The sequence below is a fragment of the Equus asinus genome, chromosome 9 (genome assembly GCF_041296235.1).
Source record: "Equus asinus isolate D_3611 breed Donkey chromosome 9, EquAss-T2T_v2, whole genome shotgun sequence".
NCBI lineage: Eukaryota > Metazoa > Chordata > Mammalia > Perissodactyla > Equidae > Equus > Equus asinus.
The window spans coordinates 2,786,723-2,847,670 of NC_091798.1; the positions used below are offsets into that span (position 1 = coordinate 2,786,723).

The 60,948-nt window shown below is 43.2% G+C and overlaps 1 protein-coding gene across 2 annotated transcripts; it reads left to right on the forward strand.

The window, feature by feature from the left end:
* Positions 1-26,093: 26,093 nt before the first annotated feature.
* Positions 26,094-58,349, forward strand: LOC106827568 (adhesion G protein-coupled receptor E2-like). 2 transcript variants are annotated; one of them, XM_070516888.1, is made up of 21 exons: positions 26,094-26,249; positions 28,984-29,037; positions 29,352-29,471; positions 32,233-32,382; positions 34,411-34,464; positions 34,749-34,883; positions 38,707-38,862; positions 39,424-39,705; positions 40,670-40,713; positions 40,830-40,907; positions 41,319-41,496; positions 44,564-44,671; positions 44,862-45,082; positions 45,266-45,445; positions 46,521-46,724; positions 47,008-47,243; positions 50,222-50,288; positions 50,697-50,788; positions 51,785-51,953; positions 52,039-52,149; positions 56,202-58,349. In XM_070516888.1, exons 1-21 carry the CDS (start codon positions 26,219-26,221, stop codon positions 56,208-56,210), a joined length of 2,679 nt encoding a protein of 892 aa, XP_070372989.1. In that variant the 5' UTR covers positions 26,094-26,218; the 3' UTR covers positions 56,211-58,349. The 2 variants fall into 2 exon arrangements, with proteins under 2 accessions (XP_070372989.1, XP_070372990.1); XM_070516889.1 differs by lacking the exons at positions 50,222-50,288; positions 50,697-50,788; positions 51,785-51,953; positions 52,039-52,149.
* Positions 58,350-60,948: the final 2,599 nt, after the last annotated feature.

Here is a 60,948-nt window from a genome sequence, read left to right on the forward strand (position 1 = left end):
GTTAGCAACGCACAGTCCCTGGGCCCACTGGAGACCTGATGAATTTGCATTTAGACTACAGACTTTGTCGATTTGCATGCACATGAAGTTGGAGAAGTGCTGGTCCAGGACAGGTTTCCTCACCTTCTCACTGTTGACATTAGGAGCTGGATAAATACTTGTAGTGGATACTGTCGCGTGGATTATACAAGTTTGCTGTGTCCCTTCAGACATTGCCAAATATCCCCAGGGCCAAAATCATCTCTGATTGAGCACCTCTGTGCCAGAGTTTGAGAACTGGAAGCATCCTGACAGAACTCCAATCAAGGCTCCATCACGATTCTGTTTATACCAGTGATATTGTGATTTGTAACCAAGAATATATATATTTGGCCTTCATCACATTTCTGGCACAGAGTTCCTAAAACTCTGGGAATTTCTTAAGTGTTGAGAGCCATGAAAGTGTGTTTTGTTGTATTAAAAAGGTGATTTGGGACTTCAGCTAAGGATAGGAACTGGTTGCCAGGAGAACCAGCCATGTGGTTAGAGGGTTGGAATTTAAGTCCCACCCGTAACCTCCTGGCATGGGAAAGGGGCTGGAAATTGGACTCAATCCCCAGTGGCCAATGATTTCATACCTATGTAGTGAAGCATGTATAAAAACCCATAGGGATGGTGTTCGGAGATCTCCCAGATTGGTAGACATAAAGAGGTTTGGTAGAGTGATGCGCTCAGAGAATCTCCACGCCCTTTCCTCATCCCTTGCCTTATGCACCTCTTCCATCTGGTTGTTCCTGAGTTACATTTTTTTATAATAAACTGGTAACCTAGTAAGTAAAATGTTTCTCTGACACCTGTGAGCCACTCTAGCAAATTAATTGAGCCCAGGGAGAGATCAGGGGAACCTCTGAATGACAGCCAGTTGGTCAGAAGCATAGGTAACAACCTGACTTGCAACTGGCCTCTGAAGTGGAGAGCAGTCTGTGGGACTGAGCTCCTAACCTGTGGTGTCTAAGGCTGTCTCCAGGTAGAGAGTGTCAGCATTGAGTTGAACTTTAGGACACCCAGCTGGTGTTGGAGAATTGCTTGGCTGTGTAGGGAAAATACACACACACACTGGAATTGGGTTGAATCTGTTCAGGTATTTTGGAGCTTCATGTACTTGAATGTCCATATCTCTTCCCAGATTTGTAATTTTCAGCTAATATTCCTTCAAGTAAGCTTCCTGCCTATTTCTCTTTCTCTTCTCCTTCTCAGATTTCCCTAATGCAAAAAAAAAAAATTCTCACTTAATGGTAACATAATTCATATTGGCTTTCTTCACTGTTTCTCATTCTTTTTTTTTTCTCTTCTAACAGGATGATTTCAAGAGATCTGCCTTCACCTTCACACATTCTTTCTTCTAATCGATCAAGCGTGTTGTTGAAGGCCTCCAATGTATTTTTTATTTCAATCATTGTATTCTTCAGCTCCAGAATTTCTTTTTCATTCTTTATTACAATTTTTAACTCTTTGTTCAATTCCCTGACTCGGGTATGGGGCACACAGCAGCAGCAGCACAGGCCAGTGATGGTGGGTCAAACCCATGACTTTCAGCTGAGGGGCAGAGGGCAGTGCAGCAGCAGCTCTGGTCTTCACATGGCACAGCACTGTGACTCCTGATGCTGGAGAGTGGGAGACAGCAGGAAGAGTGGAAGAGTGAGTGCAGGAGTGACTCGGGCCTTGGGAACAGGTCTCACCAAAGTGACAGTTTCAGCCCTGGGCAGGTGGTACAGCACTGGAATCTATGGGCAGCTCCATGAGCTGGGCTCAGTGTTGGGGAAGACTGTGGGATTCTTGGTCTCAAAGGCTGCAGATGACCATGGCAGTGACGAGGATTGCTGAGGTCTTCCTCTGCTCCTTTCCCCATGGGGTAAAATCCCTGTGAGGGGATCCCTTTTGGAACCAAATTTCTCTGGACTGAACCCAAAGGTTCTAAACTAAATTAAGACCTTAATTACATTTGCAAAATCCCCTCATTTTTCATAAATTGTGTCCTAGTCTTGAGAGCTGAATCCTTCAATGCACACTCAAAGGAAGATGTATCCAGGGTTCATGTACCAGGAACAAGAATCTTGGGGCCTTCTGAGAATTATGCCTATCACACCATGGTAATGAATTGGAAGATTCAGTATTGTACCATGTCAATTCTCCCTAAAATAATCTATAGATGCTGTGAAATCAAAATCTCTGCAATTGCTTTTGTAGAAATTGACAACCATTTCTAAGGTTCTTATAGAAAGGCGAAGAACCTACAATAGACAAAAAAGTTTTGAAAAAGAACAAAGTTGGAGGTCTTACTATATATATTAATTAATATATATTAATTAATTAATATATATTAATTAATTAATATATTAATATAATTAATATATATAATATATAGTGTATATATACACACACTATATATACACACATTCTGAAAATGCCTTAGGATCACTAATAGGGCCGAGGGAAGGTATTCCTCTCCCTGGCCAGTCAGCAAACACTAGAGGAGGGGACCGTGTCTTCGTACATGCAGATAGCAATGCAAATCTTAAAGAAACATGAAAAATCAAGGAAGCATGACAGCAGAAATGGAACAAAACCTCCCAACAAAGAAAAGCCCAGGAATAGATGGTTTCACTAGTGGATTCTACTAAATATTTAAGCAATGAATGCCAAACTTTTCTAAAAACTTGAAGAGGAGTAAACAATTTAAACTCATTTTTTGAGGCCTGCATTAACATGGAGGTTTTTATGGGAGACATGGGATCTAATAGGCTTTGAAGGCTAAGTAGGAGTTTTCCCACCAACTCTCCACCACTCACCTGGTAGAGATGAGCATAGTGAGAAGCAAATAAGAAATCAGAAAAGCGTGTAAGGACATACTGTAATTGAGAACAACAAAACAATTATCCTAATGAATGCAATTATTATTAGATTGCTGTGTGTTAGTTATGGCAGAAGATGAGATGTGAGTGAATTTAAATATAAAATACCACAGGTTTGAAGGTAAAAGGCCATATATAAACTGCTTTCAAATATGTTTGCACATATATGCATACTCCACCTTCAAGATAAGATGAAACAGCATACTGAAGTTCTTGCAGATGCTAAGCAGTGAAGCCTTAGCTAGTGCCTTGGTGAGTTTCTAATCAAGTAGTCGCTTAATTATTTCAAAGTCGAATTTATCTATTTGTGGGATCACTAACTAGGCTTTTGAAAGCTTTTAAAATCATCAAAGAGGTTGTCTCTTCCCATAGAATGTGGTGGGAGCATACAGACATACAAAGAATTGTTTTTGATTTTCATGTCCATGCTTTATGAAGAACATCTGCTTTCTCCTGATATATTCTCTCATCTCTTTCCTGAAATAACAAAATATATCAATTAAGCTATATATTTCTCTTATGTTAATTTATTCTTTGCTGAGACTATATTTGAAGAACTAAAATTTTAAGACACACTCTTTAATTTAAATGACATATTGCACGTGAAACTTTAACCACAGCTGTCTTTATCCAATAGTTAAGGATTTTCTGTGTTTTTCTTGTTCAGTAACCTCCATGTTCAAGTCCTGGAGCTATCTTACCCTGACTCATAAGCACTGTCTACCTGCTGCCAGTGAATTTTAAAAGTGATCACACTTACAATATCTTTCTACAATATCCTGCTTGGCTTAAATATCAAAATGCCATCTTTCAATAGTTATGTCCTTAGAAAAGCAATTGTTCCTTACAGAAATATGAAATGTGCTACAAACTCCGATGCATTATCTTCCTCATAGATAAAATGGAAGGAGCAAATCCACATAGAAATTTTGCATTTACTCTTTAAGAAGGAGATTTCCTGTGTTTTTTATTTCAGCACGCAAGCCAAGAAAGTTTGAATAATTTGACTAAGGGCATGAATCAAACTCTGCTCTCGTATAAAGATCATTATCATTATGATGAAATGAAGGTTTTAATGCGGCATTAGGAGAAAAGAATCAGAACGCATGGGACAACTATTGTGTAAGACTGTAACTGATGATGGAAAAAAAACTTGTTGGTATGAAGAAGTAGGACAGAAAACTCAGTCCAATTCAGCAAGTATTTTCTGAGGACTTACTGAATCCTGACTACAGAAGAACTACATAACTTTAACATAGACAATGAAGACATTGAAATTGTTAAAGATTTTGTTTACCTTGGTTAAGCCATCAATTTACATGGAGACTGTAGCCAAGAAATCAAGAGAAGACTGAGATTTGGAAGGGCATCAATAAGAGAATTTGGAAAGATCATCAAATGTAGGGAAGCGTCCTTAGAGACTAAGGCCAAGATTATCCACACCCTTGTATTCCCAATTGCTATGTACGAGTGTGAAAGCTGGACAGTGAAGAAGGCAGATGGGACAAAATGGATTCATTTGAAATATGGTGTTGGAGGACAGCTCTACAGATAACCTGGACTTCCAGGAAGATGAACAAGTGGGTCCTAGAGTAAATTAAGCTTCGACTATCCCTGGAGGTAAAAATGATAAAACTGAGGTTTACTGACTTTGGGCACATCCCGAGAAGGGAGGAGTCTTTGCAAAAGACAATAATGCTGGGAAAAGTAGAAGGCAGCAGGAAAAGAGGAAGACCAAATATAAGACGGATTGACTCCATAGAGGAAGCCATATGCACGAGTCTACAGGAACTGAGTATGGTTGTTGAGGACAAGGCATTGTGGACAGCACTTGTTCATAGGGTGGCCAGGAGTAAGAGCTGACTTGATGGCACATAAGAACAACAAACTGAATGCTTAGTGCTGTGCTGAAGGTTCTGGAGAGAGAGAAGGAAATGACATGACTTTCTCCAAAGACGGTTAAGTTTCCTATGGTTTTGATTCTATGTTAGCTGATGCTTCATAGTCAAACATATATCTCTGTGTGTGTCTGTATATATATGAATATGTAGATACACAAATATGTACATTTGCATACACACAGGTAAACATGTTCATCCGCATGTGTGTACTTGTACACATGTATATATGCACGCTTATACATACATATATCCTCGTAACAGGGATGTAGAATAAAAATGTTTGGTGCAGGTGCGAAGTGTGAGGATAAAAAGTTGACACTTTATATCAGAAAAGAAATGAAATAAACATCTGAGGAGCAAGAGATATTGCTGTTAGGAAGTGGTTGCAGGTAAGCAGAGTACATGTGCATTTCTGAGAGGGGCAGTGAGAGGCGGCCTCGGGCTGGAGGAGGGGAGGGAGTTCAACTGCCCCAAGGAGACACTACTAGATGGTGAACACACTCTACCACACCATGGCCTATATTTCCTAATGAAAGTATTCTTCTAAACAGACAATGTTAGTGCAATCTGGTAATCCTTCCTAATCTGTGCCTTCACATGTCCAGATATGAGCTCATCATTTTAGATATACATATGTGTTTATGATGTCTATTATACATATCTCTTGCAGTGGATCATGGCCAAAAATGTCCTAAAGCCACTAGTCAAGAAAAGGATGTTAGCCTGAGTAGCCCTATAAACGACTACGTAATTGTCTCTTCCTTTTTTTAATTGATTTTTTCTCATCATGGACTTTCATTTCTCCCTATGTAAATTAAAATAGAGGAGAGTGAAGTTTTCCCAGGTCTGTATTTCCCTCCACACCAGCATTGCTATCCTTAGACGTTAAAAATCTGTGTATCAGGGTTCCAAGATGGAATATAAAACTTTTAGAATAAACTTACCACGGAGTTATTGCTCAATAAACATCTTAAATTAAAGCAAACAAAGAAAAAAATCAATAATATGAAGAGTTTTGGGGATGACCTGAGCAAGAGTTGTAGTCTATAAGTGCCATTAATCCTTGAAGAGACAGGAAATAGGAGTTACTTTATCTGTGCAATATTTATACCAAGTCTAATTTCTGGGGTGTACAAAGCAATTTATGGTTTTTTGAAATTGTTTTGAATTTTTTTGTATGGAAAGAGAGAGAAATATGGCATCATGGGGTTTACTAACAAGAATCTTTATTTCTATATATGTTATCCTGTCCTAAACTAAACCTCATATTGATATATTCCAATTATGAACAACAGGGCAAAAGGATGGGTAAAAACATATGAAGATGTTCCATTTAAAATAATACAGTAGAGAAATAAAAATTAACAAAAAAGTAATCCAAATCTATGTGTTTTTAAATAAACAGTAAAGTGTTAGGAGCTATGCAAATTGGTATAAATCTATTAGAAATCAGATATCACTTTTATTTTAATTAAGTAAAATGTTTTTAAAATGTGGAGGTGTTCCCCTGCGTTCAGTCAGGTAAGATGATGCTTTATACATAAAGACGTCTCTGAAACACCGTGTCAAGAACCAGCTGGAGAAATTTAGACATGCAACAACAGAATAAATTGGGCATACTGAGAACATAACAGTGGGTGGGCTCTTGCATCAGAAAAACACAAGTTGGAGTTCTACCTGTATTACAGACTAGCTGCCTGGGCTTAATTCAGGTGCTTAACGTCTCAGACTTCTCTTCCTTATCTGTAAGATGGGCGTATATGATATGAAGTAAGTAAACACCAATGAAGGATGTAATTGTGCCTTTCATAAAGTTCCCCGCTCTCAGTGTGTGTTATTAACACTGCGCAGCCGCCTATGGTGCCCTCTCTGCGGTCGGCAGTGAGTATAGATCAAGGAGAGCATTTGACATCTGTCGGCATTGCAGCAACATGGAGCTTGTGTCACACAGGCACGGTGATAGGTCTGTCAGAATGACGTCACTGCAGAAGATTCGTCTTCCTTTATGTGACTAATGTTAAGATTTTTTTCAACAAAATCAATAGTTTTGAAAAAATTAATGTTAAATTTTAAATAATATAATGCACAAGATCTTTGAACAGCCAGCCAGTGTGGGCTGGGTCCTTTCGTACAGCTCTTAACTTCCAAAATACCATCAATTTGGGCGAGAAAGGTAAGCTTTTCCCACTAAATGTCTCCTTTTGCTCTTCCTTCTATCCTCAGATTCTAAATATGCTAATAATTGTAATATTAGAACAGTCATATTAGCAGTAAAATTGCCTTTCAGGATATTAAGACAAGTTTAATTTAATTAGCTGGATTTAATTCTTCTTTCTTTATCCAGACATACTGAAGTCACACGGCCCAGCTAAATTGCACCCAGGTGTTGGCATTTATTGTTGTGGGCCTCACAGCTCATCAGGAGTTAAAGATGCCCCTGTCTGTGGTATTCTTATCCATCTGCCTCTTCCCAGTGGGAGGCAACCTGGGTTTGATCCTTGTCATTAGAGCAGAAGCAAGACTCAAGACACCAATGTACTACTTTCTTAGCAAGCTGGCTTCTATTGATTTCTGCTATTACACCCAAAATGCTTGAGAATTTCTTGTACAAACAAAATGTGATCTCCTTCAACGCGTGAACTGCTCACTTAGGCTGTTTCCTGGACTGCATGACAGCCAAGTGCTTGCTCCTGCTTCCATGGCCTACAACCAACATGTGGCCACTTGTAATCCTCTGCTGTATATGATTGTAATGTCCCCAGGAATCTGCATTTGGCCTGTGGCCGTCCCCTTTAGCTGTAACTTTCTGGTTGTACTATTTCATGCCATCCTCTCCTATTGTCACTCCAATATTGTTAGTCATTTCTATCATGATGACACGCCTCTCCTGAGGCTAACTTGCTCAGACACTCCAAACAGCTGCGGATCGTGGCCTGTGCTGGTATCATGTTCATTTCTTCCCTTCTGGTTGTCTTTGTTTCCTACAGGTGCATCATTTCGGGCCATCCTGAGGAGGTGTTCAGCTGAGGGCAGGTGCCAGGCTTTCTCCACATGTGGCTCCCACATGCTGGCAGTCACCATAGTCCTCGGGACCCTGATCTGTATGTACCTACAGCCAAGCTCATACCCTTCCCTTGACAAAGATAAGATGGGCTCAGTCTTCTACACAGTGATCATTCCCATGCCGAACCCCTTAATTTACAACCTTAGGAACAAGGAGGTGAAAGACACCCCGAAAAAAGCCATCAATAGAAACTAGGCTTTCGTGTTCATGAAGTTGAGAAAGTGACTTGAATAAATAAAAATGAAATTTTCATGGTCTGATTTTTTCCTTTTAAAAAACTACTTCTTTTTAAAAAACTATCAGAGTGCCTATTCTTAACATGTGAGTTTGATACATCTGTTCTCTGTATAGTGAAATTTTTTAAAGATTTTCACTTAGAATGAGATTTCAGATGAAAAAGTAACCATAGGTAGGATCCTAGGGGGCATCACACATTAGAAACAAACATACTCAAAATAATTGAAACTTGAAAGACTGTTTGGCCAGTGGCAAGGACGATATGCAGTTACACTGGAGCCAGCTGGTCATCACTGATGAAGGTGCTGCTCATCACACATTGTGCCCAGCAGGCAGCGTAGCCCGGTGAAAAGAAGACAGGCCTGGAGTCAAACAACGTGCTCAGGTCCCAAACATGGCATTTCCTGTGTGGGCTCTCACCAGCTTATTTATCAGTTAAATGAGGACAATGTTACTCAACTTGGAATCTTTTTTAGGAGTAAATAACATGAAAAATGGCAATAATCAATTGTAGGCACTTGCATATCATCTCCCTTCCTTCTATGAACCTAAAGACCTCAGTTCTATTCTCAACTCTATTAATGAACTTGAGGGGCCAAATGAGGATTACCATACATAACTTATAACCATAATAGAGATAGAGATATGTATGGATATGTTTAAAATAAATGGAGTAACTTTACAATTTTCAATTACGCAGAAAATGGTTTTGTGTTTGCAACTCATACATATCGTTTAATATTTTTTTCCATCCAGTGACCATTTCAATACTTATTAACAAAAGATTAGAGAGATGTTATTAATGTCCAGAGAGAGAAGATGATATTCAAGTAAAATTATTTCTTAACAAGCTTGCCTTAGGCCAGGGTCTACTTTTGACGTTACTGTGCACATTTGGATGACTCACAGAGACACGGGGCTAGTCTGTCCACAGCTCTCAAAACTTTCTGTCTTCGTCTTTTCTTTAAACACATATACCTGCTATTTGAACATTTCAGTGGCGCCCTGTTTTCTGACAAAGCTCCTGTAGCAGGTTTTGAGTCTGTATTCCATATATTGAAAGCTTGTCATCAACATCCTTGAGTTCACAACCTCCTGTCTTGGCAGGCTGTGCCACAGCTGTGCTGTTTAAGAGCACAGATTCCCTGGAGTCTAAAAGCTCGAATGTGAACACTGGGTCTAACACCCGCTGAAGCAAAGATCTGGGTATTGTCATAGGATCAAAACAGACAATGAACAAAAAAAATTTGTTTAACAGTAAAAGACTTCTTAAGATGATAAATTTTACATTTATTCTCCCAATTTTAAAATGATAAACACTTAGAAAGATATCCAATCCAAGTAAAATTTTAAAATTTTGGTTAGAAGTAAAGATTTGCCACAACAATTCGTATAGGAGAAAAAATTCATCATGAATTTCACTTAAAACTTGACGATAATTATATAAATTGTTTTTGTCCTTTTTGAGGACAACTGCTTTCAATTAGAAAAGTATTTTAAACTTAAATTAGTCCACCTGTGGAACATATCACAATGAAATATTACCCTCAAAAATGTGGAATTATGAAGTTATTTTATTGGTAAATAATTAGGAATGCTTCAAATATCCAGATGGGCACCAGACAAGCACAATTTATAGGTATACCAAGATGAAAAATCATCAATATTCGTAGGCATGGAATGCATTCCAAAATGGAAATATACATACGAAATTGAAATCAAGTTTGTTGAAATAGAGACTAGCACAAAATGTAAAGAATGATTTAAATGAATATTACAGAAAGAAGGATCACCCACAGTGTCACCTCATAAACAGAACTACCGTTAGCATTTTGCCATGCACAATTTGAGCATGTTTTCTGCGTGCATATATGATCTACAGGTCATAACATGCGATGAGAACATTACAGAAATCCTTTCTTACTAGAGAACCAGATTAGCCTGCTGCTCTTTTTAACTTGCTATATTGTGGACACTTTTCAATACCAATAAACATAGACCGATTTCAGCCTTTTAATTTTACTAAAGAGCTGTGCAATAACTGAACACGTATTAGAATACATGTAGATAAACTCTATTTTTTGGTAAGTAAAAATGAAACAATTCATATACTTGCATACTTTTATTATTTCCCTAAGTACCTAGCATTAAAATCATTGTATCAAGTGACAGGAATATTTTAAACAATTTTGACACTTACACTGCTTTCCAGAAAGATGAAGAGAAATTATACCTCTGTTGGCTATATCCATTTTTCCACAACTTTCTCAACAGTGTGCAGCATCATTCTTCTCATTTGATCCATCTGATGGACATCTGATTGCCAGCCAGTCCTTTCACATTTAAGAGCTGAAGGTTTTCTCTTTGTAATTTAGGAGATCGGGGAGAGTGAGTCATAAATATAGATCTAAACACACTGTGGGGAGAGACTCACCATGGATTTTAAGTGCTGCTCTAGCATATCGGTTACTCATATAAATACGTGTGTCTTTCATTCTTTTTTTTTTTTTCTTTTGAGGAAGACTGGCCCTGAGCTAATATCCGTGCCCATCTTCCTCTACTTTGTATGTGGGATGCCGGCCACAGCATGGCTTGACAAGTGGTGCATAGGTCCACACCCGGGATTCCAACTGGGAACCTCCAGCTGCCGACGTGGAACGTGGGCACTTAACCACTGCACCGCCAGGCCGGCCGAGCGTGCGTCTTTCGCTAGACATTATTTTCCATCATTTTGCTTATAATACCAACCTACCTTTGTATAACCACCGCCAGCGCAGCTCCTTCCAGCTCACAAAAGCTATATCTGCACATCCCTTCCCAACTCCACGTTCAGGACTTCGGCAGCTTCAACCCAGCTGTGGTAAGTACACTTAGCCCATGGAAATCAGGAAGTCAACTGATGCTACAAATCAGCACTGTTCTGGTTCACTGCTTTTGAAAGCCAGTTGACAAACATTCTCTGGCATGCCACTGACGCCACTCTGTTTCACAGTCTGCAGTTTATAATATAGTTCACTATTTGTACGGATAAATCACCCTTCATTACACTTGATTTTGAGGAATGTCCTAGTCTAGGACGCTTCCTCCGTGGCTGCGGAGGAGCCGCTGGCTCCCTCCTCTCCCGCGGCCTGGTGGGGGGCGGGCCAAGCGGGGCGTCTGCCCCCGACCCCCGAGTTCACACTGCAGGTCATCGCCATCCTCGGCTCCATGGCAGGGAAGACGAGCCTGATGAAGCTTCATCGCTGCCACCTTTTGCGGGGCCTGCGCGTCCACCGAAGGGTGCTCGGGGACCCGGGACCGCTGGGCCTCCGCCCGGCGCCGCCCTCCCCGGCCCAGGGCTGTGTCCTGCGCCCTGTGGCCTCGCTTCTCCGCACGGAGGCAAGTCTCCCGCTCCAGCTGTATGGCCGGGGTGGCCCTGCATCTGGGCCTCGGCGAAAGCCAGGGGAGCGGGGCAGCCCCTGTGGAAGCCCCTTGATCCTATTCCCAAGGCAGGACCGAGATGTTCTCGTAGTCTCCACGCAGACGTGTCTTTGGGGCCTCTGGCACCTCCCACTGCTGGGTCAGAGCCAGGTGATTGAACACAGGCGTCTCAGCCTTCCCTCCCAGGCCCTCGAGCGCCAGTCAGGAGGCCAGGGTGATGCATTGGCCCCAGGGTGGTGCGTTGGTCCCAGGGTGGTGCGTTGGTCCCAGAGTGATGCGTTGGTCCCAGGGTGATGCGTTGGTCCTAGAGTGGTGCCTTGGTCCCGTTCAGGTCCCGGAGACAGTGTGAGCACGTCTCCTCAGGAACTCCCCGCCCCTGCGCTTACTCATCCAGGAAAAAAGGGAGAGACGTGGGAAGCAAGCAGGAGGCGTAGTGAAGCCGAAGGTGTGCCCCTGGCTGGACGCTCACCGTGGGTCACCGACAGCGAATTTTGATGCCTTGGCTTTGCCTTATGAGGAGGAGGAGTTGCACTGTAAATCCAGGCTTATTTTGTAGTTTTGAACTCAGTTTTAGGATGCACTGAAATAAGGAAGTTTAAAATTCCCTGTGGAAGATCTCTGGAGAATATTGACTAAAACTGCACTAAATTTCTTGTTTTAAGTATAAATGGGGAGCAGAGGGACTTCACCTGTATTTATCCATGACCTCAAATGACCCAGGGACTCCCCGAGGTGGGGAGGAGTCCTCCAGAACCGCCCCGGTGCGCGAAGTCTAGACAGTCCGCTCCAGGTCAGGAAGCAGCGCCCTCAGCGTCTGAAACGGAAACTGCAGGTGGCAGTTTTTAATGAAGGCAGATGAGCAGGACTTGGCGTTGAAGTTTTCCAGGTCGTTGTGGGTTGCAACAGTTATTTCCACGGAAAACTCCTTAAAAGCTGTCAAAGCCAGGGGACCCCGCAGAGGAGGCAGCTCTTCACAATACAGCACAGTCACCTTCAGTGATGGATTTCCCCAGGGCGGGCCCAAGAAACATCGAAAAGGATTTCAATTTGAAATTCAGAGTTAAAAGCATCGTTCCATATACTTGTATGTATATTTAGTGTTGTAACCGGTGGTAGTTCCAAGGTGGTACAATTTGGTGATGAACTGGTTTTAAATTGTCACGTGACAAGACAGCATTACATTTAAAATGTCTTAAACTCCCAATTTTTGTATTGTCAAAAAGAAGAAAAGAAAGAAATGTCCTGACTGTTCTTGCAAGTTTGCTTAATAGATTTGTTGAGGATTACCTGTCCTGCATTACGTGTTTGAATTAACTTGTGAAGAATTTTCTTCTTTCCTAAATGTCATTTCCCTGAGAAGTAATGTGAAACTAGAAATGTATTCAACTTAAACATAAACAACCTGAATGTATAAGACCAGCATTTTGCTAAGTTTAATATTAAACTCTAGGTTTTAATTTTTTTGTTTATTATTTTAAAAGTGATCCTGAAAATTTTATTTTCATATTTCTTTGAAGTTACCTTTTTATTACGGTAACATTTTCTCTTAAAAAATCATTGTATGTTTTTGTAGAAGAAGATTCTGCCACAATAACAAATCTAACAATGTGTTTCCACTGAACTTATTGCTTCAGACACAATCATATACTTTATAAATAATGATGTTTTCAGCCCTTCCTCCATAGCATTGACTAGCACACTAAGAATAACGTTCAGTCAGAGTCGTGGTTTTCTTAATTCTGGGTTGCGTTGGAATGTCTAGTATTTCACCTCAATATATTACTCTGAAATATGCTGCCGTCATTTATCTCTGAACTACTTATTCTGTTATACCTTTAATATTGGGTTTTCATTGTATATATGAGGTTCCACATTTTTTTCCTGAGGAAGATATACCCTGGGCTAATATCTGTGCCAGTCTTCCTCTATTTTGTATGTGGCTTGCTGCCACAAAATGGCCACTGGTGAGTGGTGTAGGTCCATGCCCAGGAGCCGAACCTGGGCCGCTGAAGCAGAGAGCACCAAACTTAACAACTAGGCCACTGGGCCAGCCCCAAGATTCCACATTTTAATTCAAGGCATTCTGTCTTAATCCACCAGACTGCTGAACATGTTGGAATTTCTGTCTGGAGAAAATCCCTTCAGATCAAAAGCAGGCAGAATGGAGAGCTGAGAATGGCTCATAGGACTAGTGGGAATTATCTTTCCAATTTGGTCACAATAAAATGAGTGCGAGTCAAGTCCTTAATCCAAGAAGTGGGAGATTATCCAGATGGATGTTCTGGAGACAACAGTCTGATATGCTTCTACACATAGTGCATGGCCAAAGCCAATTAACTCAGAAGTGACTGAATTCATCCGTTTGGGCTTCAAGTCCTTCTTTTTTGGGATCTTTCTAGTAATCTACTTAATTAGTGTCATAGGTAATCTTGGGTTAATTTGGCTAATTCATATAAGTCATCACTTCAGACACCTCTGTATGTTTTCCTCTGCCACCTAGCTTTTGTTGATTTTTGCTATACCTCCTCTAACATCCCTAACATTCTAAACCTCCACAAGAAAAAGATTATAAATTTGGAGTGGGAAGATAATTTTAATAATTTTTGGTTGAATCAAACCATGAATGAGGTGAAGGCTCATGGAGATCACTGGATAACTCTCATTTTAAAAATAAGAAAACTGACCCTCTAATGAGGCCCAGAGCTTGAGATCACATAAGTAGGACTTGGGGTCCAACATGAACTTTTTGCATGTTGAAAGGAGAATTTCTGAAAAAAAGATTTATGCTATCAAAAATGTTTACAATGTGAGAGTTAAATTAAAGGAGAGTGTCAGTTTCTTTTTTACACTAATGAAAATTGTGTCTTCAAGCAAAAGGCTACACTGCAAAATGTTTTTGAAATTTATTTCAGCATTGAATCTCTTTTTGATGGATCATCACCATGGGTTTATAATACCATGAAACACATTTGAGAAAATCTTTTCTAAGGAGTATGGTACACTGGTGATACTGGCACAGTAGAATTTGGCTGCTTCTGCAATGCAGGGGACCAGAAATCTGACAGGTGGTTGTGATTTAAGCATCTTCCGAGAGTGCCAGGGCTTGCTTCAGGCACAGTAAAAATTACCAGAACAGATGGAGAGGCTCATTTTTGTCTGTCATTCAATAGCTTGGCTGTAATTTTATGGCCAATCATAAAGTTATTAACAAAAATCCAGTCATTTTAAGAACTGTTATACAAAATTGTGATTTAAAGTTTGCTAAAAAGTTATGGTATATTGTTTTAGTTTATAACAGGTGAAAAGTACAATCTTAAGAAAAAGCCCTTATAAAGCAATAGCCAATTTTGTTAAACTAAGCTTTACTGAAGACTGATGGATGATTTTATTTTCTTAAAGAAAGATATATTACTTATAAGTATCATTTGTAAAAAGTTATAGTTTTTTAAAGTTACAAAGAATTTAGAATTGGGACACCAAAACAAGAAATATGTTAAAAGATATTGATCAATTAAAACATTAAATTAAAATTAAATGAGTTGCTGAAGGACTTAAATTTTTTAACTTTTTATTTTGACATAATTTCAGAATTACAGAAAAGATGCTAACATTTTAGAAAGAATTCCTGTACACCCTTCACCCATATTTCCCAAATAATAACTTATTACCCCATTTTTCTCCTGAGCTGTTTGATAATGAGTTAAAGACAAGCTGCCTCTTTACTCCGAGACTGGATGGACTCAAGCTTCCCCAAACAGCCTAACAGAAGAATTATTTCCAGTAATAAATAATATATGCCTCAGTGTCTACTGTCCTACACACATTGTCTAGCATTCAATCAAAAATTACGAAACACAAACAAAAGCAAGAAAAAACAACCCATGAAGAAATCAACAGAACCAGAATTAAAGATAAACGAACAGGGAATTTTAAATAGGACTAATATGCTGAAGCTTCTGTTGCAGCAGATCTCACCTGAGGGGCAATTTTGCCCCAGGGAGCATTTGGCAATTTCTGGAAACATCATTGGTTTCACAACTGAATGGGGGTGAGCTGGAATTTAGTGAGTGAAGGCAAAGGCTTCTGCTCAACATTCTGCAATGCACAGGACAGCCTCTGCCACGATAATGCTGAAGTTGAGAAACTACCCTAAACTCCCTTACATTACACAGATGCTAAAAACAGCTGTCTTCCTTTTCTCCATTAGAAACAGGAAATTTGCTATAGCAACATATAAGGTGTAAAGAGAAAGTAACTTTTAACAAAAAATTTCATGTTCTCTTCTGTTATCCCCAGGGTTGAGAAACCCTGTTCTACTGGAAAAAGTAGACAATCTATATGAACATATGGGAAATCTGAAAAGAAAGGAGAGTCCACAACTTAAAATTTCATTGATGACATCCTTTTAGTCAAAATCCAAAGGCATAGGAAAAAAGTTGACAAGCTTTACTACTTAAAGTTTCTGGATAATAAAAGTCACCATTAACAAAGCCTGAAGACAATAAACTAAATTATTTGCAATGTTAATAAGAGATTAATATCTATAATGTACACAGAACTTCTAAATTTCAATAATAAGGCGCTAACAAAATATTAGAAAGACGGGCCAGCCCAGTGGCACAGCGGTTAAGTTCGCACGTTACGCTTCTCAGCAGCCCGGGGTTCGCTGGTTCGGATCCCGGGTGCGGACATGGCACCACTTAGCATGCCATGCTTTGGTAGGCGTCCCACACAGAAAGTAGAGGAAGATGGGCACGGATGTTAGCTCAGGGCCAGGCTTCCTCAGCAAAAAAGAGGAAGACTGGCAGTAGTTAGCTCAGGGCCAATCTTCCTCAAAAAAAAATACATATACAAAATATAGGTTATCGACAGAAAAAGAAAAGAAAATTGTTAATAAAAACATAATAATCAAGGAAATTGGAATTAATACAAGGAGCTAATATAGTCAAACATTAGATTGTAAAAATCTGCAAGGTTGGATAACATTCGATATTGGTTAGATAGGGTGAAATGGACAATCCCCTGTGGTACCAGGGTAAGTTGATACAGACTATTCAGCAATTTGGTACTAGCTATGAAAACTTAAGATGCACGTACTGCAAGGCCCATCAGTTTCACTATTTTAATCTATCTTAGAGAAACACTCTAAGTTCATAGGAAGATATTTACAAGAAGCTTTTTCTGCAGTAAATTTACAAGAGCAAAAGATTGAAAAATATGCAGACAACAGAATGGATGACACCAGAGTGAACCCTGACGGAAACTGTGGCCTTTGGGTGATTCTGACACGTCAGTGTAGGTGCATCAGTTATAACCATTGTACCACTCTGGTGACAGGCTATACACATGTATGGGCAAGGGGTATATGGAAAAATCTCTGTGCTTTCCTCTTAATTTTTCTGTGAACCTAAAACTGCTCGTAAAAAAATTGCCTTTTTTAAAATAGAGCAATTTGGCCAAGGCCAAATGCTTCTCTGTGGCTTCCCACCTGCTTTCCGCTCCCACAAGGTGCCCTTGAAACTTCCACACTAACGTAGTCACTCGCATTTTGGTTCTGAGCCCTCCAGTGGGGTGGAACAATCCTTCCAAAGGACTGTAACCCATTCCAAAAACATAGCCCTCCTATGGGTCCTTCAGAGCGCACATTAATAGGCTTTCATTTTACAAAAAAATTAGTAAATAACAAAATCTGTTACGTGAGTAGAAGTATGTATTTCCAAATTGAGAGTAATGCTTTCTGAGTTATGTGAGGATTCCAAATTCAGTATTCTAGCAAGAAACTTGTCCTCAGTGCTGGCAAAGCGGGGAGGTTCTCACAGCACAGTGTGTTTGCAGGCCATTGGACTTCCTGCGTTTGTGGGAAAGGATGCTCTCTCAGATGTAAAGTATCAGGACCGTTTTGAGTCAGTTATGCTTTACAATTGCTGCTATTCTTACTTTATAATTACAAGTTTCTGTTAATCTTTTTAAAATATGCACTCATCCATCAATAAAAAATTACAAGATAATTGGGGGTATATCTATATGAGTAAAAAAGAGTAAAATACTTCCATCTATAGTGTGGCTTCTGTACTGGCATGAAGTATTCTCCAATATACATGTTGAGTGAAAAAAGCAGCTTGAAATACAATATGCATGGTATTATTGTGTTAATTCTGATAAATGGTAAAATACTGTATATTTTACAATTACAAAGTGAAGAGCCTAAGTTTGGGGGCAGCGATTAAGGGTATGATAACATCTTTTGTAATATCTAAGATGTTTCAATAAGAATATATTATTACTAATGTGATTTAAAAGTTATAGGTTTTGCCTTGAGTTTGCAAGGAAGAATAGACATCCTATTCACAATGAGATTTCCACTGAATTGGGAAAGGGTTCAAAAACAAATTTGACAGAATCTCTAATTTGTGGGAGATTATTTAAAATTGCAACATAAGCATATAGTACTGTGTACTTCACAATAAATAGGTTACAAAGAATCAGAGGTGACTTCTGGATGTTTGGGAGAATAGTTCAACTTTTCTAGTAATTTTTCTTTTGACATGAAGATCAAAGAGAAACACAGAAAAAGACAATGCTAAAGATTTTTCCAGTTTTATTGAGAAATAGTTGAATACATCATTGTGTAAGTTTCGGGCACACAGCATGATGGTTTGATTTACATATATTGTGAAATGATCACCACAATACATTCAGAATTTTTAAGGAAGAGCAGTAGTGTGGGAACACAGGAAGCTCTGTGGTCCCAGCCTCCCCAGGCCTTACACGTGCAACTGTAGGGAGCCACAGATGTCAGCTCAGTGTGGGGGCCGTGCTGCTCTGGTGGAGGGGGAGCAGTAAGTTATGGATGTACACAGACTCACCCTCTCCCTGCCCCTTACGGAGAATTCAGCCTTAGGCCGTTCACTTCTCCTGCTGCCAGACACTGCAGCCCTGAGATCTGTGTTACACCATGGGCCTCAATTCTTCTTATCAGGGTAACAGGTCAAGGAAGTCACAGACAGGTCTGGGGTCTTTGCCGTCCTCCACCCTCAATATCACGTCCGTATGTCTGTCAAATAATCAACTATGTACCCACTTCAAATTTCCAATTCCTCTTTCAAAACTAAAATATTTACTTACTAATAGGAAGCAGTTTAACAAATTAGAGTTCAACCACAGGAAAATCTATGGAGCTGTGAAAAAAGGTGGAAGGAATATGTACATAAAAAGGATTCTTTTCATGCAGAAAATGCTACTCATAAAATCTTACACATAGTTTGATACAGGTTTTTAAAATATATAGAGATACATAAAAATAACTAGATTAATATTTAGAAAAATGCTTGGGTACATTACAAAGTGTGAGTCATGAGTACCTTTGTAAAGAAGAGAGAACATGCATGTTCACATGTGCCTGTGTGTTGCAGGGGTCAGCTATGTGCTGTAGGGGGTACTTTTCATATTTTGTTGAGCACATACATTGCTTGAGACATTTATGAAGAGAATATTCATATTTTTTTGTGATGTGAAAAAGAAAAAGAATTCTAACTTGCTTAAAAGCAAAAATAAATTTATACAGGTGGCTATCTATCCACTTCTCATTTGAAAGTGTTCACATCTAGAGGGGGCTTCTTATCTCTGGATTATGGGGACAACTTAAAATTTTTTCTTGGTGTGTTTGTATTTTCCAGACCAGTTACTCTGCCTGCAATCTCTCTCCCTGGAAATCATTAATTCCCCACAAGGCGTCCACTATCGGTGGGACTGGGGTGAGAGTGAGGCTCTGAAGCAGACCCCGTTCACCCCAGGAGGATATTTTCACTTCTGCTTGAAAATGAGCTGCTTCCTGAAGCAGACAATACACAGTACTTTACCTAACATGCAAACCCCCTGAAAACAAGGCCCCTAAAACAACCCCTACAAAACAAGGCCCAAGCAGTAATCCAAGATTCACCTTCTACCATGATCTTATGGTTTTGCAGAGCTGGAAAATTCAGTCTATACTGACTGGGGTTTAAATGCTGGCTCAGCTATTGGCCATTTCTTTCACCTGAGACTCATTGTCTCCTGTCTCGATGTCTCAGCTTCCTCAGCTCACAGCCCTCTCGTCATCTCCCCAGCTCCCTGGGCGCGCTCCAGATTTTCCCATCCTGTTCTGCGGAGCCCCACCCACCTCCGCCATCATCTCTCACGCACTCCATCAGGACCGCTCACCCACAGCCTGCCCCTCCTGCTGGTCCCTCCCGGCGTCGCGCTCTTCCTCTCGCTTCAATTCCTTTCCAGGCTCTACATTCGTCCCATTTCTCACGCTGACCACACATGGAATTCCAATTTCCTGGGTTCTCAGAATCCTCAACACCCAAGCGTTGGATTCCTGGATGAACGGTACTGCGATTTCAATTTCCTTTACTGCATATCCGCTTCTTCCATTTCCAGGTTCGGAAAGAATTTCTGGTTCCCAGGCTCCTCTGGTCACAAACTTCCGATTTCCAGGTTTGGAGGATACCCCCCACCAGGAATCAGCCGCAAGAGGCTGAACTCTACTTAAGGTCCCTCTTCTCCGTCAGACCACACGAAGTGGTCAATGAGACCTGGGTGTGCTTGAAAGAAAACACAAAGCAGTCGTTATACGGAGATCGCATAATTGTCTACCAAGAAAACTTCAGAGAGTTCACGGAAAAATTCTGACAATTCAATAAGATACTATGGCAGTATCAACAAACAAAATGCAATGGTTTTTCTATCAAGGTAAAAATTCATTTTAAAATACAATAGGAAAACCTGTTTAAAATAAAAAAAAAATAATCTTTGAAAATATCTAGGAACAATTCTACAAGAAATACATGAAGCCCTCAAGGAAGAAAGCGTAAAGTAGAAAACAATGAAATCATAACCTCCCTAAAGAGAGTTATACTGGTGGGATGGGGAAATCTTGACATTACAGGGACACCATTACCTCCAAATTAATCTACGCAATCAAACTTCCAAGATGTTTTCATGGAACTTTGTAAACTAGCTATAATGTTTATACAGGACAAGAAAATATATAAAAGAAGCAGTACAGCTGTAGAGAATAATTAGTGATCAATTGTTCACATTTGCCCACTTCCTACCCTCCGCTTTGCCATCACTAAACTTTAATCAGCTTCTCTCTTTACCACAGGCCCCTAAACTCTGCTTGCTCTCAAGCCTGATTAAAAACAAAGAAAGTGGAACTGCTCCCCCCGCTTAATTTTCTCTCCAAAATTGGCTGACCACAGGGAGACTCCCCATCAGAACCCCCTGGTAATTTCCCTTCGTCAAGCTTCCCCTTCAGAGATTCGGCTTATCTCTGCATGCCTCCTTCTTAACCTTATAAGAGGGGAACATTTTTCTGTATGATTTTGAAAGGCTCACAGATTTCTGAGATCAGCACATTCTCCCTAATGTACTAGTCTTTCTAATTAAAGTCTCTCTTCATCAAAGTTGAGATTTGGTTTTATTGAACATAGAAAACAAATATTTGCCTTATAGGACCAATAAAATCGTCAAAACTATAGCATTTTTAAAAGTGTGGTGTGGTTCCTGGAATAGAAAAATGCATTAATGAAACAAAATAAAGAATACATCATGTATAACAATTTAATAGTCAATAGAAATCGAATTTCAAAGCAATGTGTGAAAGGAGGCATGGAAAACAGTGTAGGAACAATATTCTCTCCAATAAATGGTATCAGGACAACAGGATATTCATTTAGAAAAATATTATTTACTAACCAACTTCTAGGAACATTAAAATCTACCAAAATTATTAAATTATTAGAAAATGAAGAACAATGTCCTAGACAAGCACTAAAGCAAAATTCCATACAGTAAATCATTGAAAACCTGGACCAAAATAAAATGAAAAGTTTATGGTGACACCACCTTCAATTTCATCATTATTCCAATTGTCATGGGGCTGAGATTTACCCCATTTATATCAGTGTGAGAACGGACAAGTGGAATCATTGAGTGCGACTGGTGCTCCAAGACACTCCTGTCCTCGCTGGTCAGACACTGTGCAGTGAACAGGGTGTGCATGTCATCCTGGACCCAGTGCCCAGCGTTCGACTCTCTGACTGGTGGCATCCTTAGCATCTGCCCTCCCTGACAGCACGGCTACTGCTTCCAGGCCCTTAGGGCAGCTGAGCTAGGACAGTCCATGAGCAGTTGGACTCCAGTGTGGAGGGACAGCTGGATTCACATCTGGTTGGTGATGCTCATGCTCTGCAGGTTCCTGGGGCTCCTGTCAGGGGTGGGAGAAGGGTGGAATCAAGAGAAAACCACTAGGGTTTATAAACATATTGTATTTAAAAATCTGCATTTGAAAGAAGTAACTTGGCCCTATTTTCTTTGTTAACTCCCCAATTGGTGTTTTGGGGTTGTCTTTATTTTTTTTAACCCAGCTAAAATGGATGATCTTGCTCCAGGGAAAAATTTAAGTCTTTAATCTCCAAACAAGGAAGTTCCAGCATTCCCTGATGGATCAGAGGAAGCTTAGAGACCTAAAATTGCTGACTCCATTGCTTCCAATTTAGCTGCTGCTCAGGTTCAAGTGAATATTCTCTCTTCTCCCCTTATCCTTCCCCAGAAATAAAGCAGGTGACAGGGTTTTCAGAAAAAAAAATCTTATGATGGCAGAAGCAGAGTTTGAAGATGTGATACAGTAGAAGTTTTACATTATTTTTTAAATGATATATAGGTATAAATACATACACACACATCATACACATAAATATATTCTTAACTCCTTAAAATCAATAAGAAAAACACAATGAATAAAATAGAACATGTTCAAAAATATGAGCAGATAATGCAGAGAGAACCATGAAATTACAAAAATACATGAAAATTTCAACTACACTAGTAATGAGAGAAGTACAATTGATATGATATTAAGATAAATTGTTTGCCAATCGAATTGGGGAAAATGAAAGCCTTTGATAATGTATAATTTCAAGATTCCAAGACGTCTGTGATCCCTAAGCATCTGAATGGTTAACTGCTAAGCTTAAAGAATCTTAGAATTGTAAAGTTGAAAGGTACTGTGCAGTTCACCTGGTCTGACCTTGTCGTCCTATGGATGGAGGCACCTGTGTGCTCAAAGAGGTTGGCTTATATTCTTGAAGTCTTTGACTTTTCTCCATCCACAAATATATAAGGAACACACTTTCCTGCCATTTTTAAGCTACTGTATCTTTCTTCTTCTATTAATTTCCTTCTAAATAAGATAAATGATTGACTAGAACATGGAAATCACTTAAGCCACAAGTCAACAAAATTTTTCATGTTAAAAATGAAACATAAAAAAATGACACTATTGTTGATTGGATATGGAGGATTGATCCTCTCATATAGAACCTGGGTAATTTCACAGGTGCCATTAGATAGAAGTGTGGCATAATTTATGACAATGTAAAATACATATGCTCTATGACTCAGTATTTGAACCACTTGATGCCTAGTCTAAGGAAATTTACAAATGTTCTCCCTATGGCACTTTTGAAACATTCATTGCAGAATTATTGTAGCAATGAGAAACAAGAGCCCATCTAAATGTGCATCAACAAAGGGAATGGCAAAGCATAATTTATTCATATTGTGTCATCTAAATATATGCAACAGCAGCCAAAAAGAAAGATGTGGATCTGTATGTATGACATACAAAAACTCTCCCAAAATATTGTTGACTAAAGGACGAGTTGTGAACAAAGTTCACACTATAGAAAATTTTATGTTAAAACACAACTACAACTAATGTAAATACAAACATTTTATACATAAAACAACCATAAGAAGGCTCTGAAAGGTGTAGAGAAGGCAGATAGCACAGGAACCGTGGGACCCAAGGAAATACGCAGTGTTGATTCTGTGGGTTTTCTTCCTGCCTCATACATCCCAGACTTGGCACAAAGAGGTTGCAACCCAGAAATACCAATGGGTGCAGATAAAAGAAGTGCCTGCAAGAGAAGCCTGCTCCCCCCTTAGCCAAAAGACCAAGAAAAGGGCAGCCAACACAACAGAGAGTAGGTCAACAGTAACTGCCCACTCCAACCAAACACCACAGAAAAGACTGTGTCCCACGCTTCCCCTCAGCAGCAGAGGTCAGGTGGGAAGCCCAGCCCTCCACTCCTGCCATCTGTAAGGAAGCACTCCTCCCACCCGATGGGCTGCAGCAGAGAAGGAGGTGGGATGCTCATCATGCCCATTGGAAAGAGCCCCTGTCTGTGGAGTCAGTGGAGGCATGTGGGGAGGTTTCTCTACAGCCCAGTCAGGTGGTGTCAGCAGAGGCCTGGTTGTGAGCGAGACCCTCCAACCCCACCCAGCGGTAACAAGGTATCCCTCCCCCACGGGAGCATTAGTGGAGCCCAAGCAGGAAAGCTGGATCCCACCCTCATGGGCCAGAAACGAGATGGCAGCCCTTTCCCCACTGCAATGATGTCAGAGGAGTCAGCCAAAACTGAAGAAGTTAATAAAATCTAGTTTTGAAACATAATACCTTAAATATCCAGGATACAGTAAAAAATCGTTGTCATCCCAAGAACCAGGAAAATCTCAGCTTGAGATGACACAAATGTTAGAATCCTGACAAGTATTTTAAGACACCTATAACGAAAAATGTTCCAGTGAACAATTACACACAAACTTTTCAGAAATAAGTGAAAAAATAAAAAATCTCAGCAGAGAAATAGAAAACCTTGACAAAAAGCATGATACAAAAAAGACCTAAATGGAAATTTTAGACCTGAAAAATCCAATAACTGAAATGAAAACTTGTCTGGATGAGCTTAATAGCAGAATGGAGGGGAAAAAAGGATAAAAAAAATCACCAAACTTGAAGACAGAACAATAAAAATTGCCCAATTTGAATAACAGAAAGAAAATAGGCTATAAAAAAATGAACAGAGTGTGAGGGACCTGTGAGACTATAACAAAAATCTGATATTTGTGTCATTGAATTCCAGAGGGAGATAAGAGAATGTGGATCTCAAAATTGTTCAGAGGAATAAATGGCTAAAAATTTCTCAAATTTTCCAAAAGACAAAAACATATAGATTCAAGAAGCTGTGGAATCTCCAAATAGGATAAACTCAAAGAAACCCATGCCAGGATACATCAAAATCAAACTTGTGAAAACTAAAGACAGTGGAAAAGCCTTGGAAGCAGTGAGAGAGAATGAAACCTTACCAATAAAGGAAAAACTGTCTGAATCACAGCTAATTTCTGATCAGAAACCATGGGTTCCAGTGCAGTGTAGCACAATATATTTCAAATTTTGAATGAAAAGAGTTGTCAGCCCCAAATTCTGTTTCCAGAAAAATTATCCTTCAGGAATGAAGGAGAAATCAAATCAAGCTTTTCTGACAAAAGTTACTTTTTCTCAAAAATTGAATTTCACATGGTAATGTGGACTGAATTGGATCCCCCCAAATTCGTATGTTGAAGCCCCATATGACTCCCTCATGTGATTGTATTTGGAGATAAGACCATTTAGGAATAGTTAAGGTTAAATGAGGTCCCAAGGGTGGGGCCCTAATCCCTTAGGATTAATGTCCTTCCAAGAAGAAGAGACATCAGTGATCTCTCCCTCTGTCCCCCCTTCTCTCTCTCTCTCTCTCCCCCCGCCACACACAGAGCAAAGACCATGAGACCATGTGAAGACACAGCAAGAAGGCACCATCTACAAGCCAAGAGACAGATCTCCCCAGAAACCAGCCCTGACAACATCTTGATCTTGGACATACAGCCTCCAGAACTGTGAGAAAATAAATTTCTGTTCTTTAAGCCGCCAAGTTTATGCCATTTTGTTATAGCAATCCTAGCAGACTAATACATGTAGAAAATAAAGCAAGCATTAAAAATGCAAAGAAAATCACCATAATTCCACCACACAGACTACTGGAAAATTTTGGGGGTATGCTTTTCCTCATCTTTTAAAACAAATCAGGAATATTTTCCTTTGTCAGTAAATAGTAATCTAAGACTGTTTTGATATTGTTGAAGAACAGAAAAATCTTAGTTTTATACCTGCCAGGATTTAGGGATTACGGGATAGCATGAAGGAGGTCTTGTGGTGATGGAATAGTATATGTCATGATTGGAGGGACAGTTACAGGCATGTGCACATGATAAAATGGCATAAAACTATACACACGTTGTGCCTATGTAAATTTCTTGGTTTAGATATTGGGCTATCATTACATAAAAATATAAGTTTTTCAGGAAACTGGGTGAAGGGTACACAGGACCTCCTGGTATTATTTTTGCAACTTCTGTGCATCTATATCTTTTCCAAATAAAAACATAAAAATAAATGTCTATTAATACATAATAAATAGATACATCTGTTCCCTCTGAACTACATCCATCCTGGTGGCAAAAAGACCAGTAGACTGACTTTGTTTGGGGAGGTATTTTGATGCACAATCACGTCTTCCTATATCAAAAAGGTTTAAAAACCACCGTCAAGGAGGCTTTCACAACAAACGTTAAGGATGCTGTGCAAACACTTAAAAATAGAACTGTGAGTTTCAGAGAAATTAGTCATCCGGTAGATTAGGGGGAAGAAAGCAACCAGACCTCTGTTTTCCTAAGTCAGCTCATTAGGCACAAGTCGTATTTAAAGTGAGACTTCTTCACACTCACAGACCAAGATCCGACATCCTCCGTGGCTGGGCTTGCTGGACTCTCTGTGCACCATGAGAAACAGACATCTCAGGTTGCTGCCAGGTAGGAAGGATCACAACAATGGTGAGAGAAGACTAAAGCTACCTAGGAACTGTCCGTCCAGTTTGAGAATGTTCTCTGTTCTGTGATCAATTTCTGGCTCATTTTCCCACTATTTCTGTAAGGGAGAGCAGGGAAGAAATTATAAGAAAGATAGTAGCCCCATTATATTTAGTCTCAAAGGAGAAAGTCAATGAAGCTTATTCGTAGGGCGCAGGTGGAGACTTAAGAGAGATTTCTTATTTCACCACCTGTATTTGTCCAGGTTCTCAAAAGAACAGAACCAATAGGATGTGTGTGTGTGTGTGTGTATATATATATATATATATATATATATACAGAGAGAGAGAGAGGGATTTATTTTTAGGAATTGGCACATGCAATTGTGGAGATTAGAATGTCCGAATTCTTCAGGGCAAGTAGACAGGCTGGAAATCGGGGAAGACCTGATGCTGCATCTTGAGTCCAAAGGCAGTCTGGACTCAGTCAGTCTTTATTCTCTTAACATCTTCAGCTGACTTGATGAGGGTCACCCAGATTACGAAGGGTAATCTACTACACTCAAAGCCTTCTGATTTAAATGTGAATATTTCCAAAAATCACATTCACAGCAAATCTAGGCTAACGTTTGACCAAATATCTGGGTGCTCTACCCTGGAATAACTGGTACATAATATTTTTTTTCAGAAGAGTAGATAACCAAACTCTCTGAAAATTCTAATGCACTGAGAAAAAATGTCATCCTTTATGTTATAGGCTTTGTGTAGGTCATGAAATTCTTTGAGGGACAATAACAGTGAATTAGTAATAACCAGTATTAGTGAGGTCAGCTTAATTCTGATTAGTCTCTATTTCCTTCAATGCTTAAGATAATACCCATTACCTAGCAGGTTATGTTCTTCTTATATGTTGTTCTCATTGGTTGGAACTTTTTTCCTGGTTTCTATCAAAATAGTCATATTTATTATCATCTGATTTGTGGAACATGATTTTTTTAAAGCTGAGCACATTTTGGAGGGTCCAATGTGCAACATAGTGTGGGGCTTTGAAAGAAATGAAGAGCAAAGTTAGCTTCTCCCAGATATGCACATTTTTAGGTGTGCGTGTATAACATCTCAGGAGACTAATGACCTTATTCACATGCATGGGACATTAGGATCATTTGCGCCTGCTCTGGGGGCCACACTCTAGGAACAGGAGCATGGTTGACGGGCATCTGAGGCATGAGTCGCCTGCACAGCTTTCCCGAGGGGCAGCTCTGGGCTGGGTGTGGTCTCGGGCGGTCTGGCCCCGGAGCCTGGCTTTCCTCAGCACAGGTTGGAGCCACAAAAGAAAAGGACATTTCGTGGCAAGGAGGGCAGAGTGGAAGTCTAGGACTCTGACCCCTGAGAGAACCGAGCTGAGCGTGTGATTCCGCCTGACCCTGGAGTCTGGCGCATGCAGCTGTGTCTCAGGGAACAGGAAGGTAGAAGAGGAGCAGGAGGGAGCTGCTCTTCCTTTCCTTCTTCTGCTCTTTCCTTCCCTTTAGCTGACTTACGTTGTCTGTCTGCTCTGTGTCAGGCACTGCGCTAACCCATTGTTAGTCTTCACTAATCTACGGTCAGAATAAAGCTCATCCTATCACAGTTACCATTGCACCCACTTTGCACTGGGGGAAGTGTGAGCAAAGAATGGGCAGCGTTCCTGAAGCCGTGCAGCCACCAGGGGGAAGTCTGGGCTGCGGACGTGGGCGTGTCCATCTCCAAACCCATCGTCCGCCAGGGTCCTCCACCACCTTGCACAGTGAGAACTGGCAGTGCAACGTTAAGAGAAATTCATCTTTGCTTTTAGCCAAAAAGAAAAATTCCATAAAGGCATGCAGATCTGAAGATTTTCAGCTCACGTAGATGTGATGACAGACCCTGTGAGGCAGACTGGTTGTGGCCTGTACAGCAGATTTCATTCCTTAGTGCCCATAGTGGCTTTCACCCCACCACGCCTGCTCAGTGACTCATTTCTCAGGACTGGCCTGGGGGCCAAGGAGGAAGGCTGTGCCCTCAGTGCACTAGAGGACGCCAGGAGCTCACTGGAGGAACCAGGAAGCCATGGCTGCTGTCCCTGGAGAGTCCACTCACCAGGAGAGAGTCGCTCTACCTGCAGCTTCCTTAGTTCCCACTCTCCACCTGTTGTCACCGCCCCCTGATTCCAGGGCTCCGTGCCCTGCTGATATCGCTGTGAGCTGGGGTTCAAACTTTGGGCTTACTTCCTCCAAACCCACACTCTTCTTGTATGCCCTGAAACATGTGCCTAAACATGGAGAGTGATCCTGGAAGAGAAATCCTCAAAGCAAATTTCAGCCATTGCCAGACAGCAAAGATCCTGGGTCTGGGCAAAGGCACTCCAATCTGAGACCTTTCTCCTTCAAGATTTACCCCATCCATTGGGAGGAGCTGGAGTTCCTAAGGTGTGTCCCTGTCTCCAGCTGTCTGCATATATTCTGTCCACTTACCTGCAGCACCTGAGGTTCCACCAGGGCTGGGGCTGTCAGTGACCGAGTCCTCAGGGAGTCCCTGGAGATGGAGGGAGAGGCTGAGCCCTCAATTTCCAGTGAACTACAGGAGCCTTGGAGATGCTGCCGCAAAGCCATGGGCTGCAGGGCCAGAGCCACCTCCACAGGAGGCAATGGCCGTGTGGACAGGGATTAAAATTGGACCTTAACACTCCCCTCTTTGTCATTGCTCTGTTTTTTCTGCCCCAGGACTCTCAGTGCTGCTGTTGTTGCCATTGGGAGCTGCAGCCCTGAATGCTGGAGGTGAGTGCTCAGCCAGCCCCATTTTGACATAAGCTGGGGAGTCCATGCTGGGGTCTGGATCCTGTCACCAACAAGGGAGGGAGTGAAAGACGACTTATTCTGCAACTGAGGCTCTGAGATGGTCCTCGGGGGACAAAAGAAGCTGTTTCTTCCTCCCTAAATGTCCAGAGATTTTGTCTCTTCCTCTTCCAATGGCGGCCATCCCTCCCCTTATCTGCTCTACTCTACTCTTGGATCCCTAGCTGGCAGTGGGCTTCATCCATTTTTGAGCCTTCTGACTATGATCCCCATCCCCACTGCTTCTGCCCCCATAGCCTGTGTTCGATGGTGCCCTCCAAACCCTCCATGTGTCAACGCCAACGCCTGTCGCTGCATTCCAGGACTCAGTTCTGTATCTCCAAATATCATATCCAGCCCCGTGGAGAGTTGTGACGGTACAGTAGGGGCTTGGGGTGGTGGGGGCATGTGGAGACGGTGGGGCATCCAGAGCCTTCAGCCCCAAGAGCAGCACAGAAGCACTGTGTCAGGGATGAGAGAAGAGACAGGCAGGGGAAGTGTGAGGGACGTGGGCACCTGCTTTCACGGTCAGTAGGGAGAGAGTTGAGAGCTCACACAGGGCAGCTGGGCTCCAAGGGCTCCGAGTGCTGCTCTGCCCCTGACTGGCTCTCTGACATTCGGGAAATTGGTTCTCCTCTCAGTTTGCTTGTGTGTAAACTGAGTATTATCATCCAGTCCCCCCATGGGGATGGTGCAAGACTTAATATTTACCTGTGTGAAGAACAGGGAAAGAGTAGTACACAGCAAAAATGCAAGCCATCATCTTTGTCCTGCTGTTATTATGATTTTGTTATTATTATTATTCTCATTGCACAAAGAAAGAGGACAAATAATGGAAGCAACAGGAGGAAAGACACAGCCCGGGCCTGGAAGCTCAGGCTCCTACCAGCCAGAGCTCGCCAAGAACCCAGCTCATGACCACAGTCTCCCACCTCATGCTCACAGCAGCCCCATGAGGGAGGCAGAGCTCGGCCTGTGGTTTAAATGATCAGATTTGGTGGAAAGAGATCGAGTGACTTTTCCAAATCCTACAACTAATAATGTAGTCGAATGTAAATCCAGGTGTAAAACAAAGGAGTTTTCATTCTTTAAAAATACAGGGTCATAAAAGGAAATTATACTATTTTAAAATTAGTAAGATGGTAAATTTTATGTTGTGCATTTTACCACAATTTTTATAAATAGGAAAAGAAGAAAATTATACTGTTTTTACACTAGGAAATAGTCTCCATGGACTCAAAATGGTCTCAGATGCGTATTTATTGATAATGAAGGTAAAAACATTCCCTATATGTCTGAAAAAAGGAGAAAAAATACCCCTAAAAGTTTCGGTAGTCTGTGGAGTGGATTATGGATAATTTTCTTTGTTTACTAGTATACGTGTGTTATTTAGTATTTGGGGGAAAGTAAATTTTGTCAGGTGGAAAAAGCCGATGTTGTTGTGACAACAGCCCAGCCATCCATGACCCTGGCGGTGTTCCTAAAGTCTCCTCTGTGTGTGCGTGTGTGTCTCACGGAGATTTGTAGATGGGTGACCATGGACAGGAGACCCTGCTGCTAATGCCCCTGGATCCTGGCTCCTCTCTGGGAGGGGGCCTGTCAGGTGGAGATGTCCCATCCTCATGTCTCTCCCCATCCCTTGCACCTCATTCTCAACGGTCCCACACTTGGCTTCACACCCTCCCGTCAACCTTGGGAACAGATGTCCAGCCATTGCCGCCATCATAGAACAGAGGGGGGAAGCCCCATTGCCAGGTGGGGGCTGAACACGAATCCTTCAGGTGTGCGTCCTTCCTGCGTCCTGTCCTGTCCTGGTGCTGACACCCACAGCCTGGGTCTGGGCCTTAGAAGGGAAGTCTGCAAGTACAGAGAAGAGAGGTCTGATGTGGGGGAGACCAGTCGCCTGCCTGAGTCGTCGTGACGTGTGAGTCCTTTCAGGTTCTAAAGTCTTTGGTCTTGTGATTGGATGCACGAGTGCCAAACTTTCTGTCCCTGGATTTTTTTTTTTTTTTTGAGGAAGATTAGCCCTGACCTAACACCCGCTGCCAATCCTCCTCATTTTGCTGAGGAAGACAGGCCCTGAGCTAACAGCCATGCCCATCTTCCTCTACTTTATATGTGGGACGCCTCCCACAGCATGGCTTGCCAAGTGGTGCCGTGTCCACACCCAGGATCCAAACCAGTGAACCCCGGGCTGCCGAAGCAGAACGTGGGAACTTAACCACTGCTCCACAAGGCTGGCTCCTGTCCCTGCATTTTGATCCCTCTTGTGTCCCTGATTTTTATTAAGTTGTTGTTTTTAGCCAATGGTGTCCAGCACCTCCTCTCTGGGCCCCTGACCTACCCAAAGGGGTCCTGGGTCATGGGCATCTTTTCTCTCACGTTCAGAGAACAGAGAGAGACAAGATGCCAGAAAACACCCCCAGTGACTCAGCTGTGGGAACCTTGATGCTGCTTCTTCATTCCACATCTGAGACTGCCTCTAATAAGGGGGGACTTCCCTCAGGGGTGGAGACAGCAAGACTCCCCCGGAGACATCCTGAGGCATCTTGGAAAGGCCTGACCTGGGGAGCTGGGGGAGTGCCTGATGGGGAGTGAGGGTGCACTTCGGCCACTGGGAGTAAATGAGGATGGAAGCCAGCGCTGGGCAGGTGCCTGACCACCTGGCTCTATGCTCAAGTCTGAATGATGACTGTGACCCTCAACAGCCCCTGAGCCATGACTCCTTCCATTGCCCCAGCACCGAGGACAGCCTTCAGTGCCCCTGTTACCCTGTGTGGAGCCCACCCCCAGGTCCCTGATAGTGCTAAGAGCACCACAGAGGAGGGACTGGAGCTGAGTCAGTGCCTCCATCTCTACCTGACATGGCCTGCAGAGGGGATGCAGATATCCTTCCAGCATGGCACAGCAGTGGGTCTGAATATAGGTGCCCTCAGACCCAGCCAGAGATCAGAAATGAGTAGAGTGGTCTGCAGTCTTTCTGGAGCAGCTGGCTCTGGACCAGCCCAGCCCCAGGGGTGCCAACCAGGGGTTGTGTTCTGTGCAGCCCCCATGGCAGGGTCAAACCGGAGGCCAGGGTCTCTGTCCTGTGGGAACTCACACCTTTTGGGGGTGATCCTTTGTCCTGTTGTGTTGCAGAAATCAACGAGTGTGAACCACCTTGGACAGTGTCCTGTGGAATATATATAGACTGCCAGGACATAGAGGAGAGCTACTGCCAGTGCATCAGAGGACACGAGATTGATTCTCAGGAAATGTTCACCAATGAGACTAATGAAACATGTGATGGTAAGAATGACTCCTGCATCTTCCATCTCCTCATCTGTGAGGTTGGGGTCACTTGCCCCACTTTCACCAGGAGAGTGGCTGTCCTGACAACTGCCTGGTGTCCTGTCCCTCCCCAGTCTCCAAAGCTCAGAACCCCACACTGAGTGCCACTTCTGCAATTTTGGAAAGTCCCTCTGCTACCTGGCATCTTATTTTCATAAAACAAAGAGAGGGGTGGCATTCAAGGTGCTTCAGGAGCTCACAGTGCATTGCATTCCAGTGCAATATCCATCCTCTTCTTCTTCATCGGTGACTGCCAGGATAAGACCATCTCACACTGGAACCCACATGGGCTTAGCCATGCCAGGAACCCTCTTAGACCCTCTGGGCCATGATGGACCCAGGAACCCTGTCCAGAAATATGGAAGGGGGGATATTCGAGGGTGAGCCAACACCCCACAGCAGGCCTTGACCCTGACCAACAACCCACCCAGAGAAGACACCTCCTGGCACCTGAACTGGCTTCCTGGCCCTTAGCCTCTGTCTACTTCCCTGAGTGAGACTCCACTCTGACCCTGCAGATAATTTCAGTTCACAGGCCTGTGGGCAACTCAGATGACCGGGACCTTGGAGGATGTGGTGTCAGAGGTGGACAGGGTGATGTGAACCACCCCACACACTCAGATTGTCTGGTGAATAGAAAAGGCTCCCATCTGGACCAGATGAAAAGAGAGGGCATCTTTGGGGACCATTGCCCCAGGTCTGACCTTCTCCCAAGGAGGTCAACCCAGACCCCATGTTCACCTAGACCACCTACGGACAGAAGATGGAGGCTGAGCCCCACTCTGCGGGGCCACAGGTCTGTGTCCCTGGTGGGAGGCCAAGGGTCAAGAAGAAATATCTACCACCTCTCCCCCATCAGCACCTGCTTCCCTCTTCAGCCAACCAGCCCTCAACCAAAACTGGCCTTGTTCAGATGTGGTTTGTCACCATCTCCTGCCAGTCCATAGGATGTCTTCGTGGGGATGAGAAAAGATCCTTTCACTGCCCCAAGTCTGTGTGGCTGGACGTCAGCCCCTACTGTTACCCCACCTGGTGTCCACTGTACAGGTGGCTCTGGACTATCTGGCATTGTATTCGTTCTCTTCACTCCTTCCTGCAAGCTCCCTGAGGGGCCTCACTCAGGAGTGAGTCTTGGTCCAGCTGCATGGAGCTGAGGCCTCAGAGTTAGCATGGATGAGAGACAGCTGTCCTTCCAGGGTCCCTGGGATTCCAAGGAGAACTCAGACAGCAAGCAGCCACCTTGGGGAGTCGGCAAAAGCTATCACTGGCAGCCAAGAAGGGTCTTGCTCAGGGAACTCAGTATTTCCTCTGCAGTCAGTTCCCTGGAAGGCCCAACTGGCCTTTCTTCAAATACTGGGTTGGGGCACCCAGGCAGCTGTGATGTCCCCACCCCAGCTGGGAGCTGCCCAGGGAAGCTGAGGGCACCAGGACTGACAGACAGGGATGACTCAGGCCACTTCCATCCACATCTGGACAACAGAGCATCTAGGCCACCACATTCACCCATAGGATGCCTCCATGTGTGAGACAAGGCACCCACTCACCCAGTGGAAACAGCGGGACCTTCTCAAAGCAGATTTCTGCCATCACCAGAGAACAGAGAAGCTGGGTACAGGCAAAGGCACTCCTATCTGAGGACTTTTGCCTTCAAGATTTACCCCGTCCATTGGAAGAGGTTGGAGTTTCTAAGATGTGTCCCTGTCTCCAGCTGTCGATGTATATTCTGTCCCCTTACCTGTAGCACCTGAGGTTCCATGAGGGCTGTCGCTGTCAGTGACTGATTCCTAGGGTAGTCCTGGGAGATGGAGGCGAAAGGCTGAGCCCTCAATTCTGAGTCAAGTACAGGAGCCTTGGGGATGCTGCTGGAAAGCCATGGGCTGCAGGGCCAGAGCCACCTCCCCGGGAGGCAATGGTTATGTGGCCAAGTGTTGAAATTGGACCTTAACTCTCCTCTTCTTTATCATCTCTCTGCTTTTTCTGCCCCAGCATTGTCCATACTGTTGCACTTGACACGTGGAGCTACAGTCCGCAAACTTATAGGTGAGTCTGCCCAATCACCTTCATTAGTGACGTCAGCTGGGGCGTCCATGCTGGGGTCTGGGATCCTCTCACCAACAAGGGAGGCAAAGGAGGTTTATTCTGCAACTGAGATGGTCCTCTGTGGACAAGAGAAGCTGTTTTTCCTCCCTAAAAGTCCAGAGATTTCTGAGCTCTTCTTCTTCCAGTGTGAGCCATCCCTCTCTCCCCTCCCCTCCTCTACTCATGGACTCCCGGCTGCTTCCTCCATTTCTTAGCCCTTCTGACCATGGTCTCCATCCCCACAGGCTCTACCCCAACCTCCTGTGCCCAGGAGTGCCCTCGGAGATCCGTATGTGCTGATGCCAATGCATGTTGCTGCCTTCCAGGATTCAGTTCTTCCTCTGGGGAGGTCTTCATCAGCCCCTCGGAGAGCTGTGAAGGTAGAGAGGCTTGGGGATGGTGGGAACACATACAGAGATGGTGGGGGAGCCTGTGCGGCATCCAGAGCCCCCAGCCCAAAGAGCAGCACAGGAGCACTGTGTCAGGGATGAGAGAGGAGACAGGCAGGGGAAGTGTGAGGGACGTGGGCACCTGCTTTCACGGTCAGTAGGGAGAGAGTTGAGAGCTCACACAGGGCAGCTGGGCTCCGAGGGCTCCGAGTGCTGCTCTGCCCCTGACTGGCTCCCCGACATTCGGGAAATTGGTTATCCTCTCAGTTTGCCTGTCTGTGAGTTGGGGATAATCACTGCATCTGCCCCACATGGATGGTGTGAGATTTAACATTTCTCTGTGGGAAGAACAGGAAAAGACTAGTACACAGCGAATTATCAAAAGTGACAGCTATCATCATTGTTACTGCTGTTATTATTGTCATTATTCAACTAATACAAAGAAACGGGAGAGATAATGGAAGCAACAGGAGGAAAGACACACCCAGGGCCTGGAAGCTCAGGCCCTCCTACCAGCCAGAGCTCGCCAGGAACCCAGCTCACGACCATGGTCTCACACCTCATGCTCACAGCAGCCCCGTGAGGCTGGCAGAGCTAGGATTGTGGGGTTTTTCCAACCTTCATCCATTTCATCCACTTTCCACCCCCTCACGTCTGGCGACAATCAATCTGTTCTCTATATCTACGTGTTTGGGGTTTTTTTTAGATTCCGCATATAAAGGAGATCAGAGAGTATTTTTGTGTTTTCTGTCTCACATTTTCACTTAGCATACTGCCCTCAAGTTCCATTCAAGTTATCACAAATATCAAGATTTCCTTCTCTTTTTATGGCTGAATAATATTTCACTGTATCCATAAACCACTTTTTCATTATCCACTCCTCCATCAATGGACACTTATGTTGTTTCCATATCTTGGCTATAGTGGGTTTTTTTTAATTTAAGGGCATTTAGTATGCTTTATTCAATCTTTTACCCCACATGGTGCCTGGGAGATTAAAAATAACCGGAAAGAATTTTTTTCCAAAACGTTGTGATTTATTAATATATCTCTTAGTCTTTTTTCTTTGTTTGTTTACAGTTTTATTTATTTGATTTTTTATTGTGGTAACATTGGTTTATAACATTATATAAATTTCAGGTGTACATTGTTATATATTTTGATTTCTGTGTCAGTTGCGTCATGTTCACCACCCAAAGACTAATTACAATCCGTCAGCACACACGTGTGCCTAATCACCCCTTTTGCCCTCCTCCCTCCCCTTTTACCGCCTGGTAACCACCAATCCAATCTCCGTTTCTATGTGTGTGTTTGTCATTGTTTTTATCTTCTACTTATGAGTGAGATCATACGGTATTTGACTTTGTCCCTCTGACTTATTCCACTTAGCATAATATACTCAAGGTCCATTAATATTGTCACAAGTGGCCGGATTTAATCATTTCTTATGGCTGAGTAGTATTCCATTGTGTGTATATACCACATCTTCCTTATCCATTCGTCCCTTGACGGGCACCTAGGTTGCTTCCAAGACGTGGCTATTGTGAAGAATACTGCAATGAACATAGGGGTGCATGTATCTTTTCAAGTTACTGTTTTGGTTTTCTCCTGTTAAATACCTATAAGTAGCATTGCTGGATCATATGGTAGTTTATTTTTAATTTTTTGAGGAATTTCAATTCTATTTTCCATAATGGCTGCATCAATTTACATTCCCACCAACAGTGTATGAGGGTCCCCTTCTGTCCACATCCTTGGCAACACTTTTTATTTCTTGTCTTTTTCATAGTAGTCATTCAGACAGATGTGAGGTAATATCTTATTGTGGTTTTGATTTGCATTTCCCTGGTGATTAGAGATGTTGAGCATCTTTTCATGTACCTGTTGGCCATCTGTAAGTCTTCTTTAGAAAATATCTATTCAGATCCTCCGCACATTTTTATATTAGATTGTTCGGTTTTTCTATTGAGTTGAATGAGTTCCTTATATATTTTGGATGTTAACTGCTCATCAGGCATGATTTGCAAATATTTTCTGCCAAACTGTATGTTGCCTTCATACTGTTGGTGATTTCCTTGACTGTGCAGAAGATTTGTGGCTTGATTAGTCCCACTTTATTTTCGCTTTTATTGCCTTTGCTTTTGGAGTCAAATCCAAAAAATCAGAACCAACACTTATCCTATCAAGGAACTTACCACCTATGTTTTCTTCTAGGGGTTTTATGGGTTCAGAGAAGCATCATTTTTAAGTGACCATGATCGGGCTCAACGAGATTCATCCAAAGTCACACGATTAATAAAGTGGAGGAACCTAGGTCTAGGCCTAAAGTGGAGAGCTTCCACCCTCAGTAATGGACCAGAAAGGGAATAACACTGAGAAAGGGTTAAGATGGAAATGTTTATGTTATATGCATTTTACCACATAAAAAAAGTGGAAAAGAGGGAAATTATATGGTTGTTTCAATAAGACATACACTTCATCTACTCAAAGCAGTCCTAGATGCATATTTATTGAAAGTAAAGGAAAATATCCCTAATATGTTTGAAAAGATTTTTAAAATTGCTAAAATTTCCAATAGTCTGTATAGTGAGCTAATGTGTAATTTTCTTTGTTTTCATTTTTTACATTTTCTTTATTTTCTAAGTATATGTTATTTATTGTTTGGGGAAAAGTAGATTTTATCAGGGGAATAAAAAGGTTGTGACAACGGCCCAGCCATCCATGACCCTGGCGGTGTTCCTAAAGTCTCCTCTGTGTGTGCGTGTGTGTCTCACGGAGATTTGTAGATGGTGACCATGGACAGGAGACCCTGCTGCTAATGCCCCTGGATCCCAGCTCCTCTCTGGGAGGGCGCCTGTCAGGTGGAGATGTCCCATCCTCATGTCTCTCCCCATCCCTTGCACCTCATTCTCAGTGGTCCCACACTTGGCTTCACACCCTCCCGTCAACCTTGAGAACAGATGTCCAGCCATTGCCGCCATCATAGAACAGAGGGGGGAAGCCCCGTTGCCAGGTGGGGGCTGAACACGAATCCTTCAGGTGTGCGTCCCTCCTGCATCCTGTCCTGTCCTAGTGCTGACACCCACAGCCTGGGTCTGGGCCTTAGAAGAGAAGTCTGCAGGTGCAGAGAAGAGAGGTCTGATGTGGGGGAGACCTGTCGCCTACTGATTTGTCATGATGCTGTGAGTCCTTTCAGGCACTGAAGTCGCTGGTCCCCTGTTTGTAATGTGCAAGGGTCAAACATTCTGTCCCTGCATTTTGATTCACTTCTGTGTTGATGGTTCTTATTAAGCCGATCTTGTTTTTAGCTAATTGTGTCCAGCCCCTGCTCTGTGGGTCCTGAGCTACTCAAAGGGGATCTGGGTTATGGGCATCTTTTCTCTCATTTTCAGAGAACAGAAAGAGAAAAAGATGCAAAAAAACACCCCCAGTGACTCAGCTGTGAGACCCTTCATGCTGCTTCTTCATTTCACACCCCCAACTGATGCAAATAAGGGGGGACTTCCCTCAGGGGTGGAGACAGCAAGACTCCCATGGAGACATCCTGGGGCATCTTGAAAAGGCCTGACATTGGGAGCTGGGGGAGTGCCTGATGGGGAGTGAGGGTGCACTTGGGCCACTGGGAGTAGAGGTAGGGTGGAAGCCAGCACTGGGCAGGCCCCTGACCACCTGGCTCTATGCTCAGTTGTGAATGAGGCCACCTGGGCGTCAGTTCTTTCCATCCCCCATGACTGGGTCAGGCTGGAGGCCAGGGTCTCTGCTCTGTGGGAACTCACACCTTTTGGAGGTGACCCTTTGTCTTGTTGTGTTCCAGACGTCAATGAGTGTAAAACCCTGTCAACAGTGTCCTGTGGAAAATTCGCAGATTGCCACAACACAGAGGGCAGCTACTACTGCACATGCAGCCCAGGATACCAGCCTGTTTCTGGGGCAATGTTATTCTGGAATGAGAAAGAGAACACGTGTCACGGTGAGAACCACTCCTTGTTTTCCATCTCCTCTTCCATGAGGTTTGGCGTCATTCAGCCCACTTTCTCCAGGCATCAGAGGGCCGTCCTGGCCACCTATCTGATCACCGTCCCTCTCTGAACCCCAAGGCTCAGAGCCCTCCACAGAGGGTCACTTCTGGAACTTTAAAATATCCCCTTGCCCACCTGGCATCTTATTTTTGTAAAACAAAAGAAAGGGGTGGCATTCTTCAGGATACTTCAAGATACTTCAGGAGCTCACAGTGCCTCGTGTTTCAGCACAATATCCCATCTCTTCGTTATCATCAGTGACTGCCAGGATGAGACCTTCCCCCACCGGGGCCCACATGGGCTTGGCCATGCAGGAACACACTCAGGCCTCCAAGCCCATGATGGACACAGGTGACCTGTCCAGAAACCCAGGAGTAGGGAGATTCCAGGGCAGGTCCACCTACCCCAGCCAGCCCTGTCCCTGGCCAACAGCCCTGGCACCCTGACCCCAATTCTCATCTGCTCAGCCTCCATCTAAATCCCCACATAAGGCTCTCCCTGACCCTCTCCAGTGATTTCAACTGACAAGCCTGAGGCCAGTGGAGACGACCAGGACCCAGGAGAATGTTGTGCTGGGTCTGAGCAGGATGACATGGACCGCCCCCAACACACACGCGCATGGGCACAGTCAGATCAATGGAGAAGGCGCCCTTCAGGACCAGATAGCAACCGAGGGCATCATCAGGAACCACTGCCCCAGACCCAACCCTCTCCCAAAGAAGTCGACCCAGGCTCCAAGGAGGCCCAGAACACTGGGGGACAGAAGACGGGCCGCTACTCAGCAGGGTCCAGAGGTATGTGTCCCTGGTGGGAGGCCAAGAGGCCCAATGGCTGAAATGAGTGACAGCCCTCAACCACCAGCACCTACTCCCTTGTCCAGCCAGCCCTCACCCACTGCTGGCCCTGTTCAGATGTGGATTCTCACCACTTCCTGCCGGTCCAGGGGAGGCCTTCGTGGGGATGAGTTAAAAAGCACCCAGGGCTGTATGGCTGGACGTCAGCCCCCACTGTCCACCCAGACCTGGTGCCACTGTCTGGGTGGACCCAGCCTGTCCAGTATCTTCTTTATTCCCCCTGACCCAGCCCTATGGCCTCACCCTAGGGATCCTGTGTGAGGGGCAGTTCTTGGCCCATCTCTATGAAGCTGTCTCAGAGTTAGTGTGGATGGGAGAGCACTGCCCTGACAGGGTCAACTGTGTTCCAAGGAGAACTCAGCCAGCAGAAGCCGCCCTGGGGGAATTAGGACCAAGGCCATCACTGGGAGCCAAGACAGGGCCTGGTGGGGAAATGCAGCATCTCCCCTGCACTCTGTTCCCAAGAAGGCCCACCCTGGCCTTTCTCCAAATGCTAAGGGGGGACACAGGCAGCCATGATGTCCCCACCCCAGCTGGGAGCTGCCCAGGGAAGCTGAGGGCACCAGGGCTGGCAGACAGGGAGGCCTCAGGCAGATTCCATCCACATGTGGACAACAGAGCACCTAGGCCACCCCATCCACCCATAGGATGCCTCTATGTAAGAGAAAAGCTGCCCATGCACCAGGAAGGAGACAATGGGGCCTTCCAGAGCCTTCTCTGCCCAAACTGGGATCCCTAAATAACCAAATGACCAGGTACCTGGCCGACCTGACCTCAGACTCCTGCCCTCCACACACACACACACAAACACACACACACACACACACACACACACACACACACACACACACACACACACGGAGATGCTCTCACACCTAATGAAGCGCTCTTCTGCCCCCTGCAGGAACCTTCCCCGCCTGGGCTCCACCCCGTAGAATCAAGAGCCAGGTGAGTGCCCCCAACGGAAGGAAAGGCAGGAATCCCTCCGCACAGCCCGCCATTTTCCCCGAGCTCCCCCACCCTCCCTCGAGGCTTCCTGACCCCTTCTTCTCCCCTCTCCCCAGCGTCTCTCCCGCTTCTTTGAAGGAGTCCAGAAACTGCGCGTAGGCTTCCAGTCAGCCTCGACCCAGGACACCGTCCAGGTAGGAGCAGGACACAGAGGAGGCAAGGTGGAGGCACCCCTTCCCCATAGAGGCCTGGTAAAGCTTTGGTCTGGGAGGAGCCGGACCCAACAGGACGGCGCCCTGCTCTGAGGCCCCGGTCCTCCTGGGTGGGTGGCGACTGCCCCCAGCATGTGTCTGTACTCACTGTGAGACACCCACGTGCAGCTAGTGACACCTTCCCTCTTGCCTCCCTGAACTTTGGATTCATGTCACCCTTGGCATTCACCAACAGGATGACCTCTGAGTGGCTGGATTCCAGGAAAAAAGACCCAAGGAATCCCAGCCAACATGACTTTTATCCTCAAATAAACAGTTACCAGGGTCTGCTTTCTGTGGCTGAGTAAGCAGGGTCTTCATGCAGACCCTCTGCTCTGTGTCCCCATCCTCCAGGGTCTCATGCATGAAGTGGATGATCTGCTGGAGACCCCAGGGGACCTGGAGACCCTGCCCCGCTCAGAGCAGCACTGTGTGGCCGCTAACATGCTCTTTGGCCTGGAGGATGTCCTGAGAGGGCTGAGCCAGGCCCTGTCCAATGGGTCATTGACCTTCCATTCACCTGCAGGCACAGGCAAGTACCCGAGTCTGCCCCAGGCTCCTGCATGACCATTTCCCACCTCATTTCGCCCAGGCCTCACTGGAGCTGGGTGACCGTGCTTGCATCTCAGTGTTACTCTCATTAACAAATTAAAATAAAAGGTTAAAAGGAAATGAATAAATTATATAAGTGAAATAAGCCCGATTGGTATTTGCCACAGTTGACAGGGTGGGTGAAATGGATGAAAGGGGTCAAATGTTTCAAACTTCCAGTTATAAAATAAATAAGCCACGGGCGTATGATGTGCAGCATGGTGACTGTAGTTAATAATACTGTATTGCATATTTGAAAGTTCCTATGAGAGTAAATCTCAAAAGTTCTTATCACAAATTTCAAAACTTTTGTAACCTGCATAGTGTCATATGTGAGCTAGGCTTATTGCAGGGATCCTTTTGCAATATAGACAAATTGTTATGTTGTACACTTGAAATTAATATATCAATTATACCTCAATAAAGAAAGAAAAGAATACCACTGTAAATAATATACATTTTCATTGTGAACTAAATTATGAGCAGATGAAATAATAACAAAGAATTTAAGATAAAATAGAAATGGCTTCAAAAGAAAACAATTTATTTAGTTTAGAAGAATGTGAATTTAACATTATTTGATATTCAAGTATGATTTATTTTATTGAGGTAAAATTCACCTAACATAAAATTCACCATGTTAACCAAAGTGTACAATTGAGTGACATTTAATGCATTCACAGAGTTGTGATCATGACTTCTATTTCTGAAATATCTTCATCACCCCAGAAGTAAATACTGCAACCACTAAGCAGTCGCTCCTCATTCATGCCTCCCCCAGCCACTGGCAACCATGAATCTGTTTTCTGTCTCCATGGATTTGCCAATTCTGCACATTTCATATAAATATAATTATATGACATGTGACCTTTTAGTCTAGCTTCTTTCGCCCAGCATGATGTGTTCCAGGTTCATCTATATTTTAATGTGCATCGTATTTATTTCCTTTTTATGGCTGATTAATACTCCATTGTATATATGGGTATACCACCTTATGTTAGTCCATTCATCCATTGACCGACATTTGGGTTCTTGCCACCTTTGGACTATTGTGAATAGTGCCGCTATTAATATTGGCGTACAAGTTTTTGTGTGAATAACTTTTCAGTTCTTTGGGGTACATACTTAAGAGTGGAGTTTCTGACTAGTATAGTAGTTCCATCTTCAACTTTTTGAGGAGCCACCAAACAATTTTTCCAAAGTTCTACTTTTCTGCTTTCCATTTCCACCAACAATGTCACAAGGGTTCCAGTCTCCTCATCCTCAGCAACATTTGTTACTTCCATTTTGTTTCATTTTTAGTATAGTCAGCTAATATCTCCTATGGTTTTGATTTGCATTTCCCTGATGACTAACAATGTTTAACATCTTTTCATGTCATCATTGAACATTTCTGTGTCTTTTTTGGAGACATGTCTATTCAAGACCTTTCCCTATTTTTTAATTCAGTTGTTTGGTTTTGGTTGTTGAGTTGTAAGAGTTCTTTATATATTCTGATAGTAGACCCTATGAGACGTGTGATTTCAAATATTTCCTCCCATTCCACAGATTATCTTTTCACTGTCTTTATGATCTTTTCACTTCAATGAACAGCTGGTTCCATTTTGATGAAGTCCGTTTTATCTGTTTTTTCTCTTGTTGCTTGTGCATTTGGTGTCCTATCTAAGAGTCCATTCCAAATCCAAGGTCATGGAGATTTACCTCTATGTTTTCTCCTAGTTGTTCGAGTTTTAGCTCCTAAATTTAGATCTATGACCCATTTTGAGTTAATTTATGTGTATTGTGTGAGGTAGGTGTCCAACATCCTTCTTTTGCTTCTGGATATCCAGATGAACCAGCACCATTTGTTGAAGAGACTATTCAATGGGAAACCATTGAACAATGTTGGCATTCCTTGTTGAAAATCAATTGACATAGATGTATGGGTTCATTTCTGGACTCTCAGTTCTATTTCACTGGTTTATCTGTCTATCCTTGTGCCAGTACCATGGTGTTTTGATTACTGTAGGTTGGTATTAAGTTTCGAAATCAGGAAGTGTGAGTCCTCCAAATTCGCTTTCCATTTTCAAGATTGTTTTGGGCATTTGGGCCTCTTGCAATGCCATATGAATTGTAGGATGAGCTTTTACATTTCTTCAAAAATAAATTAATAAAATGATGGTGGAATTTTGATATGGATTGCATTGAATCTGTAGGTCATTTTGGAGAATATTGCCATCTGAATAATATTGATCATTCCAATCCACAAACAAAGGATGTCTTCCCATTTATTCAGCATTTCCAGTTCATTTCAACAATCTTTTGTAGTCTTCTGTGTACGTATCCTAAGCCTCCTTGGATAAAATTATTACTAATATTTTGTTGAATATTTTTGCATCTATGTTCATAAGAGATGCTGGTCTGTGGTTTGTTTGTTGTGATGTCTTTCTGTGGGTTTGTTTTTAGGATCATGGTGGCCTCGTAGGGTTATTTAGGTAGAGTTCCTTCCTCTCCTATTTTATGGAGGAGTTTACAAAGGATTCCTGTTAATTCTTCCTTGAATGGTTGATAGAATTCACCAGTGAAGCCATCTGGTCTGAGCTTTTCATTTTGGGAATTTTTTGATTACTGATTAAATCTCTTTACCCCTTATATGGCTGTTCAGACTTTTTGTCTCTTCTTCAGTCAGTTTTGTAGTTTATGTGTCTCTAGGAATTTGTCCATTTCATCTATGTTATCTAATTTGTTGTTGAATAATTACTCACAGTTTCTGTTATCATCCTTTGTAAATTCAGACGATATCCATATATATATTCCATTATGATTTATACCAAATATTGTACACAACATTATACAATATATAAAATAATGGTTTTTCTCTGTACAAATAACAATAGTATTACATATAGTATTGTTATATATAAATAGATATGTATGTATAAATATCTATAAATAAAACAATGGTATTGTATCAACCACTTAGTCGCAATTACTAATCTAAGTCCCTGTGTGCCTCGCACAACTCTTAGAGCTGACCCTGGAGGTGCTGGAGCAGGGAGACAGAAGTATCTCCTTGAGCCAGAATCGGGCAAAGATGCTGCTGAAGTGGGAGACGGTGCAGGGATCTGCTGACTCAGGTAAAGGCTGAGATGAGGAGAAGGCCACTGAAGCTTCCCAGTGGGCCAAGTGTCCAGGGATGGGACAGATAGAGGATTAAATGTTAAAGGGAAGTGTGGGGTATGGAGAGGCCACAAGGAGAGAGTCCATCTGAAGAAGGAGGGGTCCTGTTGGGGACACCAAGATGTCAACCTTGCCCTTGTCCTGCAGGCCCTTCTGTGGTGGGCTTTGTCTCCATCCCGGGCATGGGAAAGCTGCTGGCTGAGGCGCCCCTGGTCCTGGACCCTGAGAGGCAGGAAGTTGTACGGGAGACACACAAGGACTTGCTGCAGGAAGTCACCCATGTCCTGCTCTCAGATGTCGTCACCACCTTCTTCAGCAACAATGACACTCAGAACCTCAGCTTCTCAGTCACCTCCATCTTTAACCATGTGAGTCCAGATGGGAGGGGGCTGTGGGTGTGGAAGAGGCCTGAGTCCTGGGTGCAGCCTTAGGGTTCAGGTGGGTCCCCATAGGTGCATTATTTACCCAGGAAGGCCCTTCATGAGCCAAGTTTGGGTCAGCATTTCTGAGCATCACAACCAGCAGCTCACACTCACTCCCTGATCTTGCAGTCAGTGACCCCTCAGCCAAGGAAGAAGGTGCTCTGCGTCTTCTGGGAGCACAGCAGGAGTGAAAGTGGTCATTGGGCCACCACAGGCTGCACGATGGTGGGCACCAGAGACACCAGCACCACCTGCCAGTGCACCCACCTCAGCAGCTTTGCCGTCCTCATGGCCCACTACAACGTGCAGGTGAGGACCCTGAGAGGGGCTGTGTTCAATGTCAGTGGCACTGTAACCAATTCCCACACATGCAGTAGCTTAAAAGCCCACAGGTTTGTTATCTCCCAGTCTCTTCAGGTCAGTAGTCCTGCATGGTGCAGCTGTGCTGTCTGTCAGCATCTTACAAGCCTCAAATCATTGTATCAGCCACAGCTGCAATCTCATCTGAAGTTTTGGGTCCTCCTCTAAGCCCCGTGGTTCTTCGCAGAATTCAGTTCCTTGCAGTTGTAGGACTGACATCGCACTTTCTTGCTACCTGGCAGCAGGGGACCATGCTCAGCTCCTGGAGGCTACCTGCATCCCTTCTCATGTGGTCCTCTCATAGGCTCTCTCACAAGGTGTCAGTGGTCCTATCTCGAGGCCAGCAGGTGAAGCTCCCTCACATCAAAGCTCTCTCAAACTTTGAGTGTTTTTCCCCAGAAGCCCAGATCTTTCAGGGGCTCACCTGGTTAGACCAGGCCCACCCAGGATAAACTCCTTCTTTTCAAGTCAGTTGATGTAGGACCTGAACTGGGCCCTCCATGTGCCATATGCCTTCACAGCAGCACTGGACTGGCTTTTGACTGGAAACCTGAAAGAAGGGGTGTGTCCACGCGGGGGCAGGGATATGGTCGCCAAATTAGACCTCTGCTCACCTCAGGGGTCTCTGGTGCAGGAGTGCTCAGGGGTTGCAGAAAGGACGATTTGGCAGAGGGCACCAGGGAAGCCGGTGAGAACAGGTGGGTCGGGGCCGTGTTGGCCTCCCCCGCTGTGCAGGTGAGCTGGTGAGTTCCTCTAGGTCACCAAAACCAGAGACTCACTCAGGTGACCTCTAAAGGAAAATAAGCCCTTGTGAGAGGCAGGGCTTCGTCCAGACTCTGAACCTATCAGTTCACAATCCCATAGTGTCCTAATGTTCTGAACCTGTAGGTACTTAGTCAAACATCACAAGTTTACTTGGCTCCTCCATTCCTAATTTTTCTATGCCTAAAAATAAAAATAAAAATGGTGGAAGGGTCAGTACCCCACAGCAAGAAGGGGTGACTGTGGTCTCCTCTTTGCTAAGTCCCAGAGGGAGGATCCTGTACTGGATGTGATCACCTACGTGGGGCTCAGCCTATCTCTGCTGTGCCTCCTCCTGGCAGCCCTCACCTTCCTGCTGTGCAGAGCCATCCAGAACACCAGCACCTCCCTCCACCTGCAGCTCTCGCTCTGCCTCTTCCTGGCCCACCTCCTCTTCCTCATGGCCATCGACCGAACGGAGATCCAGGTACTGACCCAGTCCCAGTGGACCCTCTGGCCTGCCCCAGGGGGTGCTGGGTCCATGGGAGCCATGCTGCCCTGGATGCCTTAATGAAATGATCTTGGGTCCTGGGGAAGGTTAGGGGGTGAGTGACCAATGTCACATTGACTGATGCAACTAGACGACAAACCCTCTCTGACTGCTCCTTCATACGCATCAGACTTCTCCCCAATGGCAAGGCACGGGAGAGGTCCTGGGGCCACACTCCACGCTGACAGTCCCTCCTGGTGAGGCCTCACTCCTCCCCCAGGTGCTGTGCGCACTCATCGCGGGCGCCTTACACTATCTCTACCTGGCCTCCTTCACCTGGATGCTGCTGGAGGGCCTGCACCTCTTCCTCACTGCACGAAACCTGACGGTGGTCAACTACTCCAGTGTGAGCAGATTCATGAAGTGGCTCATGTTCCCTGTGGGCTACGGCGTCCCGGCCGTGATCGTGGCCATTTCTGCAGCATCCAGGCCTCATCTCTATGGAACATCAACCCGGTAAATGCACTTTCCCGTTTGTCCTTATCTTCTCCAGCACAACCATGGCCATCATAGAACCAACACAACACTTTAATTTCACCAGAATATGATAGGCAGATAAAAACTCAGTAACCACTCCAAAGACACCTTCCTGGTTTCATGATTGCCTTCATTGAAGTGACTGTTTTAATTCCTTAAGATTTAATCCTTTTAAATGCTAATTATATTATGTTAATAATTCTATATTTATGTAATAATTATGTTTTATATTAACTATACACTAATATAATATTGATGATATGTTAATAACTACAAATTAATATAGTTAAAATATATGATGTGACTCATTTTGATGTTTTAGATTTTATTACATTAAATATTAATTTTATGTTATATTAATGACTATATTGTACTAATGCCTATGATACATAATATCAATTGCATCTTATATATTAGTGTATGTATATTAATATAATACCCATTGCATTAGTTTTGGAGACTGTTTTAAATCTTCTAGAAAGCAAAATTAAAGTGAAGGGATGGCATTGGTTTGTGTAATCCACTTCTCTCTCCTAATTAAAAAAAGGGAGTTAATTTAGACACTGAAATCATTATGACCAGAGCTAAGATTTGTAAATCACTTCTGTAGAGCAGTCTTTGATCTAAATATTTTTCATGTATCTCAGATCAAATCATCCTCCCCACAACCTTCTGAGGTAGAAACAAGTGATATGCCAGTATTACAGATGACAAAACTGAGGCACAAAGAGATTAACTAACACGGCCGAGATCTCAGAGCTGGCTGGTGGCAGAAGTGGGATCAAATCCAGTCTCACTCACAACACAGTCCTACACTGATAAAATTAATGTTCATCTGCATCGGATGAGCCCCGGCCAGCCAGCTTTCCTAGATAACTTAGGATAAAAGCGAACTCCATCTGTAAAGGACCAGACAATAAATACTTTTGGCTTATGGGCCATCCCATCCCTGTTGCAACTACTCACCTCTGTCCTTATAGCATGAAAGCAGCCACAGACGATACGTAAGGGAACGAGTGTGACTGTGTCCCAGGAAAGCACATTCACAAGATCAGTTGGCAGCCCACCTGGCACAGGCTGCAGTTTCCTACCCCATCCTTAGTAGCTTTCTCTTCCCTTCTCCCTGGTGGCGCCATCTCTCCATGCTCCTGCCACCTCCCATCTCATTCACAATTCCCCTCACTTGGGATCAAATTCCAATCCTGTCACTTGCATCAGTGTGGCCTTGAGTGACTGCCTCTGTTTCCTTAAGCCTCAGATGCCTGACCCGTGATGGTTTGAGTACCTGTGTGTGTGTGAGGAATAAAGGCATTCTGCACATGAGCCCTGCCTTAGTGCTGTGTCAGGCTTACTGTTACTTTTTCTTTTTTTTTGCTCTCGTCTTTGGTGTCCCCAATTTGTTCACCTTGTCTCTACCTACTCAGCTTTCTTATCTCAGTGTACAATTCATTTCTCTCAGGGAACCCTTCACAACTATGTGACTCTGACACACCCCAGCCCAGGTGAAGATTCCAGCTACACGTGCTCATGCTCTTCATACCATGATCATAAAACTCGTCATCTTGTTTGTTTTTCCTGCCTGACTGTTGACCTTCCACCTGGCTGGACCTCCCAGAGGACTGAGACCAGTCTATCTTAGTCACGACTGGGGCTTCAGAGCCATGCACAGATCCTGGTAGAAAGGAGACACTCAATATTTGTCAACTAAACCATAAATTAATTGATTGGTTGATATTTTTACTTTTAAAAGTTTGTATTTTTTTCTGCCAGCATTTCTGGGAACCAAGACTTAAAAGAAGTTTTTAAAAGGAATTTATTTTTTTAAAAACCACTTTGTTAAGGTATGATAGACATGTAAATAGATGTACGTATTTGACGTATAGCTCCTGATGCGTTTGGGGATATGCATACACCTGTGAAACCATCACCACCATCAAAAGTATATACAAAATTCAGTTATGTAAGATAAAAAGATCAGGAGACCTACTAAGGAGCACATGCTTATAGCTAATAATATTGTGTTAGACACTTAAAATTTACTAAGAGGGTATATCTTACGTTAAACGTTTTTACCAAAGAAAAGCAATAATAATAATATTAATTTAAAAAACAGAGAAAGACGAACACTGCATGATTTCACTCATATGTGGAAGATAACAAATACATGGATAAAGGGAACAGATTAGCGGTTACCAGTGGGGAAGGGGGCTGGAGCTTGGGAGAAAGGGTAAAGGGGCGCATATGTGTGGTGATGGATAAACGGTAGACTACTGGTGGTGAGCATGATGCAGTGTATCCAGAAATTCATCAGTAATAACGTACACCCGAAATTACATAATGTTATCAACCATAATGATCTCAATAAAATTACTTGAAATAATAATAATGATAATAATAAAGGAGGCAAGAGGGCTTGCCCCGTGGCATAGTGGTTGAGTTCAGCATGCTCCACTTCAGTGGCCCAAGTTTGCAGGTTCAGATACTGGGCATGGACCCACACCACTCGTCAGCCATGCTGTAGCAGTGACTCACATAGAAAAGAGAGGAAGATGAGCATAGATGTTAGCTCAAGGACAATCTTCCTCAGGAAAAATAATAATAATTATAATAATGAAGCAGGAAGAAACTTTGGGAGGTGAGGGATATGTTTATTTACCAATTCTTTATCCACAAAGACCAATATATTGTTTTTTTTTTCCTGAGGAAGATTTGCCCTGAGCTAACATCTGTCACCAATCTTCCCCTTTTTGCTTGAAGGATATTGGCTCTGAGCTAAATCTGTGCCAATCTTCCTCTATTTTATATGTCGTTGCCACCATAGCATCGCTGATGAGTGTGTAGGTCCGCACCCAGGAACTGAACCCAAGCAGCTGGAGCGGAGGGCACCAAATTTAACCACCAGAACAGCAAGCTGCTCCCATCACAAAGACCAATATATTCTTGAATCTCTTTCTTAGATGCTGGCTCAACACAGACAAAGGGTTTATATGGGCCTTCCTTGGCCCCGTCTGCACCATCTTCTCTGTGAGTAATGGATGACATCAGAGCCTCCTACCTGCCCAGCTGAGGGTCATTCAAAGTCAGGTGTATAAGGAGGGTTACAGGCAGGGTGAGCAGTCATTCCAGTTTGCCCAGGACTGAAGGGGCTCCCATGAAATAGGAATTTCAGTTTTAAAACTAGGACTGAAGTGTTACCTGAGACATGAGATTTCAGGGCTAAAACTAGAAATTCCCCTGCAAACTTGGGTGAGTCGGTCACCCAAGTTACAGGACAATGATGTGCCTGCGTTACTGGGCGTTGGGTCTGGTTTTCTAGGACTGCTGTGAAATACAAATGCCCTTGCTGCTGGGTTAGGTGTTGGATGAGCTAGGAGGAAGGCTGAGCAGATGTGGAATGCATTTACTATGCCTTGTGGGGATATTCATCTGCAGATCAACTTGGCTTTCTTTCTGATGACCTTCTGGATTGTGAAAAACAAGCTCTCCTCACTCAGCAGCGACGTGTCCACCCTGAAGAACACAAGGTGAGGGTGCAGCAGAGGGTGCGCACCATCCCCCATACAAAGCATGGTCCAGGGGCAAGGCCATATGGTCCCAAGCTCCCCATGTCCTTCACCCAGATTCTGAGGGGACTGGAAGAGAGAGGTGCTCCTACCCTCCTTGGAAGCCAGCTCAGATACTGTACTTTGCTGCTGACACGCAAGCCAAAAGCCTTCTGTCCATCCGTAACCCCAGCATGAAGCACCTAAGCTACATAGAGAACTGACTTTGTTCTGATAAACGGGGATTACTTTCCTGGCTCCATGAAAAAGGGCCTAAGAACATCCACATCTTTATAACACGCTTAGGAAATCACACAGCTGTTCCCAGAGCCCAGCACACCCTTTCGTGCCCACACCTCCATGAGTGCTCTTCCTGAAGCCCTCTCCCACTCTCCCACCAGCTGAAAGCAGGTTCATTTGCCACTTATTACATCTTCTAAGGGTTTGGGGATGTCCTTTGCTTTCCTCAACTTTGCACAGAATCGATGGCCTCTATTCTGAGCAAAGGAGGCTCTGGGTCAGTTCATGGAGAAGGTGAGGATGGGAACAGTGCTGGATGGTCCTGGGCAGAAGTACCTTGCACTTCACAAATTTATAAATGACCATTTGTTTTTGTCCTTCCACTAGACTGTAAGGTCTGTGAAAACAGAAATCTTGTCTTTGTTGTTGTTAATGCCCAGGCCCACGCCTAGAGCCGGGTGCACAGAGTGACCTCAGCACTGTAGGTTGAGTGAAATTAGGGATCTTCAGGAAACATCATGATAGTTTTGAAATCCACATTATGCGGTGTCACTACCATCTTGAGTCTAAATGAAAATGCCATCCTGGACAAAGATAGCATTTCTTTTTGGGGAATCATGGCCAGTAAGATCTAGGTTGATCACAACTCAGTCAGAGGCATCCATGGAGTAGAGATGAAAATGGCCTTGGTTTTGTTGCTCTCTGTGCATCACAAGCCTCCTTTCTCCTGCTCCCCAGAATGCTGACTTTTAAAGCTACAGCTCAGCTCTTCATCTTGGGATGCACGTGGTGTCTGGGAATCCTGCAGGTGGGGCCGGCTGCCCACATCATGGCCTACCTCTTCACCATCATCAACAGCCTGCAGGGTGTCTTCATCTTCCTGGTGTACTGCCTCCTCAGCCAGCAGGTACCACTGTCTGACGCCCACTCAGGATTCTGCCCATCCTCACTCCTCTCAGTTAGCTGACGCAGAGTCTGCTTTGCCTCTGCAGGTCCAGCAGCAATACAGGAGATGGTTCAAAGGGGTCACAAAAACCAAAGCCGAGTCTGAGAAGTACACGCTCTCCAGCAGGGCCATGCCTGATGCCTCCAAACACAGTGTGGTAAGGGCATGCATAGCTCCCAGAGCACTTCACTAACAGATCTGCTTGAGCAGCACATGCCTACCACACTGGGCAACCTGGGTATATAGGAGGTGATGCCCTAGCATGGCTCACACATGGTTTACTCCTGGACTCACTCAAGGCACTCCCCTGTCATGAAAGGAGCTCTTCTTCTACTTTCACTCACTGTGTTTCTATGCTCGCCTTGACCCTTGTACGTGGCTATCTTATTCTCCAAACGTGTGGAAACGCCCACTTTGTGAGAGATGGTGCATGTGCTTTTTAATTTTCCTTGGGAAGAAGATAGAAAACACTTACAAGCAGAGAAAGATGCTATAGTATGCTCTATGAGCAGGAACTAATGATCTGAGGCAGTGATGCACGAGCTACTGAGAGTCACAGCACCATTCTTTCTCTCAAGTCATTCCAGGCCCCCCCTATATCTGAAGGACAATAAACACATGGTATATATGGTCATAAAAGGAAGGTGAAATCAGCATTAAGTTGGATCTGAGACTGTCCTTAGAAGTCTGCAATCGTTCCTGGTATTTTCAACACACACATACAATGCAAAACCAGGGAGGACAATCACAGAATGCATAAGAGAGATTCTAGCAAGGTGAATGGTACCAAGAATTGTATTTTCAGGTTTACCAACCATTTTCTCGTATTTTTTATTCATGTGTTCTTCCCATTAGCACTTGGAAGTAAGTGTTACTCCCACTTGGTAGGTGAAGAGAGTGAGACTCATGGGGTCTGGGTGTGTCGTGCAGGGACTTAAGCTGCTTCGTTCTTCCTCCCAACTTCCACGAGCCCCCCACCTGGCAAGACCTCTGCATTTCTCTCCTCCGCCTGCTGGTCCACCCTCTGCAACTGCCCCTTCTCGAATACCCCACTCCTCAAAGGTCTCATCCTTCTAACTCTTCCCTCTTCCCAGCACATGTTCCTACCAACTTCTTCACAGGGAAAATCAACTCAGTGGATGAAACAGGGTTAACCTTGTGCTCTCAAAAACGCCAGGCATTTGACACCTGGTTCATTCTCTCCTCGTTCCATCTTATTCCCACAGATAGACAAAATCAGCTTCCAACTTTTAAAATCTAATCCCTCTGCCCGTATTTTTAAAAATTATTTTATTGAGGTCATATTGGCTTATAATGTGTAATTTTCAGGGGTACGTTATTATATTTGAGTTTCTGTGTAGACTGTGTCATGTTCACCACCAATACCCTAGTTTTTATCCATTACCATACATATGTGTCCCTTTACCCCTTTTCCCCTCCCCCTACCCCCTTTCCCTCTGGTAACCACTAATGTGTTCTCTTTATCCATGTGTGGGTTTATCTTCCACATATGAGTGAAATCATACCATATTTGTCTTTCTCTGCCTGACTTATTTCACTTAGCATAATACGCTCAAGGTCAATCCATGTTGTCACCAATGACACAGTTTTGTCTTTTTTATAGCTGCATAATATTCCCTTGTACTTATATATACACCACATTTTCTTTATCCATTCATCCGTTGATGGGCGCTTGAGTTGCTCCCACATCTTGGCTTATGTGAATAATCCTGAAATGAACATAGGGGTGTATAAATCTCTTTGAATTGTTTATGTTCTTTGGATAAATACCCAGTAGTGGAATAGCTGGGTCATATGGTATTTCCATTTTTAATTTTTTGAGGAATCCCCATACTATTTTCCATAGTGGCTGCACAAGTTTGCACTCCCACCAGCAGTGTATGAGGGTTCCCTTTTCTCCACATCTTCTCCAAAACTTGCTGTTTCTTGTGTTGTTAACTATAGCCATTCTGACAGGTGTGAGGGGATATCTGATTGTAGTTTTGATTTTTATTTCCCTAATAATTAGTGACATTGCACATCTTTTTGTGTGAGTTTTCCTCCACCTGTATTTGGTTCCTGACACTCGACTTCTCAATAACTTTACATTATTGCTCATGCATTCTCTCTCTGGTCCTTGCACTGTCTCCCCTTCTGAACAGCATCTTTTCCACCTTCATTGCAACATGCTAAGTCGCTCTCATTAAAAATACTAATGTTATATGTTTTACCCCTCCCTCTTCTTCTATACACTCAAGACTAGCTTTTGCCTCCTTCATTCCACCAAAAGAGCTCCCTCTTAAGCCCCCAATGGCCTTCATGTCAAGGGATGAAATAAATATACTTTGGTCCTCTCAGCAGTATTGGATGCTGTGGTTACTGCCTCCATCATGAAACTTCTCTTTGTCTCTGGCTTCTATGTCTCAACACTCCCTGGAATTCTTCCCCTCTCTCTAGCTGAGCTTTATTCATCGTCTTTACATTTCATCTACCCTACCTGGCTTGGGTCTAGAAACACTTCTATTCTCATATTAACCTACCTCGGACAATCTTGTCCACAGGGACTCAGTGAACCACGCAGGAAATGATGGTCAAATATATTTCTCTGACTCTGAATTACCTGTGAGCTCCAGACCACTAACCCCAATTGCCTACTCGAGACCTCCACTTGGATATCTCAGAAGTAGCTCAACATTGTCATAACAGAACTTATCGAGTTTTTTACCAGTTTAATCCTCTTCAGGATTTCTCATCTCTTTGGGTGACATCTCCAGCCATCTTGCACCAGCCAGGACCTGGAACATCCTTCACATTATCATCTTCTCTACCCTGTTCCACCCCAAACCAATCCATGGCTAAATTGTGCTAATATTTCTTCCTCAGGAGCTCACAAATCTGTCTTGTTGACACCATGTCCATCACCTTGTCCCTAACTCCAGCTCCCATCTTCTCTTGGCCAGATTGCAATATCCTCCTAACTCGTCTCCCCTCTACTCTTCTCCATCTTCCAATTAGTTTTCCACATAAAATTCAGAATTGTCTTCTCAAAACAAAAATTTGATCATGTACCACCTTGCATAAAAATCCCCCAAATCGTTCCCCATTGCCACTAGGAGCAAGACCAAAATACATGAGGTTCCAATTTCCCCCACATCCTCACCAAAACTTGTTATCACTTGTTTTTATACCTTGGTGGATGTGAAGCAGTTTTTCATTATGGTTCTGATTTGCGTTTCCCTAATGTCTAATGATGTTGAGCATTTTTCCAAGTGCTTATTATCCATTTGCATGTCTTCTTTGGGGAAATATCTATTCAAATATTTTCCCTATTTTTAATTCAGTGATTTCTCTTTTATTGATAAGTTGTAGGAATTCTAGGTGTGTTCTGGATACAAGTCCCTTGTCAGATATTTGATTTGCAGTTATTTTCTCTCATTCTGTGGGTTGACTTTCCATCCTCTTGATAGTGTCCATTGATGCACAAAAGCTTTTTATTTTGATCAAGTCCAATTTATCTATATTTTATTCACTTGTGCTCTGGGTGTCAGCCCTAAAAAAGAATTGCCTAACCCAGGGTTACAATGATTTACACGCATGTTTTCTTCCAAGACTTTTATGCTTTTAAAATTACATTTAGGTATATGATAGGTTTGGAATTAATTTTCTAAAATGCAGCGAGGTTGTTAACATGGTGTGAGGTCCACATGCTTTTGCATATGCCTGTTCGTTTGTCCCATCATCAGTTATTAGAAAAATTATTTTTCTCTCCATAGATTATCTTGACATCCTTGTCAGAATAAACTCACCATAAATGTAAGAGTTTATTTTTGGTCTCTTAACATTATTCCATTCGTCTCTCTTGATTATTGTAGCTTTGTAGTAAGTTTGAAAATGGGGAATTGACTCTACAAATTTGTTCTTTTTTTCAAGAGTTATTCTGGACTAATTGAAGTCCTGTATAAATTTTAAGATGTGCTTGTCAATTTTGAGAAGAATTTAACTGAGATTTTGACAAGAATTGTGTTAAATCTGTACATCAGTTTAGGGGGATGCTACCATCTTAACATATTAAGCTTTCAGATCCATGAACACAAATGTTTTTCTGTTTCTTTAGAACTTCTTTGACTTCCTTTGACAATGTTTTATAGTTTTCATTATACAAGTCTTGCACTTTTTAACACAGTATCATTTTTCCGCTTTCCTTCTCAGGAGAATTAAGTGAACAACTAAGCCAGAAGGTCTTGTATCCTGGAATATTCTGAACTTCATCCTTTGGGCAAAGTGTATAAAAAATACTTTTTCACGTTTGTTGCCAGTTACTCTTCATGGCACCATTGTGGGAGAAAGTATGCAGGAAATGTTTGACATTCAGTTGCTGGAAGATTTGGGTTTTCTCATCCATACAGCATGATGTCACTCCCTGCAAAGTCAAGGAGCTATGGCCCAATTCCTCAGTTGCCTTGGATTAACCCCCTCTGCCCTAACCTCTTTTCCAACAAAGATGCTCCTCACTTTGAAGATCTATAGTAAGGAAAACCAACCTCAACTGACTTTCTTAAAATAGCATAAAAGAGAAAAATATTGTTCAACCACCTGCATGTAGTGTAAACAACTAATCCAGTTGCCCAACTTTCCTCCCTTTGGTACCAAATGTCCTACTTCTCATGAAACACTTGGGCTACAGGTAAACTAAAACAGTTGGCCTCCCTGCATACATGCTTCCACTTCTTCACACTCCATTTCTAAATGCTTACTAATTTATTCATTCAAAAGTGTATTTTTATTACTCACCATATGCTACACACAGAACAAGACAGATCCAATTCCTGATTTCACTGAGCTCACAAGTAAGCAATAATATTTCTTCTCTTAGTGTGAACCCTGTGGATAGAGTCTGTGCATCTTTACGTTTTATAAGCAGAGCTGTGTAAAAGTGTATTTTAATAGTACACATTATGTAAGATGCATTTGTGTATAACATTATTTCATCCTCGGCATGCAGTCTAGGCAAGATCTAAATCCAGAGCTGTTACACCTACAAGAAATTCCCTGTGGGCCCCACTGACCAAATCTGCATCAATTTGAACATCAAGGAAAATTACTGTAAATAAATATAACATATTAAATAAAAATATGCATGAATTTATGGTGATATATAAAACATCAGCCAATAAATGTAGACGATGTGATAAAATGAGAATATCATGGTTTTTTCAATATCCAGTAAAAGGCCACTAAAAGCATTGGGTGAAAGGCTGCTGGAGGACAGGCTGGCCCCACAGTGACCAAGAGTCCCCTCAGATTACTGGTTCATCACAAGGGCCAAGGTGCACGTCTACAGCATGGAGATCTGCCAGTCACCATCTGAACTTAATGATCAGGCTCAACATCATCAATACGGGAAACCTGACATCAGATATCTCCTGAGAAGACATGAAGTTACAGCATCCCATTTGTGGTGAATGAAGAATTTTGACAAATCAGTCTAACCTAAACCTAATCCAGCTTTAGACCAAGGGTAGACAAACTGTAGCATGCAGGACAAGCACAGGCAGCTAGCTGCTCCTGTGAATAAAGATTTATTGGAGCACAGCCACACCCATTCATGGATGTATTATCTATGGCTGCTCTCACGCTACAGTGTCAGAGTTGAGTAGCTGTGACAGAGACTGTAAGAACGACAAGCTGAAAATATCTACCACCTGGCCCTTTATAGGCAACCTTGCCAGCACCTGTTCTTCCAGATCTAACCTTCAGTATACACGGAATACAGGGGACAGAAGAACAGGTTAAATGACATCAAGAGGAAACAGTCAGGCAAATTGAGAACGTGAGGCATTCAACAAGCCATTGGCCTGGACTCTTCTAAAGTCAATACCATTTTAAAAATGACTAGAGGCTGCTTGAGATTAAGAGACAGAAGCGACAATACAAACAAATTCAACGTCAATTTTAGTGGGACTCTGGTTCAGATATACAGCTATAAAAGGTGTTTTGCAGGCAATTGGGATAATTTGATTATGCGTCAGATATTAAAAGTTATAAAATTGTTCATTTTCTTGGGTGTAATAATCTTACTATGATTATCTGGAGAATATTCTTTGAAATCTTCAACATTTGTTGAAGAAATATTGAAGAATGAAGCATCATGATGTCTGCCAGTGACCATCAAATGTTTTAGCAAGAATATGTATGTGTGTATATAGATTGAGAAAGACTTTTTAATGTGGCACTAATTGTTGCTGAATCTAGATAAGTGTTTATTGTATCACTCTTCCAAATTCTGTGTTTAAAAATTGTAAATAAAAAATGTCAGAAAAGTAAATAAATATATTAATTAGTTATTAACTTATTAAACATATACCCTCATAAATTCCTAGAAGTTCACATCAACTGCCTTTTCTTCTGCACAAAACTAACTTTGGGAAGTGACATTTTATAAAACTATGAATTTTCATGGCTATATGGTGATGGATTTAAAAACTAAAAATTAAAATTTTAAAATACTAGAGAAAATAGAGGGAAATAGAAAATGGAAATGAGTACCACTCCCAACTTAATAAGAAGAAAAATCCATATAAACTACAAAATCATTCATTCTCTTGAACCCGTAAGAGAGCTGAGGTCACAGGAAAACAAAGTAGCCTAAAATCTGAGGGAAGGCAGGCTCATCCAGCAGAGACTGTCAGGGCACTGGCTCACCTGTGGCAGAGCACAAAAGGCAGGGATCTGGGTGCCCCACAAACAGTTAAGAAGAATTCATCTTCACTTTTTAATGAATTGACCAGGGCCAAGGTGGGCAATCGTGCGAGTGTAGAACCTCTGAGAGAGTGGCAGGAACGTGCAGAGACCCTCTCTGAGATGCAGCCACGCTGGGCGGGTCTACTGAAGGCAGAGCAATGAGGAAAACCCTCTGGCAAAACAGCCGCCACCAAAAGCACAAGATCACAGGGTAACACTACAATAAACTGAAGCCCAGGGCACGTTGCCTCCTGACCGGATAGACGGAAGCCCCTCAAAAACAGCCTAGCAGAAGAATAGCATGCCCACTTCCAGTAATAAATAATAAATCCCTCAGTGTCTACTTGTGATGAGAAACAGCTATTTTGAGTTGCTGCCAAGCCATTTTATAGCGTGACAACCCTGCCCACACCCAGAGTCTGGACGTTTAAATAAGGACCTGAGCTTATGATTTCTGCCACAAGTTCCTAGAGTCGAGCCCATGAAAAGTTAGTGACCTCTGCCCCAAGCACCCCATAAGCGATAGGTGCTTGCGACCCTGCTGTCTATCTCCTGCTCCCTCGTGACCTGGGCCAGAGGACTGTCCTTCCCTTTGGGCTCATTGCACACACACCCTCCAGTCCTGGGGCCTGTAAGTTACAAATCTTGTTACTTTACTGCCTTTGTGTGAGTGTGTGGAAACTTCACCTTCAGTCAGGACAACGCTGGGTTTTCACTTCCTCAGAGGGGGAGCTCGGATGCTGAGGGTGCCATCCACTGACCCATGAGGGTGGCTCATGCCTCCTCATTCAGCAGGTCACAATGCATATTCTTAATACACTAGCTGTGGGCCCTCCCACACACTACTGTCCTACACACATTGTCCAGCATTCAATCAAAAATTATGAAGCACAAGCAAAAGCAAGAAAACACAACCCATGGAGAAATCAAAAGAACCAGAATTAAAGATAGGCTAACAAACAGGACATTTAAAATAACTGAGGTTAATGTGTTAAAGGCTCTAGTGTAGTAGTTCTCACCAGGGGGACAGTTTTGCCCCAGGGTGCAATTTCTGCAGACATCTTTGGTTTCTCAGCTGGAGGGGTGCCTACTGGCATTTAGTGAGTGAGGGCAAAGGATTCTGCCCAACAGTCTACAACGCACTGGACAGCCTCGGCCACAAAGAGTTCTCCAGCCCCCAAGGATCAATACTGCCGAGCTTGAGAAACTATGCTTTAACTACTTTACATTAGATAGATGCTAAAAACGGGTGTTTTCCTTTCTCCATGAGAAACAGGAAAGTTTCTACAGCAACATAGAAAGCGTAAAGAGAAAGTAGCTTTTAACGGGAAATTTCATGTTCTCTTCTGTTACCCTCAAGGTTGAGAAACCCTGTTCTACCCAAAAAGGTGGACAACATGTATGAAGATATGGGAAATTTCAAAAGAAAACAGAAGTCACAATTTAAAATTTCATTAATAGCATCCTTTTAAACAACAATCAAAATCCAAAGGCATAGAAAAAAATTGACAAGCCTTACTACTTAAATAGAAGTTTCTGGATGATAAACTACACCATTAACAAAGCCTGAAGACAAGGTAAAATATTTGCAACGTTAATAAAAGATTAACATCTATGATGTACAAAGAACTTCTAAAATTCAATAATTAAAAGGCTAACAAAATGTTAAAAAAGAAATCTAGAGGTAATTAACAGAAAAAGAAAAGTTCTAATAAATACGTAGTAATCAAGGAAATTGAGGTTAATATAAGGAATTGATACTGTCGAGTATCATACTGTAAAAATCTAAGGGTTGGATAACATTCAACATTGGTTAGGCCATGGTGAAATGGATAGCCCCATATGGTACGAGGGTAGATTGATGTAGACACTGTATGTTGCAATTCGGTACTAGCTATGAAAATTTAAGACGCACACACCCTGGGGCCCAGAAATCCCACTTCTTTTAATCTCCCTTGGAGAAACACTCCCATGTTCATAGAACAATATTTACAGGAAGGATTTTGCAGTATGTGTGCCAAAGGGCAAGAGCGGAAGAGATGCAAGAAGTAGAATGGACAACACCAGAGTGAGCCCTGATGTGGACCAGAGATCTTGGTGACTGTGACGTGTCAATGGAGCTGCCTCCATTGTAATCAGGGTACTCGTCTGGTGAGGGATGTGGACGACGGGAGAGGCCACACGTGTGTGGGGGTAGGGGGCACGTGGGGAAATC

Bases quoted from the DNA above. Each gene is read 5' to 3' on its own strand.
- LOC106827568 (XM_070516888.1), top strand. From the start codon at position 26,219: ATGAGAAACAGACATCTCAGGTTGCTGCCAG. The intron at 34,465-34,748 runs GTGAGTCTGCCC...CCATCCCCACAG, and splicing joins TACAGTCCGCAAACTTATAG to GCTCTACCCCAACCTCCTGT. The intron at 41,497-44,563 runs GCAAGTACCCGA...CACAACTCTTAG, and splicing joins CCATTCACCTGCAGGCACAG to AGCTGACCCTGGAGGTGCTG.